This window comes from Nicotiana sylvestris, chromosome 1 (genome assembly GCF_000393655.2).
Source record: "Nicotiana sylvestris chromosome 1, ASM39365v2, whole genome shotgun sequence".
NCBI classification, from domain to species: Eukaryota; Viridiplantae; Streptophyta; class Magnoliopsida; order Solanales; family Solanaceae; genus Nicotiana; species Nicotiana sylvestris.
Genome location: NC_091057.1, coordinates 104,593,670 through 104,665,758, shown reverse-complemented (window position 1 = coordinate 104,665,758; position 72,089 = coordinate 104,593,670). Strand labels below are relative to the sequence as shown.

At 41.5% G+C, this 72,089-nt stretch overlaps 2 protein-coding genes across 2 annotated transcripts; both read right to left on the bottom strand.

The window, feature by feature from the left end:
• Positions 1–57,299: 57,299 nt before the first annotated feature.
• On the bottom strand, positions 57,300–63,642 carry LOC138872683 (uncharacterized). Its single transcript, XM_070151094.1, has 9 exons — positions 63,531–63,642; positions 62,052–62,102; positions 61,310–61,686; positions 61,092–61,169; positions 60,882–61,047; positions 60,474–60,758; positions 58,121–58,629; positions 57,824–57,989; positions 57,300–57,700 (listed from the first exon to the last, which is right to left on the bottom strand). The coding sequence occupies exons 1-9, from the start codon at positions 63,640–63,642 to the stop codon at positions 57,300–57,302; spliced, it is 2,145 nt and encodes a 714-aa protein (XP_070007195.1).
• Positions 63,643–63,890: 248 nt separating this feature from the next.
• Positions 63,891–67,795, bottom strand: LOC138872678 (uncharacterized). Its single transcript, XM_070151088.1, has 6 exons — positions 67,297–67,795; positions 66,992–67,180; positions 66,581–66,868; positions 65,103–65,153; positions 64,361–64,737; positions 63,891–64,097 (listed from the first exon to the last, which is right to left on the bottom strand). Exons 1-6 carry the CDS (start codon positions 67,793–67,795, stop codon positions 63,891–63,893), a joined length of 1,611 nt encoding a protein of 536 aa, XP_070007189.1.
• Positions 67,796–72,089: the final 4,294 nt, after the last annotated feature.

The following is a 72,089-nucleotide window of genomic DNA, read 5'->3' as shown; positions in this document are numbered from 1 at the left end:
GTCCACTTTGCCTGAACCTTTGTTGTTTTGATTGAGTATCTTTCTTCTACTTGTTCTGATAAGCGTGTATGTATGTATTTGTTGTGCAATAATTGAGCTTCAAATGTTGACTGAGCAATTGGTTCCTCGAGTACCACTTTGCTCAGTCAGTATAATTAGAACCGTGTGTCGATACTGTTAAATGTCTGATTTTTGGTTACGACTGTATGAGTTATAACTAATATAGTCGAGTCGACAAATGTCGTCAATTAATTTCAGTAGTTCAAATGTTAACGATTGAACCTGTTGCTTGCTGCAACTTTGTTTGAATCAGAGTAAGAATCAAGTAGGGTCACTTATAGTTGCTGTATTTGAATCTGAAAATAAAAGGGTAGATTGTTAGCTGCAATCTGAATTGATGGCATGTGCACTTGTGCACAGCCTGGTTCCTGCATAAAGGGCTTTTGATTTTAAAATAGTTTGACAGCATATGCTGTCAGATTATACCCTGCTGCCCATATCCTGCTTTAGTTTAGAAATATTAAACCTCTTTCAAAAGGGCAAGTCTTCCAGGGAATATGATGGGTTTCTAATACTTAAATAGCTAAGTGGAACTGAAAAGGGGAGCACATGGGAGGGGTATCTGATTAATCTAACAGGCTGTAAAAAGGGTTAATGTTAAGGCTTATAAAAGGGAGGCACATAGAGAGATGGAGGGACAGACAGACAATAAAGGAGGAGATTGAGAAAAAGGGAAGAGAAAAACAGATAGGCTGTGAGGAATTCTTTGAAAAAGAGAGTTGGAATACACACTAATTAGAGACACAGATAGAGCACGCAGAGATAGGGAGAGATACTAAGAGGGAATATCTTGAAGTTCAAATTTTTGAATCCAGAAAACTGGAAAAGAATCTGTCTGATAGCTCAGACAAACAAAACCAGAAATTGCTTCCTTTCCTTTTGTTTCTGACTTCAACTAAATCCGGACCTATTCTGTGCAATATTGAGTTCTCACAAAAACTGAGTCTGCTTGTTTATTGTTTGTTCTACTCGAAAGTTTAGTTTAGTTGAGGTTGATCTCACTCCAATTGTTTGAGAGTTGTAGTTGCTACTCTACTGTTTCTTGTTGCTGTTGCTATACTGCCCTGCTGCTACTGTTGGTGCTGTTACTGCTGCTGCATTTGTTCATTGTTACTCTACTAATTGCCCCTTTCTTCAATTGCAAATATTCCCAGGTACACAATCTTTGAACCTTGTATTGTTGAAAGTTTGAAGTTGAAGCAGAAATAAAGAAATGAATACCAGTTTATGTTATAGCATTGGTGTAAAAAGATAGTTCGAATGTTAGTTGGGCCTGTATTTTTACTGCGAACTGCAAATATTCTGTATAAACTAGCATACATTCTGTTTAAGATGAACTGTTAGATAGCATGGCTCAACAGTAATGATAGTATGACATAGACAGCATGTTTTGATTTAGTATACATTCAGTTCAGTATAACACTTGTTTGATTTAGTATGACTGTATAGCATAGAGTCATGGTAGCACTTGTATGCATTTTGCCTAGACCACTGAATTGACAAAAAATGTATCCCAAACAAACTCCCATACAGTCACATTAAGAGTCTGACTATGAATGCCAGTTCTCCTGTCAGTTTATTCGTTCCAATGCAGGTTCGATACTGGGTTTCGGTATAGATTCTTTTGATGATTGTTGAGAAAACTAATAATCCTTTTTGAGTTCAATTAGTAGTAATTTTTGTAATAAAACAGCCGATTTCTTTATCAATTTCAAATAGTTTAGAGTGTTAAGAATAGAACTTGGAGGTCGTTAAACATAACTCAATATATGTTGTTAGTTTGTTTGCAATCTCACTTAGCGAATTAATAAGCATATTCACTTGTTGAAGACAAAGCATGCGGTAACCCTCACCTCATGAACAATCAATCAGGTAATCAAACAAGTTTAGGTTCGGCAAACATAATAAGGATTCAGTCCGTATTTGTCCAAACCAGCAAAATTCGGCATCATCCTTTTCTTTAAAGATAAATGTAGTAAAGACGTAGTCATTGTAGGGTACCCTTCTAAAATAATGAGACGAGCCTCGCCGAATAAAAAGGCAAATTGCGGGGCCCTCAATAATTGGTCATAATAAATACTTAGAATTTGGGATGGACTGTTTAGTGAATTCCACTGCCTTCCCCAAAGATAATAACGCGTTAGACTTTTTAGGCGCGACTTAATTAAATTACATTCTTAAATTCGGGTGCGCATTTATGTGACCCAAATTCAAATCTCAACGGAGTCGAAATGTGTTAACAACTACGGGTGCATTGATTGTGACGTGGTTCGAGATGCATTTTCACGACGTTGCAATTCTATAAAAATAAATGATAATAATAAAAGCGGTTTAAACTTAATAAAGGCACGTAAGTCATAACATGTATTTAAATCAGATATTTAGCCATTATAACAATTTAAGCGACCGTGCTAGAACCACGGGATTCGAGGGTGCCTAACACCTTCCCTCGAGTCAACAGAATTCCTTACTTAGAATTTCTGGTTCGCAGACTTCATTTGGAAAAGTCGAAAATTTCCTCGATTTGGGATTCAAGATAAACCGGTGACTTGGGACACCAAAAGCCAAACCTTTCCCAAGTGGCGACTCTGAATTAAATAAATAATCCCATTTCGACTATTGTCACTTAAATTGGAAAAACTCCACCCGCGCATCTAACCCTTCGGGGCCGGGCGCGCAAAAAAGAGGTGTGACAGACCTCGTCACAATAGTGATAATTGATGACACCAGTGTAATGATCAATGTGGAGGACTCATTGGAGGCCGTATTGTTGAATCTTGATGTCAATGATGATGAGGGCCGAGTGGAGTGCGTGAATGCTTTACATGGGATGGGATCTTACTCTTATGAACCTAGGAAACTATCTCTGGATCTCGAGAATAGGAAGACTCCACCAACAAAGCCTTCAATTGAGGAGCCTCCGGTGTTGGATTTGAAACCACTTCCTTCACACCTTAGGTATGAGTTCTTAGGCTCAAACTCTACTTTGCCAGTTATTCTTTCCTCTTGTCTTACTAACATGCATGTTGATGCCAATTAGCGGTGCTTCAAAAGTGGAAAAAGGCAATTGGATGGACTTTAGCTGATATTCGGGGGATAAGCCCCACATTTTGTATGCACAAGATTATTCTGGAAGATGATGTAAAGCCCTCCTTGGAGCATCAAAGGAAGTTGAACCAGGCAATGCAAGAAGTTGTGAAAAAGGAGGTGATCAGGGGTTATGTACCCCACCTCTGATAGCTCTTGGACTTCACCGGTGCAATGCATACCGAAGAAGGGTGGCATGACCCTGGTTGCAAATTAACAAAATGAGTTAATTCCTACCATAACCATCACTGGTTGGAGGGTATGCATGGACTACCACAAGTTGAATAAAGTGACCCGCAAGGATCACTTTCCTTTGACTTTTCTTGACCAGATGTTAGACCGACTTGCTGGGCATGCCTTCTACTATTTCTTGAATGGGTATTCTAGGTACAACCAAATCTTGATTGCTCCAGAAGATCAGGAGAAGACCACATTCACTTGTCCATATAACACATTTTTTTTTCTAGGATGCCTTTCGGATTGTGTAATGCACCGACTACATTTTAACGGTGTATGATGGCCATTTTCACCGATATGGTGGAAGGCATTTTGGAGGTGTTCATGGACTACTTTAGTGTTGTGGGTGATTCATTTGATGAATGCTTGAAGAATCTTGATAGAGTTTTGGCCCGTTGTGAAGAAACCAATCTTGTTCTCAATTGGGAGAAATACCACTTTATGGTGGAAGAGGGTATAGTTCTTGGGCATAAAATTTCAAAGCATGGTATTGAGGTAGACAAAGCAAAAATTGATATGATTTCAGGTCTCCCTCCCCCTACATCTATCAATGGAGTTAGAAGTTTTCTTGGATATGAGGGGTTCTACCGGAGATTTATCAAAGACTTTTCGAAGGTAGTGAATCGTTTGTGCAAGTTGTTAGAAAAAGATGCCAAGTTCGTGTTTGATGAAAAATGTATGCAAGCCTTTGAACTTCTCAAGCATAAGTTGACCACTACTCCTATCATTACCGCACCTAATTAGAGCTTGCCCTTTGAGCTCATGTGTGATGCGAGCGACATTGTGGTTGGAGCGGTTTTGGGTCAACGAGTGAACAAAATGTTTCATCCGGTGTACTATACGAGCAAGACAATGCATGATGCTCAAGTGAACTACACGGTGACTAAGCAAGAGCTTTTGTCTATTGTGTTCGCAATGGAAAAATTTCGGCCGTATCTCATGGGTGCTAAGGTTATTATTCATACCGATCATGCCGCACTCCGATACTTGATGACGAAGAAGGATTCCAAAGATAGACTGATGCGATGGGTCTTGTTACTTCAAGCTTGGAGGAGGAGGGGAGGCCTCGTGATGGCCTAGAAAGCAATTATTCATTTCCCGACGAACAACTCCTTTCGGTGTCGATGAATGGAATGCTATAGTTTGCAGATGTTGCTAATTTCCTTGTGACTGGTATAATCCCGTGTGAGCTCTCTTCTAACCAAAAGAAGAAGCTCAAGCGAGATAGTTTGGATTTCTATTGGTATGAGACATACTTGTTCAAGATTTGCACGGATGGTGTGATCCGAAGGTGTGTCCCAGAGGAAGAGAAATTGAGTATCTTGGAGGCTTGTCATTCCTCTCCCTATGGTGGCCATAATGGCGGGGCGAGGACGACTTCCACAGTTCTTAGTTGTGGATTTTATTGGCCAACTTTGTACAAAGATGCAAGTGAACTCGTAAAGAGGTGTGACGAATGTCAAAGAGGGGGCAGAATTTCGAAGAAAGATGAGATGCCTCTCAATACCATCCTTGAGGTGGATATTTTTGATGTATGAGGCATTGATTTTATGGGTCCGTTTGTTAGCTCATGTGGGAACACATACATTTTTGTGGCGGTGGACTATGTTTCAAAGTGGGTTGAAGCCGTGGCTTTTCCCAACTATGAGGCCCAGAGTGTTGTTGCATTTCTCAAGAAGAGCATTTTTACAAGGTTTGGTACTCTTCGTGCAATCATAAGTGATGGGGGGTCTCATTTTTGCAATAGAGCTTTTGACATTTTTCTTACAAAGTATGGTGTCAATCACAAAGTTTCTACTCCCTATCATCCTCAAGCAAATGGTCAAGTTGAAGTCTACAACAGGGAAATCAAAAAGATATTATCAACGACGGTCAATGCTTATAGGACCGATTGGTCAAAGAAGTTGGATGATGCTCTATGGGCTTATAAGATTCTTACAAGACTCCGATTGGTATGTTTCCATATCGGTTGGTGTTTGGGAAAGCTTGCCATCTACCGGTTGAGTTAGAGCACAAGGCCATGTGGGCCTTATGGAAGCTAAATCTTGAATGGGATATTGCAGCCAATCTCTGTGTGGAGCAGCTTAATGAACTCGATGAATTTCGATTCCATGCCTACTCCAGTTCTTCCTTATACAAGGACAAGATGAAGTACCTTCATGATAAATATGCTCGTAGTAAGGATTTCAAAGTGGGTGATTTGGTTCTCTTGTTCAACTCTTGGTTACGTCTGTTTCCGGAAAAGCTTAAGTCGAAATGGAGTGGACCTTTTGAAGTGGTATGTGTGACCCCGTTTGGTGCACTTGATTTAAAGAACAAAAATGGGGAAGTTTTCAGAGTGAATGGGCATAGGGTCAAGCACTACTTCGGCAAAACTGATGATAGCCACATGGTGGCACTTCTTCATCTCAAATGATTTGATGGTAACTTGCGTCGTGCTGCGACGTTAAATCAGACGCTTTTTGGGAGGCAACCCATGTGTTTTTCTTCTTGTTTTTCTTTGATTTTCATTGTAATATAGGATTTATTTTTAGGTTGACCGGTTGTGAGATGTTACATGTTTGTGTTTATGCAGTGCGGCATATGGTGGAAAAATTATTCAAGTCTCTGAAGTTTTCAATGCGGACCACACTACATTGTGTGCGGCCGCAAAGAACTCAGTGTGGGGGGCACAAAATCAGTGCAGACCGCATTGATAAAGGATGAAAATACTAGCTCTCTGAAGTTTGCCACCGCGGCCGCCTTGTATTTTGTGCGGTCCACGGTGCCTCAATGCGGACCACATTACCATTTTGTGCGGTCCGTGGTGCAATTGTTCAGAGAGTGGGTAGTCTGAACACCACCTCTATGCAGACAACATTAGCATTTTTGTGCGGTCCGCATTGGCCTCTATGCGACCGCACTATATTTTGTGCGGTCCGCACTGTGCAACATCTGCTACTGTCTGCATCCTTTTATTTTCTGCAATTGTGGACTTAATTTCTTCTACTGATACTAACAAGTCTAATGGATGTTGTTTGCAGACAATGGTGAAACAAAGAGGCAAGGGTTCTAAACAACCAGACAGGGGAGAGTCCTCCCGGGGAGGGAAACAGAAGATGCTAAGATTGACTCCCCAAGCCCGACAAAACATTAAAAACACAAGGAAGCTCACTAAAGCTGCTGATAGGGCCATTGACCAGTCTGAGAGTGAATACGAGCCCTCCCGAGATATATCTTCAGACTCAATCCCAGAGTACATCCCTGACTGGCCGGAGAGAAACAGACTAAGAGACACTCTTCCACCTTTCCCCACTGTCCAAGCGTCAGTAAATGTATCTTCTGGTTCGTCTGAGGGCTCAGCTGAAGGTAGTGGGGATGAATACTCCACCTCTCCCACAACTTCATTATCCGGAGAGGGTGTAGTAGGGGAAGAAGAGGTAGTAGGAGAAGGGGGTCAGCCCCAGGTTGGTAGGGTAGAACGAACTAGAAACCCGGAGGTGTGGCAAGACCACTTTGTGAGTGAGGTGGCCTACCATAAATTCAAAGAATGGTGGCCTGTGAGGAAATTAATTCCGGAGAGAATTTTTGTAGATAGAAACCTTTTGCCTCACAACCCCAATGTGAGAAGGCAATTTAGAGATAGAGTGGGCTGGGAGTATTTCTTAAACAATTGTGAGGATGCAAACGAGCACCTAGTCAAGGAATTCTACACCAATGTTTCCCACATCAAGAAGGGCACCAAAGTGACCAAGGTGTGCAATTTGAAAGTGTTGTTTGATAGGAAAACAATAAATGACTACTTGGACTTCGATGAGGAGGATGAGTCGCTGTATTTGGAAAAGATGGAATTAGGTGAGGAGGTCTGTCCTTGGTTGGCACAGTATCTGGCAAACCCAGGTACCACCCCTGATTGGTTGAATGCGGGAGTGAAAATTTTGATAAGAAGTTTGAATTTCGAGGCCAAGGGGTGGGAAACATTTGTGTGTAGCAGATTGGACCCCACTACTCATGAAAACTCACTCCCTCTTCACCGGGCAGTATTGGTAGCATCAATCATGGTAGGGTACCCAATTAACGTCGGGAAGGTGATGTCTCGGGTGATTACACAGGTAGTTAGTGAAGGTGATAGAACTAACCCTTCCCTAGCTTCTTGACCATGTACTTTAGGGACCGCAAAGTTGAAAAGCGGCCATTTGATATCAAGGTAAAAGCAAAGGCCCCGTTCTCATGGTATAACATACAGGGTGATGACAACCCGAAAGGCAAGAACTACAAGGGAACATCCACTGATCCAACTGGCCAGTCTGAAGAGCCAGTTGTGGTAGTGGCTCCTACTCATCTTGCCTCCACCTCAATGGACATCCACCCTGGTCCATCCATTTTAGCAGCTCTAGAGATACCCTCTACCTCGGCTCATCTAGTGACTGCACAATGTCTAAGACAGACCCTTCTTAGCATCAACAGTTGGATGCAGATAGCTTCCTCTAAGTTGTCTACCCTAACTACTGCAGTAGCAGCTCAGTCGACACCTCCACCTCTACAGGTCCTACAGTCTATGAGGATGCCCTCAAGGATATTCTGGACAACTAGAAAAAAATCCTTGACACTCAAAAATTTCTTACGGACGCTGTGGAGTCATATGGAAAAGCTCTCAAAGAGCTTGCTAGGGAGGCCAAGAAGATGAGAAAGACGTGGGCTTCCAAGGAGTCCGTGAAGGAGCTGAGGGTTAAGGTTGATAGGATGAAGGCAGAAAGACGCTTTGGATTTATTGCTACAAGACCCTGTGCCAACATCTCACCCTCAGCTAGAGCAGTCCCAGAGGCCTCCCAAGAGGAAGAGGATGATTCCCCGAGCAGATGATGCAGTCATCCAGTTGGCAGACCTACCGGAGACCTCCTCTAGTCAGTCGTAGGATGCAGCCCAGGAGCCTGTCTAGGTCTAGGCCTAGGTCCCAGCAGCAGAGCAGTAGGCCATAGGGAACCAGTCTGAGGTTCCCGAGCATATTAAGGATCCAGGGACCACTCAGGATCCCATGCAGACAGACGGGCCATAGAGAGTCTCTATATCCTTTTCCCTTTTATTCTTGGTGCTTATTTCGTTTAGTTGGCATTGAGGACAATGCCAACTTTCATTTGAGGGGGTAGTCCCTACTTTTATTGATTTGGATGAATGTATATATTCGACAGATTTTAAGATTTCTTTCTTTTTATCTTTGGTATGTATATAATTTTAGTACGTCATTACATTTTTCATTTTTTCGTACTTTTTACTTTGGGTATGTATATAAAGTTTATGTTACATTGTATATATTCATCCCCTCTATTGTATATTCGATTAAATTCCCTCATGTAAATATTTATTTTACTTTCTGCATTTTTCTTTTCTGTAGCTTCTTATTTATGTTCATAGCTTCTTGTTTTGAATGTTTGCAATAAGCCTTTGGTTTTCTTAATGCCACGGTTCTTTCCAAAGGTGGAGTTTGTGTGAACCGAGTAGCTCTTCCCATTTATGGATGGCGTGACAACCTTCTTAAGGGTTTGAGTCCGTTTTTCGTTTTGCTTTTAGTAGTTAGTAGTAAGGGTGCCTCAAGCAAAGCGTCACTTGGGCCTAGCGCATTTGACCTCATGGTCAAAAACAAATTGTTGTGTTTAGGGTGGTGAAAGTCATGACCTTGAGACTCTTGTGTTGACCGATAATCATCAAGTGGTGTTTCGGGACTATTGTGTGCTCGAATCTTATCTAAGGTCGTTTTGGGTCCCCGACTCTGTGTCTTTAGCGATCCCATAGCTTGTGTGGTGAGAAATTGCATTGCAAGTCCAAGTCCCGAGCCATTGGTCTAGAACTTGCCCTGAATTTTTGTTGAGGAGAAATCCTAAGTGAATTTTGACTTGAGACATGATTATAGGCTCTCCTTGATCCAAATGATAGATTAAACACTTCCATAGCCTACCAATAATAAAATCCCTAGTCAACCCTTTTGAGCCTTGGACCTTTTTCCTTTAAGAACCATGCTACAAGCCTTTACCCGCTCTAAAAGATATCCTCTCTTGGCACCTAATCTTTCCTTAGCACATGGCAAAAGTATAAGTTTGGGGGGAGAGACGAGGATGGCAACAAAGTGGTAAAAAGGTATAAAATGAAGAAAAAGAAAGGCAATAAAAAAAAATAAATGCAAAAAGACAAAAAGAATGTTCAATGTAGAATTGAATAAAAAGGGATTCAAGAAAAGTAAAGAATGAAGGTGTTGAAAGTTGAGAAAGAAGAAAAGATTTGAAATGTATAAGAAAGAGTGACAGTGTGTCTCTCTAACCCCTTAGAAAGAAGTGAAGAGACTCAAAAAGTCAAGTGAATGTGTGCCAAAATGAAACAAAAAAAGTGCTTAAGGGAAGATGGAACCTACATAGACCAAACATTACCTACCTGGAACCAAAAGCCTTCACTATGTCTCCACAAAAGCCCTATATGATCTCTAGTTGAATGAAACTTACATTAGTGGTGACTCATATAAGGGGCAAGCATATGGCACTTAGAGCCGGACTTGTGACTTTTCCTTGAGAGAGATGAGTGAATTTCCATTAACCTCGTTCTGAGTACCACTATTCTAAAGGTGAGGTTTGCTTAGGGAGATGCTGAGGATGTGTGAGTTTGGGTTCCACAATGACCAAAGTAATAGAAAGAGTTCTTTGATGTGTTGAGTCAACTCTTGATGCTCTTGTGTTGCACTTAATCCATGGTGTTGAGTCAACTCTTGATGACCAAAGTAATAGAAAGAGTAAATGTTGTTAATGATTCATTTGTATTGAGGGCAATTGTTAGTCCCAATTGATGCTAGATAAGGTCACTTTAGGATAACTGAATTCTCTTGGATTTTCTCTTAAGGGGTGGGTCTTATTTTGTTCGCTTGAGGACAAGCAAAAGCTTAAGTTTGGGGGAGTTGATAACTAGGGATTTTGATACATTTAATACTCCTTCATGCTTAAGTTTTGATTAGAAATGTGTACAAATAGTCCCAAAAGACTCACAAGTTGTGCTTGATTGCAGGTTTGATCAACAAGGTGACAAGATGTCAAAGATCAGCTCAAAAAGGAGTGAAACTTGCACAAGTACCAAGACAAGGCAAGCTTAGGCAAAATAGGGCCAGTGCGGCCGCACACCATTCTGTGTGGTCTGCACAAGTGAGGTTCAGAGAGGCTGCTATTTAGGCAAAAAAGGCAATGCAGACGCACGAGGTTTTGTGCGGTCCGCACTAGGATTAATGCGGCCGCATTTGATTTAGTGCGGTCCGCAGAGAGAAGGTTCAGAGAGTTCCCAGTTCCAAGTTTGAAGCCTAATACGGTCCGCGCTCCATTTCATGCGGACCGTACTAGAAGCCACCACGGCCGCAATCGATTCTGTGCGGTCCGCATTGCCCAACTTCAGAGAGCTGTTTATTAAAGTCCAAAGCCCTAGTATGGCTGCATGTGATTTTGTGCGGTCCGCACTAACCCCGCAGGGGTATTTTTGTCCAAAATATTCAGCTTAGTATAAATAGCTTCTTTTCCCATTTTAGGTCATCGGATAATTTTGTACACTGGTTGCGCTCGTGACTTTGTTATTTTTAGCTATTTTGAGTAATTTTAGCTTTATTTCAACATTGAATCTTCAAGTTTAATTTAGCAATTAATTAATATGAGTTTTTCTTCATCTATTTCTTTGTTTTCTTCTCTAATTATGAGTAGCTAGACCCATAAGCTAGGGTTGCGGCTCAACCCTAGTGTGGGTAATTGATGGGTCTTGTGTTTTGATGCTTGATTGTCTAGGGGTGTTTGATATTTGGACTAATTTCATGTTTAATTGCTGAATTAGTGGTTGCAAACACTAGTTTGTGTTTAGTTGACTTTGGCTTTTCTTGAGAAAGAGAGTCTGAGTCTCTGAAATTGGTCCAACAAGGAATTGGGGCGTACTCAAAAGATTGATAGCCCCAATTAAAGGGTTAAACCTAGAGATAATAATACCTAACTTGAACCTTGATTGCTTTTACAAATTTACATACCCAATTGGTCTTGAGAAAGTCAATTTGGACAAAATCACTCGAACTACCGAGAGGTGTAGAGTGAGTAGAATCTTGCAATGGTTGTATCATACTCCCCAAATGTGACAATCATATCTTATACTCAAGTACCCGTCAATTAACCACCTAGGCGAAAGTCACTACCCTAGTGCCTTTTAATCATTTGAACAACTCGCAATAGTTTAATCCTAGATTATTTTAGTTTAATTGATCATTGTAGTTCTATACAATTAGAAGTAAAACAAAACCCAAAATGTTTAGAAGTTCAGTTAAGAGCAAATACTCAACTCCACTTTAGATAGACACCTGACTCCAACTTCTAGATTCCTATGGAAATCATCCCGACCTTAATCAGGTAAAAGCTGCTTCGACCTCTCTCACTACTCAATAGTAGTGCAGGGTTGTCTTCGATCAGTGCTCGACCCCACATTCGTCACCAGGTGTGTGTCTCACCTCAATATAGCACCACGATGTGCGAATCCGGGATTTCAACCCCTCAGAACATCATTTACAATCATTACTCACCTTGAATCAGTCAAATCTCTAGCTCGCGACTCCTTTGCTCCTCGAATCGGCCTCTACTCGCATCGAATCTATCCAAAATCAGAACGAGGACGTCAAAATATGCTAAGGGAATGAAGCCCAAGCGAAAATAATCAATTTACAACATAAATCCCGAAATTACCAAAACTCGACCCCCGTGCCCACATCTTGGAATTCGATAATTTTTACATCAATAGATTCCTTATCTCCCCACGAGTTCATACATATAAAAAGTTCTGAAATCCAACCTTAAATGGTCCTTCAAATCCCCAATCAAAAGTCTAAATTTCCAAGCCCTAGTTTTTCAATTTTTGGCTTAATTTCCATGATTTACTAGGTGGAATTAACATTAGAATAGATGTTGCGACCATTTTCCTTTCAAGATTTCTGAAATCCGTTTTGAGTTGTTGATTGTCATGCAACAATTTCTTCAACAAATCATTTGTACTTTCTTCTACCTGTTGGGTGGCCTTTGAGGTTGATTAAAATTTCCTTGGGGTCTATATTGAATCTGATTTAATTGATTTCCATCGTAAGAGAAATTAGGATGATTTCTCCAATTTGCATTGTAAGTGTTCCCATATTGTGCCTGTTGGTTCATCAGACCTCTGCTTTGTTGTCCCACATAATAAATAGATTCAGGATTCATTGGCCACATATCACTTGTATGATTGTCACCACACATTTCACAACAAATCGACATTTGTTGAACATGTTGCAATTGTTGTGTCTAGTTCATTGTCATTCTATTCATTTGATTTGCCAATTTTGCTATATCTGCTCTCATGGCTGAAAAATCATCAAGTTCAAGTACCCCTGCTGCTTTCTGTTTCATTGCTCTCCTTGGTTCTCCCTCACCTTGCCAATTATGATCATTAGCAGTGAAGTTGTTTAGCAAAAGTTATATTTCACTATATAGTCTCGCCATGCAACTACGTCCACAAGCTGAATCAAGATTCATCTTTGAAGTCTCATCTAATCCATCAACAAAAGTATGGCCCAATAATTCATCAGTTTGACAATGATGTGGACAGTCTCGGAGTAGTTTCTTGTATCTTTCCCAAGCTTGGCGAAGAGTCTCACCATCCCGTTGTTGAAACCCAAGAATCTGGCTCCGCAAAGGCTTTGTCTTTTTAGTGGGGAAAAACTTGATTAAGAATTTCTTTGCTAAATCATCCCAAGTATGGATTGAATTAGCAGGCTCCTTCTGCAACCATTCTTTAGCTTCCCCCAACAATGAAAAAGGAAACAAGGTTAGCCTGACATAGTCCTTGGAAACATTTGGATAGTTGTAAGTATCCGTGATTTCCAAAAAATTCTGAATGTGCCTCTGCGGGTCTTCATGAGATAGACCTACATATTGCCTAGTGGACTGAATTAGCTGTACCATGTACTGTTTAAGCTCAAAGTAATCAGTGATATCAGGCTTAACAATAGCCTGAGTCATATTAGCAAGATTTGGCCTTCGAGCTTCTATCACCGGACGCCCTCCATTACCTGCCATCACTATTGGCTGTGGTTGAACTAAAATGCCCAACTCTCTTTCTGTTTTGTATCTAGCTTCCAACTCCTTCCTCGCTCTATGAAGTGATCTTTCAATTTCAGGATCAAGAGGGAAGAGATTGCTTGTTCTTCTACTCCTCCGCATTCAAGAGAAGAGCCTGCGTGGCACAAACAATGTGAACTGAAAATTAATACTTAAACCAATGGCTGATAAAAGCTTAACTTAGTCAAGTAGCTAATTTCCAAGTCCCCGGCAATGGCGCCAGAAACTTGTTGCGACCAAAGCACTCACGCAAGTGTACGCGATCTTCAAGTAATATAGTAATAAGTAGAGTGTCGTTCCCATGAGGACTTATGATTAACTTAACGACTGATGCAAACTTAAACAATTATCGATTCAAGCTAATTCATCACAAAATACATAAATAACCAATTTACAATTTAACTAGTAGACAAACAATAATACAACGCAAAGTTACTACGCCACTTATGAGTTTTTCTTTTAACAATTAATAAATGAGATATCCCGGGGTTATGGGCTTGATAGAGATCATGCTACGTTTTTAGCTTAAAAATGATTTATTGAATTATCCGGGTTATTGATTATAGGGTTAATAATACCCAGAAGAATCTATCGATTTCTTATGCGCCTATTCAAGTTAAATCAATACCTATATTTCTATGGTATTAATATTAACTCAAATGCATTTACAAATCCTATTTCTCAACCAAACAAGGCAATTGAGTATAGTTCTATCTTAATTGCGAATCTTTCACCCGATGCCCAGGATCCAGATCTTGCTCTATTTGATTCTATATGCAATCAACAATTTCCTTTTTCAAGTTTAACTCAAGATTCGTAAATAGTATTTCATTGTTAGCTACGTAGTAAAATAATTAACAGCAGAATCATATAAACAACCCTTAACGATAATTTCAAGATCATCAATCTAAGTTTCAAACAACATAATCATCTAACACCCATAACCCTAAAATATTTGGGTTTTTAGCCACTCATAATTATACAAACATCAAATAAATAGATACTAGAAGAAAGTTTAGAAAAACACTTTTAATCCTTGCTCCAAAATATTGTCTCCTCTTGATTTTGATCCTCCAAGATGGATCTCCTCGTCTCTTTCTCTCTCAAAACAGGTCTGGTCCATCAATAATGGATGCTTTTCTCTTTTTAATCGTGTGTGAAGGGGTTTTGACAATTATGCCTTTTTAGACCGAAATAGAGTAATTCTGCGATTTTTTCACGTCCGCAGCGCCCCCCGCAGCGTGTACATGGATTGGACAGAGGCAAAATGCATTTTAACGGAGCAAAACAATGCAGTGCAGATTCTTGCACTGCCACGGCGCCTCCCACGGTGCGATAGTGCAAAATTTTGTGATGCTTCATTTTTTCATTTGTTTTGCTATCCGGGCTTGCTTTGCGACCCCTGAACTCGATCCTGACTTGATTTATTTAGCTTTTACTCAGACTTCAAAGCCCCAAATCAATCAAATTCATCCCAAATTTATTTCTTAAGTCGGATTAAGCTCAAACTTTTGTAAAATGCAATAATTAAAGTGTTGTTACAATGACTAAAATACGAGTTTTTAGCCTATGATCAATCGAGTTTTAATTCCAATAATCTTACCTCCAAGTGATTCCCTTGAATCACTCTTCAATTCCCTTCAAAAAGCTCTCAAAACGACCAACAATGGAAGAAATAAATCCCACATTCGCGGACAAGACGACCTTTTAAACCTTCTGCCCAGGACTAATTTCCTTCATCGCGATCGCGGGACATCCTTCGCGATCGCGAAGTACAAATCCTCAGCTCCCAGAATTAACTGTATGCGAATGCGTAACATCCCATAAGAACGCGATGATCAAGCTCCCAACACTATGTGATCGCGGACTGGCTACCATATTCGCAATGAACAACTTCAAGCCAAAACCCTTGGTCCACTTAACTCTACGCGAACGCGACCCACTCCCCGCGTTCGCGATCAAAAATGCCTTCACCCTATGCGATCACATCCCCATCTTCGCGAACGCACTGAGTAAACTGGACTGCTCCCACTACAACTCTACGCGATCGCGAGACTCCTTACACGATCGCGAAGAGTAAAAGCTCTGCAACGGCTAAACCATAATCTGCAACATCTCCAAGGCATGAAATTGTTCGATTGATCATCCGAAACTCACCCAAGGCCCTCGGGACCTCAACCAAAGGCACCAACATATCCCAAAACCTTATTCAAACTTGTACCAATCTTTAAAACACGTCAAACAATATCAAATCAACCAAATCACTTTGGATTCAAGCCTAAGTTTCTAAAATATTCCGAATTCTGCTTTTGGTAAAAAACCCAAGCAAACCACGTCCGAATGACCTGAAATTTTGCACACACATCCCAAATGACACAACGGAACTATTGCAACTCTCAGAATTCCATTCCGACCCCTATATCAAAATCTCGCCTACTAATCGGAAATCCCCAAAATATCAACTTCGCCAATTCAAGCCTAAATCTACTCCGAACCTCCAAAACTCATTCCGATCGCGCTCCTAAGTCCCAAATCACCTCCCGAAGCTATCCGAACTATCGGAATTCACATACGATCCGTATAACACATAAGTCAATATCCAGTTGACTTTTCTAACTTAAGCTTCCTCAAAAGAGACTAAGTGTCTCAAACCTTACCAAAATCATTCCGGATTCGATCCAACTAACCCGATACCACATAACACGGATACACAAAGCATAAAGTAGAAGAAATAGGGGAAATGGAGCGGTAACTCATGAGATGACTGGCCGGGTCGTCACATCCTCCCCAACTTAAACAAACATTCGTCCTCGAACGAGTAAAGAAACATACCTGAAGCCTCAAACATGTAAGGATATCTGCTCTGCATCTCCCGCTCGGTCTCCCAGGCAGCCTCCTCCACAGGCCGACCTCTCCATTGCACTTTCACTAAAGCTATATCCTTCGACCTTAACTTTCGAACCTGATGACCCAAAATAGCTACTATCTCTACATCATAGGTCAAATCATCATCCAATTGAGCCGTGCTGAAATCCAAAACATGAGACAGATCCCCAATATACTTCTGGAGCATAGAAACATAAAATACCGAATGCACACTCGACAAGCTGGGTGGCAAAGCAAGCTCATAGGCCGCTTCCCCAATCCTCCAAAGCACCTCAAAAGGCCTAATGAACCGCAGACTCAATTTTCCTTTCTTTCCAAATCTCATAACACCCTTCATGGGCAAAACTTTTAACAGAACCTTCTCACTAACCATGTAGGACACATCTCGAACCTTCCTGTTAGCATAACTCTTTTGCCTCGACTGTGCTGTACGAAGCCTCTCTTGAATCACCTTCACCTTCTACAAAGCAACTTGCACCAAATCTATCCCCAATAGCCTAGCCTCACCGGGCTCGAACCAACCAACTAGAGATCTACACCGCCTCCCATACAAAGCCTCATATGGAGCCATCTAAATACTCGACTGGTAGCTGTTGTTATAAGCAAACTCTGCAAGCGGTGGAAACTAATCCCATGACCCTCCAAAATCAATGACACAATCATGAAACATGTCCTCCAATATCTAAATAGTGCGCTCGGACTGCCCGTCTGTCTGAGGGTGAAAAGTTGTGCTTAACTCAACCTGAGTACCCAACTCTTGCTGCACAGACCTCCAAAACTGCGATGTAAACTGAGTGCCCTATCATAAATGATGGAAACGGGGACACCATACAAACGAACAATCTCCCGAATATAAATCTCTGCCAACTACTCAGAAGAATATGTAGTACATACATGAATAAAGTGCGCGGACTTGGTCAGACGATCCACAATCACCCAAATAGCATCAAATTTTCTCAAAGTCCGTGGAAGTCCAACAACAAAGTCCATAGCGATCCTCTCCCACTTCCACTCAAGAATATCCATCTGCTGAAGCAAGCCACCCGATCTCTGATGCTCATACTTCACCTGCTGACAATTGAGACACCGAGCTACAAATCTCACATTGTCTTTCTTCATTCTTCTCCACCAATTGTGCTATCTCAAATCTTGATACATCTTTGCGGCACCCAGATGAATGGAATACCGCGACTATGGGCCTCCTCCAGAATCAACTCTCGAAGCCCATCCATATTGGTCACACAAATCCGGCCCTACATCCTCAACACCTCATCATCACCAATGGTCACATCTCTGGCATCATCATGCTGAAATCTGTCCTTAATGACAACCAAATGTGGATCATCATACAAGCTCTCACTGATGCGACCATATAAGGAAGACCGAGAAACCACACAAGCCAATACCCGACTGCGCTCCGAAATATCTAACCTCACGAACCAATTGGCCAAGGCCTGAACATCAACTGCAAGAGGTCTCTCCCCAACTGGAATATATGCCAAACTCCCCATACTCACTATCTTTCGTCTCAAAGCATCGGCCACCACATTGGCCTTTCCCGGATGGTACAATATAGTGATATCATAATCCTTAAGCAACTCCAACCATCTTTCAAATTAAGATCTTTTTGCTTGAACAAGTGCTAAAGACTGCGATGATCAGTGAACACCTCACAAGATACTCCATACAAGTAATGCCTCCAAATCTTCAACGCGTGGACTATGGAAGCCAACTCCAAATCATGAACAGGGTAGTTCTTCTCATGGGGATTCAACTGACGAGAAGCATAAGCAATAACTCTGCCCTCCTGCATCAATACACAACCAATCCCAACTCTCGAAGCATCATAATACATGGATATGAACCTGAAGCTGATGGCAAAACCAATACTGGAGCTGTGGTCAAGGCTGTCTTGAGCTTCTAAAAGCTCTCCTCACACTCGTCTGACCATACAAATGAAGCACTCTTCCGAGTCAACTTTGTCAAGGCGATGTGATAGATGAGAATCCCTAAACAAACTGGCGATAATAGCCTGCCAAACCAAGAAAGCTGCGAATCTCTGTAGCTGAGGACGGTCTGGGCCAACTCTGAACCGCCTCTATCTTCTTCGGATCAACCTGAATACCTTCGCTAGATACCACGTGCCCCAAGAAAGCCACTAAACTAAGCAAAAACTCACACTTGGAGAACTCTGCATAAAGCTTCTCCTCTCTCAATCTCTGCAACACAACTCTCAAATGTTCCGCATGCTCCTCCTGACTACGCGAATTCCCCAGAATATCATCAATAAAGACTATGACAAACGAGTCGAGATAAGACTGGAACACGCTGTTCATCAAATACATGAACGCTGCTGGGGCATTGGTTAGCCCAAAAGTTATCACCAAGAACTCATAATGACCATATCGGGTCCTTAAAGCTGTCTTAAGAATAACCGAGTCCTTGATCTTCAACTGGTGATAACTTGAACGGAGATCAATCTTGGAGAACACTCTCGCTCCCTGAAGCTGGTCGAATAAATCATCAATGCGAGGCAAATGATACTTGTTCTTAATTGTTACCTTGTTCAATTGCCTATAATCAATGCACATCCTCATAGTGCCATCCTTCTTCTTTACAAATAGAACTGGTGCACCCCAAGGTGACACACTATGCCGAATGAACCCTTTATCAAGGAGTTCCTGAAGCTGCTCCTTTAATTCCTTCATCTCTGCTGGTGCCATACGATACGGTGAAACTGAAATGGGCTGAGTGCTCGGCACCAGGTCAATACCAAAATCAATATCCCTGTTCGGTGGCATTCCCGATAGGTCTACAGGAAACACATCAAGGAAATCCCTCACAACTGGAACAGAATAAACACTAGGAGTCTCAGCACTGACATCCTTTACAAATGCTAGATACGAAAGACAACCCTTACCAACCATACGCTGGGCTTTCAAGAATGAGATAACTCTACTGGAAAATTAGTCACACCTCGCCACTCGATCCGTGGAACACCCGGTATAGCCAATGTGATTGTCTTAACATGACAGTCCAGAATAGCACGACACGGAGATAGCTAATCCATGCCTAAAATGACATTGAAATCCACCATACTCAACAATAATAGATCCACTCGGGCCTCTAGAACCCCAATAGTCACCACACACGATTGGTACATACAGTCTACAACAACAGTATCACCCACCGGAGTAGATACATGTACCCAAATAACGAGCAAAGTATGATGACACATAAGAAATGGTGGAACCAGGATCAAATAATACAGAGGAATATTTGTGGCAGATTGAAACAATACCTGTAATAACCGCATCTGAAGCAATAGCATCGGGTCTGCCCGAAAGTGCATAGAAACGGGCCTGACCGCCACCTGATCAACCTCCCCCTCTAGGGTGACCCCTAGCTGGCTGGGCGGATGGTGGTGAAGTAACTGGTGCTGAAGCCGATAACTGATTCACCCGCATGCCTCAAACTGGAACTAACATAGCACATAACCGTGCAATCGACTAATTAATAGTGGACTCCCCCACTTGGCTCGAAGCCATAGACCAAAACATATACAATAACTCATAACGCATATACTTTATTGGTGCCATAATACCATATTGAGATTAAACTCAATCCTTCATAAGCTCGTGGAACACAGACCATCTTGTAGTTTATATCTTCTGCAAATCTCGCATTCACTCTCGTAGTAGTAAAGCCTACTCTCTTGAGTAACCCAAATTCAAATTGTAAAACATATATTTCCCTGGTAACAAATGACACAAGGGATTACACAAACTTCAGAATAATCCGCAGGAGATAACCCTACCTGCTTTGCCTCAAACAAACATTTCTGTATACCTTCCACCATCATAAACATTACGCAGTTACTTAAACTTCTTGAGTCTGAACTCAGACCACAACATGAAATTTACTCCACTCCCAACTAGGAAACATAGAAAGATTCTTCACACACCCATAACTCGGGGCTATACCTCAAATCAAGATAAAAATCGAGCACCTAATAGTCCTTCTATCCTCCAGCAGACCCTTCTCGTTGCTTCCAAATCACATGAATACATCTCGCAGTCACATCACACTCATCACGTAACTATCCAGTCATCACCTCCCTTAATAGGGGCATAACAGAACATATGGATCCAGAAACTGCGCTCATGAAATCAACAGCTCAGGGCTCAAGCTATAGGCAAAAATCCAGCCTCGAGTCCTCCAAACTGGCCCAACATCAATGCACAGAGATCACATCTCACCCCTAGATTGAGGAATCACAAGCCATCAATGCACATCTGATACCGAGCGCTCATGCGCACATACGAACGTGTGGAAAGAATTCAAAGAGTTACTTTTCAAGCTGAATCAAGGACGCACGAGAAGAATTCAAGAATGTGAAGTTTTTCCTAAAGGTTCTGCAGCCTCTCAAGGATAAATACAGACATCTCCGTACCGATCCACGAGACTCTACTAAACCTGCTTATAACTCGTGAGACCTATATAACCTAGGCTCTGATACCAACTTGTCACGACTCCAAACCCGAACCCAGTCGTGATGGCACCTCTCATGAAAACAAGGCCAGCCGACACTTCCCATTATCCGATTATTAATAATTAAGCATTTAAGATACCATCTAAACATGAAGAAATAAACCAAACTTTAAGCAATTAATAGAATAATATGCGGAATACAGCCCAAACACAACAATTAATAGCATACTGATACCGGAGTGTTAGTAGTCATAAGCATCTAAACAATCCGGAATACTACAAATCAAACTACAGAGTTTAATATAGAAACTAAGAAAATGAAGAAGTAAAATAGGGAAGAGCTCCGGGCTGCGAACGCCAATAGCTACCTAGAGACTCCTTAGATCCGCCTGAGCCGGAACGGTCAACACTAAGGAGCAGGACCAGATACGCCTGAATCTGCACACAGGGTGCAAAGAGTAAAGTGAGTACTCCAACTCAGTGAGTAATAATCATAAATAAAGACTGAAAGCAGGAAATCATGCAAGGCACAAAAGCATGCTATAATGAAGCAGTGAAAACACTTTTTAAAACAGTAAACCAGTGAAAGATAGGTGAAAATCCTTTAACTCAAATTTACTTCCTTAAAACCCCTTTTCAACAATTAAGTAGGTAATTGACAGTCAATTATGAAAAATAAACACATAAAGGTTCGCCCCCCAGGCACAATATCAACAAATCCGCCCCTCGGGCAACATCTCAGAATAGTACCTGCCCCTCGGGCATTATCTTAGAACAATACCAGCCCCTCAGGCTCAATCTCGTATCACAATGGGTACTCGCGCTCACTGGGGATGTATAGACTCTTGGAGGGGCCCCTTATGGCCCAAGCGCAATATCAAGCCACCTCGTGGCATCATCACTACATCCTCGGCCTTATATCAATCAAGCCACCTCGCGGCGTACATACCTCAGGCCCTCGGCCTCATAATCAGTATCAAATGTTTCCTCAAAACATAGGCCCTCGGCCTTACTCAGTCAAAAATCCTGACAAGCCACTCGCGCAATAGTAAAATAGTGTTTCTCAGCCCAAACATCATTTAAAGTATCATTTAAGTATTAAAACTGAGTAAAACATGGATGAGTATGAAAACAATGGAAAATAACATGATTGAGTTCAAGTATAAAGTTAAAACAGTGAGGAAATATCAATAAAAATCCCTGAAGGGTTCAAATAGTTGGCATTCAGCCCAAATAATTATGATATCAAATAGATTTCAGTCAAATACGCGGTAAAATCATCAGTCGGGATGGACCAAGTCACAATCCCCATTAGTGCTCGACTTCACGCTCATCATCAAGCGTGTGTCTCACCTCAATATAGAACCACGATGTGCAAATCCGGGGTTTCAAACCCTCAGAACACCATTTACAATCATTACTCACCTCGAACCGGTCAAATCTCTAGCTCGTGATGCCTTTGCCCCTCGAATCGGCCTCTAATCGCGTCGAAACTCTCCAAAATCAGAACGAGGATGTCAAAATATGCTAAAGGAATGAATCCCAAGCGAATATAATTAATTTACAACATAAATCCCGTAATTACCAAAACCCAACCCCCGGGCCCACGTCTTGGAATTCAATAATTTTTATATCAATAGATTTCTTATCTCCCCACGAGTTCATACATATCAAAAGTTCTGAAATCCAACCTCAAATGCTCTTTCAAATCCTCAATCAAAGGTCTAAATAGTGAAGCCCTAGTTCTTTATTTTTGGCTTAATTTCCATGATTTACTATGTGGAATTCACATTAGAATCGAGTTTTAAGTCCAAGAATCTTACCTCCAAGTGATTCTCCTTGAATCCCTCTTCAATCCCCTTCAAAAAGCTCCAAAAATGACCAACAATGGAAGAAATAAACCCCACATTCGCGGATAAGACGACCTTTTAAACCTTCTGCCCAGGCCTAATTTCCTTCATCGCGATCGCAGGACATCCTTCGCGATCGCGAAGCATAAATCCTCAGCTCCCGGATTTAACCCTATGCGAATGCGTAATATCCCATGCGAACACGATGATCAAGCTCCCACCACTATGCGATCGCGGACTAGCTACCGTATTCGCAATGAACAACTTCAAGACAAGACCCCTGGTCCACTTAACTCTACGCGAACACGACCCACTCCCCGCGTTCGCGATCAACAATGCCTTTACCCTATGCGATCACATCCCCATCTTCGCGAAGGCACTGAGTAAACTGTACTGTCCCCACAACAGCTCTACGCGATCGCGAGACTCCCTACGCGATCGCGAAGAGTAAAAGCTCTGCAACAACTTAACCAAAATCTGCAACCTCTCCAAGGCATGAAATGGTCCGATTGACCATCCGAAACTCACCCGAGGCCCCCGGGACCTCAATCAAAGGCACAAACATATCACAAAACCTTATTCAAAATTGTATCAATCTTCAAAACACCTCGAAACACATCAAATCAACAAAAACACATCGGATTCAAGCCTAAGTTTCTAAAATCTTCCGAATTTCGCTTTTGATAAAAAAACCCAACCAAAACACGTACAAATGAACTGAAATTTTTCACACACATCCCAAATGACACAACGAAAATAGTGCAACTCTCGGAATTCCATTCCGACCCCTATATCAAAATCTCGCCTACTAACCGGAAATCACCAAAAAATCAACTTCGCCAATCAAGCCTAAATCTACTCCAAACCTCCAAAACGCATTCCGATCACGTTCCTAAGTCCCAAATCACCTCTCGAAGCTATCTAAACCATCGAAATTCACATACAAGCCCTCTAACATATAAGTCAACATCCGGTTAACTTTTCCAACTTAAGCTTCCTCAAAAGAGACTAAGTGTCTCAAACCTTTCCAAAATCATTTCGGATTCGATTCAACCAACCTGATACCACATAACACGGATACACAAAGCATAAAGAAGCATAAATGGTGGAAATGGAGCGGTAACGCATGAGACGACTGGCCGAGTCATCATATATATATACAGATTTATCCTATTGTAAAATAACAAATAAAGAATATTTCTATACACTTGCACTACTCCTATTTGTCTGTTGTGCAACAGAAAACTAAAAAATATTCTTTCCCATATGCTCATGCGAGAAGCACATGAGTTTGACTTCTTGGAAGCTTATGTACAACTGTTTAAATATTAATCAGATGGTTGAGAATAAAAGATTATGAGTACGCTCCATGATTCTTCCACGTGTAGGGCTGAGCTATAATTGATAAAAGACTTAGGCACTTCAACACAATATAGAGAAGTCTGAAAAGCTAAGTGTTTGTCTGAGATGTTTCTTCTTCTTCCTTCTCTTTTCTGTGTGAAGATGGTTGTGAAAATGGCTTCTCTTCATCATCCCCCCTCAAGCTGGAGGGTAGAGACAAAACCCCCAGCTTGCTCATGATGTTGGTGTGAGAAACCCTAGATAAGGGTTTGGTAAAGAGATCTGCAATTTGGGATTTTTAAGGAACGAATGAAAGGGATATCAATCCAGCGAGAAATTGCTATCGAACGAAATGGCAATCCAACTCTACATGTTTAGTTCGTTCGTGGAAGATGGGATTGTGGGCGATATGAATCGCCGCCAGACTGCCAGAGTGTAAAGGAACCGACAAAGTTGGAGGAGCAGATAAATCAGCAAGGAGTCGAACAAGCCAAGTGATCTTAGCAGTCACCCATCTCATGGATCGATACTCAAATTCAGCGGATGACAAGGAGATGGAGATTTGCTTCTTCGATTTCCAAGAAATAGGGGCACCTCCAAGAGTAATAAAAAAACCACTGACGGAGTGACGAGAATCTTTACAAGCAGCCCAGTCAGCATCACAAAAAGCGACAAGATCAAAAGAGGGAGCAGAAGAGAGAAGGATACCTTGGCCTGGGTCTGATCAAAGATATCAGAACACTCTGAGACCAGCAGAAAAATGTGAAAGAGAAGGCCTTTGCATAAATTGACTAAGGCAAAGAAAAGAAAACAAATATCTGGCCGAGTATTGGTGAGATAGTTAAGTTCACCTACCGATCATCGATAAAGAGTGGGATCCTCCATTGGTGGTTCTAATTCAGCGTGCAATTTGGAGTATGGATCAAGAAGAGATGAGACGGTAGGCCCTTTACAATCAAACTCAACCAATAGTTCCAAGGTAAATTTTTGTTGACTGGCTATGTACCCTTGTTGTTCTCTGAGTATTTCCATGCCTAAGAAATAGTATGTATGTCCCAAGTTCTTGACTTTGAATTCAGAATTCAAAAATTGAGTCATAAGTTGTATTTATGTGGCATCATTTCCTGTGATGAGAATATTGTCAACATATACTACTATGATGGATATCCTCTTATTTGTGTGTTTGTAGAATAAGGAATAGTCATTCAGGGAAATAGAATAGCTGTAGACATGTGATTTTTGACCCTCCCCAAGATTTTACACATTTTTGTATTTAAATATTTAGTTTAGGTCTAATATAGTTATTTTAACTAGTTTTGACCCTTTTACTTTATTTTTATCACAAAATAAAAATTACAAAAAATATTTCTTGTTTTTAGTTGCTTTTAGTTTATATACCTTTCGTAAAAATTAAGAAAAATACAAAAATAGTACCTTATTATTATTTTAATATGATATTTGAAAACACCAAAAAATAAGCTTGTTTTAATTGTTAGTCTTATTTTAATAGTTATTTTTACTTAATTAGGATCAATTAGTAAATGAGATCGTGTTTTTAGTCTCGTTTGCGGAAAGAATAAAATTTGGGCTCAACGACCCATTTTAGGCCTAATTTTTCGGACCTAGCCCATAATTTTCAAGCCCATATCCCCTAACCTAATATAACCCTAAAAGACCTAAAGTGATGAGATTTTATATATAGAGCCTAGGACCCTAAGAGCCAAAAAAGACAACAGAAAAATGAAAAAAGGACCTAAGGAAAATCTGAAATGAGGAACAAAAACCTAGATCCCAAAAATCACATCAGATCCACCGCTGACACCCACGAGCCCCCCCACGTTTCTTCTTCAAACCCTTCCACCCCAGCCGCTAGATCCATCAACATACACCATCAGCAACACCAAGCCAAAGACCAGCACCGTTCAACCCCAAACGACTTTGCCTTTCATCTTCTTAAGTGCTAAAGCATGAATAGCCCACACCCCTCCATCTTGAACCCAAAAATGGTGGATCCCTAAGAGCTAGCAGCGGCCAGGCTTCTTCATACAAAAAAAGCTACAGCGCCTCATCTTCCTCTTCTTAAAAAGCATTGTTACAGTCGCAGAATTTCGGTGTTCGACAGAGGTAGTGGCATTTTCAGCCACCAAAATAGAGTTAGATTCTCCTCCAACCCCCGTTGCAACTAGCCATAGAACCAGCTCCAAATATACGAAAATAGTAGCTCAAACCAGTCATCTTCAAGTACCAAAACAGCTCCACCCGTTTTGTTTTTTTTTTAAAACTTTGGTCGTATAGTTACTGTTATTTATCAACAAACGAAACACTATCCATTTATGTTTTTTCAGAAGATTTCGTAAGTGTGATGGGGTATTTGAGATTGAAATGAACTCTAATTTCAAAACGTGAGAACTGAAAAGGCTGAAAGACTATTATTTTGGTTGCTTGATTCTGTCGTGAACAATGATTAAAGTGTGGGTTTGAATCCGTGTTTAGTTGAGTTTTTGTTGCTAATTCGGGTTTTGTCCATGGTTCGTCACATTTTTGAGCGTTAAACATTGAAACAAACAATTCCCCGGCTATATTGAGGTCCAATTCTTTTATACTCTATTCGTTTTAATCAAGCTTAATGTTAATTATTTGGTTGGTGATGCGATTCCGTTGTTTCCGTAATTATTTTTTGTGGTTCTGAATTTTCTTGCTCGGTTATCTGCTCGTGTTTACTCGAATTGGTTATATCTAAACATGATTTTGTCATAGTATAGAATTGAGTCGCTATCCATCAACTGAACTACGCCAACTAGATTAAAAGGGCTCGAGTGTGCATTTCATGTGACCCTGCCATAATTTTGATAATAATAATGGAATAAATATGTTATAAATCCGGGTGTACATTTCATGTGACCTGATTCTCCTTTCCAATAAGGTTAAATAGAACGTGTCGTGAACCACAATTGCATTTCATATAGCAGGGATTACGATGCGTTTTAAATAACCTTGAAATTTCCTAAAATATTAAAAGGGCTAAAAAGTTAAAAATGCACAGTAGGTTTTAAAACGTGTAAAAGATCAGATAAATAGGCCAATAATAATAGTTGAGCGACCGTGCTAGAACAACGGAATTGGGAAATGCCTAACACCTTCTCCCAGGAGAACAGAATTCTATACCCGGATTTTTGTGTTTGCGGACTATAAAACAGAGTCAATTTCCTCGATTCAGAATTCTAAACCGGTGACTTGGGACACCATTAATTATCCCAAGTGGCGACTCTGATCTTAAATAAATAATATTGTTTCGATTGTTGTTTAAATTAAAAAAAACTCCCTTATACCCCTTTTGGGGGTGGTAAAAAGGAGGTGTGACAGCTCTAGCGACTCTGCTAGGGACCTGCTAAACGAGCATACCATTGGCTTGAGGCATGTTTTAGTCCATAGAGTGATTTCTTCAATAAACACACCTGATTAGGATGAGAGGGAGTGAGACAAGTTGGAAATTTCATATACACCTCTTCCTATAGATCTCCATGTAGAAATGCATTGTTAATATCCAGTTGTGAGTCTTCCCACCCTTTATTCACAGCTACAGTCAATAAGCATCTGATAGTGGTCATCTCGACCACTGGACTGAAAGTCTCAGAATAATCAATGCCTTCCCTTTGTATGTCCCCCCGACAACCAACCTGGCTTTCAACCTTTTAATTGACCCATCTGATTTGTGCTTAACCTTGTAAGCCCATTTACAAGGCAATTCTTTCTTGCCTGGGGGTAAAGAAACAACATTCCAGGTGTTGTTGAGTTGAAGAGCTTGAATTTCAGCTTCCATTATTTTTCTCCATCCAAGATCTTGGGAAGCTTGTGTATAGCTGGTAGGCTCAAAAACTGTGGAGATAGATTTGAAAATAGTCTGATTGTTGAGAGAAAGGTCTCCAAAAGAAAAAATATTAGTGTGATGACCCGACTAGTCGTCTCATGTATTATCGGGCTGGTTGGCTCGGGTTCAAAAAAGTTTTGGCGAGGTTTGAGGCACTTAGTCTCTTTTGAGTGAGTTTAAGTTGGAAAAGTCAACTGGATGTTGACGTATGTGAAATAGGGCTCGTATATGAATTCTGATAGTTCGGATAGCTTCGGGGGGTGATTTGAGACTTAGGAGTGTGATCGGAATATGTTTTGGAGGTCCGGAATAGATTTAGGCTTGAATTTGCGAAATTGAAACTTTGGCATTTTCCGGTTGATAGGTGAAATTTTGATGTAGGGGTCAGAATGGAATTCTGAGAGTTGTAGTAGGTCCGTTGTGTCATTTGGGATGTATGTGCAAAATTTTAGGTCATTCGGACGTGGTTTGATAGATTTTTGGATCAAAAGCAAAACTCGAAAGATTTTAGAATCTTAGGCTTGATTTCGATGTGATTTGGCTGATTCGATGTTGTTTGAGGTGTTTTGAAGATTGTTACAAGTTTGAGTGGTGGTATATGGCTTGTTGGTGCTTTTGGTTGAGGTCCCGGGGGCCTCAGGGTGATTTCGGAGGGTTGACGAAGAGTTTGATTTTTTGATGAAGTTGCAGAATTTTTCTGCTTCTGTTGTTTCCGCACCTGTGGATTAGGGACCGCAGGTGCGATGCCGTAGATGCGTTCAAGGATGCGAGGGGTGGGAGCTGCAGATGCGGTATGTTGAGCGCACCGGCGATGGCGCATGTGTTGTTATTTGATCGCAGATGCGACTTTGGACATTTAAGTGGAAAACTATAGGTGCGATGTCTTGGACCACAAAAGCAGTACCGCAGATGCGGTGGATGGACCGCAGGTGCAGAATCCCTAGGTCAGAAAGTATATAATGTTTCCTTCATGAAGTTTTGCTAAGTTCTCCATTTTTGAAGATGGGAAATGGGCTAAGGCAGTGGATTTCAAGGGAAAATTGAGGAATATCAGTTTGGTAAGTTCCCTAAGCTTCATTACTTGAGTTTATGATCATTTTTCCATTGTTTAATCATGGTGTTAGTGGAAATTAAGGAAGAAAATTGAGGTATTAGGGCTTGGTATTGAAGACCTTTGAGTGAGGATTTGAGGGGTCATTTGTGACTGGATTTTGGGACTTTTGATATGTATGAACTCATGGAGTGATAAGGATTCTGTTGATGCAAATTTTATCATATTTTGAGACGTGGGCCCGGGGGTCGGGTTTTGGTCAATTTCAGAATTTTTGGTATAATTTGATTATTCTCGCTTGGGCTTCAATCCCTTAGCATATTCTAATGTTATGATTCTGATTTTGGGTAGATTCAGTGCGAGTTGAGGCCGAGGCGAGAGGCAAAGGCATTGTGGAGTAGTAATTCATCCGGTTAGAGGTAAGTAACCATTGTAAATCTGGAACTGAGGGTACAAACCCCGGTATTTTGAAATGTTTTGATAAATTAGGTGACACATATGCTAGGTGACGAGCGTATGAGCATGCACTGGTAGAGATTGTGACTTGGTCTGCCCCGTAGCGACTATTAAGCTGCGTACTTGATTTGAAATCTTATAAAATCTCATATTTTAGACATTTATATTGTATTATGGGTTGTATGCCATGTTTGGGGCCTTGTGCCGACCTGTTGAAACCCTTAGGGGCATTTTTACTGTTTTCCTCACTCTATTTATTTGAAAGCATATCCTCAGTCATGTTTTACCTGTTTATTATTTAAAACTGGTTTTATCATTCTACTTCTTAAAATGTGAGAACTCTTCGAACTAAGTTTCCCTGATTTCTACTGTTATGCCCGAGTGGTTGTGAGGTTAATGACTGACAGAGGTTGAGGACCTAATGGTGAGGATTATAAATATTACGGATCGGGATGCACACCGCAACAATATTATATGTATATATTATGGATCGGGATGCATGCCGCAACAATATATATATGTTGGATCGGGCTGCGCGCCGCAGCGATATGACGCTTGGGCTGTAGGAGTTCCTCCAGAGTCTGTACACCCCCAGTAAGCGTAGTCGTCTATAAACTATGGATCGAGCTGCACATCGCAGCAATTATTATGATTATTACTATTATGAGGTGTATTTGAGCCTGAGTGCTGAGTGTGAGTACTGAGTGATGAGAGCTGAGTCATGGGTGACCAAGAGGTTTGCCCGAGAGGCTATATTTTTGAGTGATACTTTGCCCGAGGGGCCCATTTATGATACTTTTGCTGATTTCACTCTTCTTTTAAAATAAGCCCTGCTGAAATTTTTTAAATGATTTCAAAGTATTTCAATTGAAACTGAAGTTTTATGAAGAAACTGGTCTAAAACTGTTGAGTTTGATTTGTTATTCTGTTGTTTACTCTTCTATATGATTTTATAATTGCTCGTCACTGCTTTCAGACCTTATTTACTTTAGTTACTTATTGAGTTGGCGTACTGACGTTACTCCCTGCACTTTGTGTGCAGATCTAGGTGCCCGAGCGGCAGAGTGAGGGTCCTCAGCATTGTCAGAGTTTGCCAGAGACTGCAAGGTAGATGCATGGAATCCGCAGCCCTGCTTTCTTCCTTCCTATCCTTGTTTTTCTGTATTTTAGACTTGTTATGTATTAGATAGTCGGATTTATATATTTAGAGGCTCTAGACTTGTGACTCCAGATGTTTAGGCTATGTTGGTTTAATGTTTTACTAAATTCCACATATTTTAGCTGTTTTATACATTTCTTATGAGAATTTGAGATTTAAATCAATGTTAGGAAATGGTTTTTATAAAAGAAATTATTGTGGTTGATGGTTTGGGTTGGCTTGCCTAGTATTGTGATAGGCACCATCACGACCGAGCATTTAGGGTCGTGACAATTAGGGTGAGAAATATGATAAAAACAGGAGGAGGTAAGATTAGAGAAAACAATGCTATTGCAGACATATTTATTGAGATAGGTAGGTTTCTGGGAAATCCTCTCAGATTTTCTAAGAGGAGGTGGTGGTATTGGGATTGTAGGCTGTGAAATAGAGTAATCAGTATGAGATGGATTATGAAAAGGAGAATCTGGGGAGCTGGTAATAGATACAGGATTTCCAGGATTATTGAGAGAAATAAGGGTGCTATTCTCAGAAGTATTTGGATATAGAGGGACATGTGAGTATGACTAATGATTGATGGTTGAGTTGGGAGATAGGAAATCTTGAGAAGTAGTTTCAGTAGTGGTAGATGGGTGAGGGAAGAAAAGATAAGGGGGGAAAGGAGAGAATGAGGTTGGAGCAGCGCAAACAAAAGAAAAATTGCTTCATGGAACTTAACATCTCTTGAGGTAAAGACCTTCTTAGAATGTAACTCTAGCAATTTATATCCTTTCTGATGTTGTGCATATCCCAGAAAAATAAAAGCGTGTGCCATGGGATCAAATTTGCTTCTGTTTTGTGTTAGAGTAGAGGCACAAGATAAGCATCCAAAGGACTTGAGTTGTTCATTCTGTGGACTCCTTTTAAACAAAATCTCAAAAGGTGTTTTTCCTTTTAGAACTCTAGAAGGAAACCTATTGATTAGATATGTAACAGTCAAAACACACTCTCCCTAGTATTGGATAGGAACATGTGACTGAAAATAAAATCCTCTTGCAACTTCCAAAAGGTGCCTATGCTTTCTTTTAACTACCATATTCTGCTGGGGACTTGCTAGACATGAAGTCTCATGTAATATGCCTTGAGACTAAAGAAAACAGACTGAAAAGATCCCTTCCCCATTTTATTGCATTATCAGATCTAATTCTTTTAACTTTCCTTGCAAATTGTCTCTCTACCATAACTAAGAAAGATTGTAAGATAGTGAAATCATTACTTTTGGAACTTAAAAGGAAAGTCCAAGTTCCCCTACTAAAATCATCAACCACATTCAAGAGATATTTATATCCATTGTAAGTAGTACTTTTGAATGGTCCTCATACATCAATACGAATAAGATAAAAAATTCCATGAGTTCTGATTTGACTCAAGGGAAAAGGTAATCTAGTTTGTCTAGCTTTTGGACAAATATCACACACAAAATTGAAATTGGAAGGAAAATGAATGAATTGAAGATTTTTCATTACTAAAAATGGCAGATGCCCCAATCTAAAAATGCCATTGGAGTACATTGGAGACCTCTATATTGGAATTAGAAACAGAACAAGAAACTTCACTAGGAACTAGAATGGAATCACTTCCTTGTGGAATTGAAAATATATTGGTATTTAAACTAAAACCAGAATCTATTTTAGGTGTACTAGGTTCCAGCAGGTACAATTCTCCTCTTAATTCATCAAAAACTTGCCCCTCTTCATTAAAGGGACCTGCATGATGCATCCACTAGAAATTAGATTGAGTGAGCAATAAAACTGGACACACAACTTATGGACTGGGAGTAAATTATATTTGAAAGAAGGAACATAAAGAACCCTTTTAAGAATCATATTAGACTGAATAGGAACACTACCTATGTGTTTGACATATAATTGAAATAAGTTAGGTAGGCTAATATATACAGGAACAGGAAGTGGATCTAAAGTTAAGAAACAATTTGAATCAAAACACATGTGTTCAGAAGCCCCTAAATCAATGATCCAGGTTTTTGTGTTAAAAGCTGCCAACCAAGTTTTAGTATATTTAAGTATTGTATCAGCCACTGCATTTGCATTGATTGTAGTTCCTAATGTTGCTATATTTCCAAGTTGTGCCTGCTTGATTAGGTTCATCAGCTCAGACACATGTTCCTTACTGAAAAACTGAGTTTGAGGTGTTCCATCATTGCTTTGAGTGCTTCCATTGTCATTGTCTTGTCCTTTAACTATAGCATTAGCCTTGACCTGTGTTGATATGGTGAATTGGAAATCATCTGGAAACCCATTTAGCCTATAACAATCTACCCTGACATGCCCAATTCTCATGCAATATGTATAGTTCATATTAGGATTAAATTTTGCTTTCCTTCCCTTAGGTTTCTGCTGTGTGTTATTAACCTTTTGTGAATTAGTCCATGACTTTTGTTGTGACTGATTGTTGTTTTTCTGTGGAGCCTTACCTTGAACTCCTACCATGAATGAGGAAGCATCAGCATTGAACTGTGATCTTGCATATATCTCCCTTTGATTTTTATCTTGTAGAAGAAGTGAATAAGAAAAATCTATTCTAGACAATGGATTCATCATAAGGATGTTTCCTCTTGCCTGGGAATAGACATCATTTAGTCCCATTAAAAACTGAATGATCCTTTGGTCTTCTAAAAACTTTGAGACTTTTCTTTTTCCATCACAAACTCAGTTACTAGAGTAGACTAGATGAGAGTTGAGGGAGTCAAGTTCATCCCATAATTTCTTAAGTATGGTAAAGTATCCAATAATACTGTTGTTACCTTGAACTAACACTGATATTTTCTTTTGCAGTTGGTACAACTTGGCTCTATTAGTTTGCCCAAATCTGTGTTCAAGGATATTCCACAAATCTTTTGTAGATTATGAATAGATGATACTGCCACCTATCTCTTTGGATAAAGAGTTCAGAAGCCAAGATGTCACCATGAAGTTGCATCTGCTCCATTGAAGGTGATCTCGTACATCAGGTTTTGGTTTCCCACACACCATTTATGAAGCCTATCTTGTTTTTGGATTAAAGTGCTACAAAAATTAATCTCCTCCGTCCCTCAAAGCCTCTACCATCAAATAGTGTGGTAACAAGACTCAAACCAGGAGAATTAGACGAGTAAAGGAAATAAGGATGATTCACATCCTGTGAATGGTTGAACCAGAGATAATGGGAGTAAAAAGAGTCGGAGGAACTTCTTCTCCTGCCATAGTTGAATACTATATTCTGAGAAAAAAGGAAATTTGGATCGAGCTACTACTGCTCTGATACCATGAAAGAAAATAGGAAAGAATTGTGAAATTTCTCTGCCTTGTATTGATAATGTAAATCCCTAATTATATAGATTTATCCTACAGTAAAATAAAAAATAAATAATATTCCTATACACTTGTACTACTCTTATTTGTCTACTATGTAACAGAAAACTAAAAAATATTCTTTCCCATGTGCTCAAGCGAGAAACACATGAGTTTGGCTTCTTGGAAGCTTCCTTAAGTACAACTATTTAAATATTGATCAGATGGTTGAGAATAAAAGATCATGACCCTCCATAATTCTTCCACGGGTAAGGCTGAGCTACAATTGATAAAACACTTAGGCACTTCAACACAATATAGAGAAGTCCGAAAAGCTAAGTGTCTGTCTGAAATATTTCTTCTTCGTCCTTCTCTTTTCTGTGTGAAGATGGCTGTGAAAATGGCTTCTCTTCATCACCCCTTCTCGTAAGAAAGAAATCCCTACTATTGTGCTTTCCTAGCTCCTTCAATTATTTATCAATAAATAATGGAAAATTAAATATTTTTCTTTGTGAGCATAACTCCACTTAACTTATTTACAGAAATTTTTTAGAAAATAAAATACTTGAAAAAGTTACTAATTTAATCAAGGATTGGAGTTATATTTTTTTGTCAGATTATTCTGTAGAAGGACAATTATACATAATAATCTCAAATGAATCAATTTTCATGAAAAATGGTGAGTTGAAAAACGTCTCGAAACTTGCTACTGTTTCAAAGTTCAAAGTGCTTATTAGTATAAATTTTTGCCGTAGAGTATTTAATTATGCATTGTTATTAGTGAGTCACTATTTCTTGTAAAAAATACATACACTTTTCTTTTTATTTAAAATCATGTATACTTCGACTGAGTTTATTTTGTTTTTCACCGAGTTATCATAAATAATTACACAATTTCTTTTTGGATCGAAATTGTGATGATCCGAAAGGTCATCACTTATTTTAGAATCTTCTTTTCTACTTCACCTATATTTGCGTGCATGGTCTGGACGTATATCCGGAAAGCTTTTATGGGAAAATATGAGAAATAAAAATTTCTAGAGTTAAAATTTAATTATGGTTGACTTTGGTCAATATTTTGAGCAAACGGACCCGGATCTGTGTTCCGACGATCCCGGAAGGTCTGCAGTAAAATATGATACTTGGGCATATGCCCGGAAATGAACTCCGAGGTCCCAAGCCATAGAAATTAATTTTTGAAAGAAATTATTTTGCTGAGTTATTTATGAAATAAAAAAAGAATTAATGTTTAAAATCAATAGTATCGGGCCTGTTTTTTGGTTCTGGAGTCCGGTACAAACTCGTTAAAGTATTTAAATGGTAACTGTGAAATTTGATGAAAAATGGAGTTTATTTGACGTGATTTGGACCTCCGATTGAAGAGTTATGAACTTTAAGTGTTTTTGATGAAAATGATGAGTTTTGAGGTTTAATTCATAGTTTTGCATGTTATTTTCATGATTTGATTACACGAGTAAGCCCGTATGATATTTTTAGGTTGGTGTGCATGTTTGGTTTGGAGCCCCGAGGGCTCGGGTGAGTTTCGGATAGGCCACACAGTGACATTTGGACTTGGGAAGTTGGAGGTTTTAGCTGGTATGTTGCAGGTCTGCAGGCTTTGCATTCGCGAAACTTGGCTCGCAAATGCAAGATTGCAAATGCGAATAACCCATCGCAAACGAATTGTGGAAGTAAAATTAGAAATTGAACCTTATAGAGCATTGGCTCAAGTTTTATAGTGAGTTGTGAAGTAAACGTGAAAAAAAGAAGAGGATTATTATATTGTCTCCCTTGCCGGGATGTTGTTGCTTTTAATGCTATCTCCCTTGCCGGAATGTTGTTGCTTTTAATTCTATCTCCCTTGCCGTGATGTTGATATTCTTGATATTGTTCCCTTCCTGGATATTATTGTTGTACTATTGTTCCCTTGCCGGGATTTTATTATGATTTCATTTATTTCCTTGTCCTTATTTCTTGTAATTTTTGATTGGGTGAGGAAGAGTGTTAAAACACGAAGGGTGATGTTGTGCATTGTTTTGGTGAGAGAGTGTTAAAGCACGAAAGGTGATGCCGTGTTTGATTATTGTGAGGAAGAGTGTAAAAGCACGAAGGGTGATGTCGTGATGCACGATGTACAATTTTGTGCCAATTATATTGATTTTATGGTGAGTACGAGAGTAAAAGCATGAAGGATGATGCCGTGCAGATTATATTGACTCTTATGGTTAGGACGAGAGTAAAAGCACAAAGGGTGATGCCGTGCACTTGTTTGATTTCTGATTCTTGTTGATAATTGAGTTATGGTGTTCCTTATAATTACTTGCTATCCTTCTAGTATCATTTCATATTTCCCCGCAACATGTTCCCCCCTCCCATTCTTAACTGTACACTCCTGCTGTTATTTTCCACTGTATATGATTTAACTGCACAGGTTTATTTGGTAGTCTGGTCCTAGCCTCATCACTACTTCGCCGAGGTTAGGCTAGACACTTACCAGCACATGGGGTCGGTTGTGCTGATACTACACTCTGCATTATGTGCAGATCCCGGCGCAGTAGCTTTTGGACCTTAGCTTTGGGGTTGTTGCCTTCAGTCCATACGGAGATCCAAGGTAGTCCTGTGGGCGTCCGCAGGCCCTGACATCTCCATCTATCCTTTCGTCCTGTTTCATTTACGTATTTCAGAAACAATGTTGTATTTATTTTTCAGACCTTGTTTGTAGTATTCCTAGACCGTCTGTGAAGTTGTGACACCAGTTTTGGGTAGTCCTTGTTTAAGAAATTGTATTGGAAATATTTAAATAGTTTTATTTGTTTTTCTTCCGCTTGTTTAAATTCCGTTGTTTATAAACTGTTGGTTCATCATTATTAAAGGATTAAAAATGGGAAAAAGGTAAATTGCTCAATGGTTGGCTTGCCTAGCTTTCAGCAGTAGGCTCTATCGCGACTCCCGAGGGTGGGAAATCCGGGTCATGACAAGTTGGTATCAGAGCTCTAGGTTACATATGTCTCACAACTCACGGACAAGCTTAGTAGAGTCTGAGGGATCGGTACGGAGACGTCTGTATGTATCCCAGCAGCTATAGAGTTAGGAAAAACTTCACAATTTCCTGTTGCACGCTTTGGTTTCTCAATGCTAATTGAATTTCTACTCTGTTCTTTTGTAGATGGCGAGAACACGCGCTTCCTCATCCACTGATCAGCAACCGAGCCCCTAGCAGCAGCTCCCACGAGGGTCGTAGGGCAAGTTCAAGGCCGTGCTAGACGCCGTAGTAGGGGCAGAGCTTAGCCCAAAGTAGTAGCACCAGCGGCGGAGCCTCAGGTTGAGTTTGATGATGAGGTTCCGGCCTAGGTAGTTCCGGTGGGCCCAGATCAGGTCCCAGATGGGTTCATTGCTACACCAGTGCTCTATGATGATCTAGTCCGTCTGGTGGGCCTTATGGAGAGGCTTGCTTCCTGTAGCACCAGCCATCTCTCGAGCTAGAGGAGGAGCCCAGAATCCTGCTACTCGCACTCCGGAGTAGATGGCTCCCTAGTTTCAGACTCCAACAGCTCAGCCAGTTGGAGAAGTTCAGCCGGGCATGGTAGCTCAGACTGGTGATGGAGCAGCTATGTCTGCCGATGCGTTGTGGAAATTGGACAGGTTCACCAAGCTCTTTACTACCATTTTCAGCAGTGCATCTTCTGAAGATCCCCTGGATTATTTAGATAGCTGTCATGAGGTTCTCAAAAACATGGGGATAGTGGAGACCAATGGGGTCGACTTTGCTACTTTTCGCTTGTCTAGATCCGCCAAGACTTGGTGGAGAGATTATTGTTTGGCTAGACCAGCCGGGTCACCAGCTTTGACTTGGGAGCAGTTTTCTCAGCTATTTCTGGAGAAGTTTCTCCCTATCACTCAGAGAGAGATCCATCAGAGGCAGTTTGAGCATCTCTAGCAGGGTTTTATGACTGTTACTCAGTACGAGACCAGGTTTATTGATTTGGCCCATCATGCTTTACTTATACTTCCCACTAAGAGAGAGAGAGTGATGAGGTTCATTGAGGGACTCATTCAACCTATTCGACTTTAGATGTCTAAGGAGACGGAGAGTGAGATTTCTTTTCAGGAGGCGGCCAATGTGGACAGGAGAGTTGAGATAGTTCTATCACAGGGAGGTGGTCAGGGGTCTGACAAGAGGCCTCGTCATTTAGGCGGATTTAGTGGGGCCTCGTCTGGAGGCAGAAATTTGTACGGTAGATGCCATCATCCTAGGCCTTTTTAGTCAACACTTCAGGTTTCTCACTGTTCTTCAGGTGGCCATGATTCTCATATGCAGTATTCGGATCAGCAGTACTATAGTGCACCGCAAGCTCCTATCAGTGCCTCGCCGCTCCAGAGTTTCGAGGTGGTCATTCAGGTCGTCAGGGTCAGTAGTCTCAGCAGCCGAGGGCTTGTTATACTTATGGTCATATGGGTCACATTGCTAGATTTTGCCCTCAAGCATTCTCAGCATCAGGGTTCTCGTGCCATGGTTCAGGCATTGAGTGTTCCACAGCTCGCTCTGCCATCTAGAGGTGGAGGTAGAGGTGCTAGAGGTAGATGTAGAGGTATTAGAGGTGGAGGTCAAGCCGCTAGAGGTGGAGGCCAGCTAGCAGCAGGCTGTCCCAGATATGTAGTTCAAGGTGGTAGGGCCTAGCCCCGATGTTATGCTCTTCTAGTGAGGCCTGAGGCTAAGGCTTCCGATGCAGTTATCACAGGTACGGTTCTGGTTTGTAGTAGAGATGCTTTAGTTCTATTTGATCCAAGATCTACATACTCTTATTTTGCACCATATCTGGTCATGCCTAGTGATTCTTTAAGTGCTCTTGTATATGTGTCTACACTGGTAGGTGATTATATTATGGTAGATCGTGTCCATCATTCGTGTATAGTTGTGATTGGGGGTCTTCTCATGTAGATTTGTTACGTCTGAACGATGTCATATTGGGGATGGACAAGTTATCCCCTTACCACGCTATCTTGGGCTATCATGCCAAGACTGTAACCTTAGCCTTGACGGGCTTGCCTCATTTACAGTGAAGAGGGACTCCTGGTCATTCTACCCGTAGTGTTATCTCATATATGAAGGATCGACATATGGTTGAGAAGGTGTGTTTGGCTTATTTGGCATATGTTCATGATTCTAGTGCCGAGGTTCCTTCTATTGATTTTGTGCCTATTGTTCGTGAGTTTCCTGAGGTATATCCTCCAGACCTGCCGGGTATGCCACCCGACAAGGATATTGACTTCTGTATTGATTTGGCTCTAGGCACTCAACCCATTTCTATCCCGCCGTATCGTATGGCCCTGCCTGAGTTGAATGAGTTGAAGGAGCAGTTGCAAGACTTGCTCGAAAAAGGCTTCATTAGACCTAGTGTCTCACCTTGGGGTGCGCCGGTGTTATTTTTTAAAAAGAAGGATGGATCAATGATGATGTGTATAGATTACCGACAGTTGAACAAGGTCACAATCAAGAATAAGTATCCATTGCCAAGGATTGACGATTTGTTTGATCAGCTTCAGGGTGCCAAGGTATTTTCGAAGATTGACTTGAGATCTGGCTACCATCAGTTGAGGATTAGGGCATCTGACGTCCCTAATACAGCTTTCCGCACTCGGCACAAGCATTATGAGTTCTTGGTGATGCCATTTGGGTTGACAAATGCCCCAACAGCTTTTATGGATTTGATGAACCGAGTGTTCAGTCCTTAGTTGGATTCATTTGTGATAGTCTTCATTGATGATATTTTGATCTATTCGCCCACCCGGGAGGAGCATGAGCAGCTGAGAGTGGTCCTCCAGACTTTGAGAGATAGTCAGTTGTATGCTAAGTTTTCAAAGTGTGAGTTCTAGTTAAGTTCAGTTGCATTCTTGGGTCATGTTGTATTAGCAAAGGGTATTCAGGTAGATCCTAAGAAGATAGAGGTAGTCAAGAACTGGCCTAGACCAGCATCAACTACAAAGATCCAGAATTTCTTGGGTTTGGGAGGCTATTATAGTCAGTTTGTGGAGGGGTTTTCGTCTATTGCAGCCCCGATGACCAGGTTGACCCAGAAGGGTGCCCAATTTAGGTGGTCGGCCGAGTGTGAGGTGAGCTTTCAGAAGTTCAAGACAGCTTTGACTACGATGCTAGTGTTGTTTTTGCCCACAGGTTCAGGGACATAAACAGTTTATTGTGATGCATCTCGTATTGGACTTGATGCGGTGTTGATGCAGGATGTCAAGGTTATTGCATATGCTTCACATCAGTTGAAGATTCATGAGAAGAACTATCTGGTTCATGATTTGGATTTAGCATCCATTATTCACACGTTGAAGATTTGGAGGCATTATCTATATGGCATGTCATGTGAGGTGTTCACGAATCACAAGAGTTTGCAATACTTGTTCAAGCATAAGGAGCTAAACTTGAGGCAGAGAAGGTGGTTTAAGCTATTGAAGGACTATGATATCACCATCTTATACCATCTAGGAAAGGCCAATGTGGTGCCCGATGCTTTGAGTAGGAAGTCAGCTAGTATGGGCAGTCTTGCGTATATTCAGGTCGGTGAGTGACCACTTTCTTTGGATGTTCAGGCTTTGGCCAATCAGTTCATGAGGTTGGATCGTGTGTTAGATTGCACAGTCGCTCATTCTTCTTTATTGAAGCGTATCCGAGATCGGCAGTATGATGATCCTCATTTATGTGTCCTTAGATACACGGTGCAATACGGAGGTGCCAAGCAAATTACATTAGGAGATTATGGAGTTTTGAGGCTACAGGGTCGAGTTTGTGTGCCTAATGTGGATGGGCTTCAGGAGTTGATTTTAGAGGAGGCCCATAGTTCCCGGTACTCTATTCACCCGGGTACCGCTAAGATGTTTCAGGATTTGCGGCAGCATTATTGGTGGAGGAGAATGAAGAAGGACATTGTTGCATATATGGCCCGATGTTTGAATTTTCAATAGTTTAAGTACAAGCATCAGAGGCCTGGTGGTTTGTTCCAGAAGATTGAGATTCCTGAGTGGAAGTGGGAGCATATCACTATGGACATCGTTGTTGGACTCCCACGGACTTAGAGGATGTTCGATGTAGTATGGGTTATTGTTGATAGGTTGACCAAGTCAGCACATATCATTCCGGTGGCAGTCTCCTATTCTTCTAAGAGGTTAGATGAGATCTATACCCGAGAGATTGTTCATTTTCATGGTGTGCCCATGTCTATCATTTCGGATAGAGGTACATAGTTTACATCACATTTCTGGAGAGCAGTTCAGCGGGAGTTGGGAACACGGGTTGAGTTAAGAACAACATTTCATCCTCAAATAGACGGGTAGTCCGAGCGCATTATTCAGATTTTGGAGGATATGCTCCGAGCTTGTGTCATTGACTTTGGAGGCTCGTGCGATCAGTTTTTGCCTCTAGTGGAGTTTGCCTACAACAACAACTACCAGTCGAGTATCTAGATGGCTCTTTATGAGGCTTTATATGGTAGGTGGTGTCAGTCGCCGGTTGGATGGTTTGAGCCAAGAGAGGCTCGGTTGTTGGGTACACATCTATTACAGGATGCCTTGGACAAGGTCAGGATCATTCAGGATAGGCTTCGTAATACTTAGTCCAGGCAAAAGAGTTATGCCGACCATAAGGTTCGTGATTTGGCGTTCATGGTGGGTGAGCAGGTGTTGCTTCGGAAGTCTCCAATGAAGGGCGTGATGATAGTTAGAAAGAGGGACAAGCTTAGCCCTAGGTTCATTAGCCCGTTTGAGATTCTTGATCGAGTGGGAGAGGTGGCTTACAGACTTGCGTTGCTGCCGAGCTTATCAATCGTGAATCTAGTATTTCATGTGTCCATGCTTTGAAAGTATCACGGCGATCCATCCCACGTGTTAGATTTCAGCACTGTCCAGTTGGACAAGGACTTCTCCTATGAGAAGGAGCTAGTAGCTATTCTAGATTGGCAGGTTCGTCAGTTGAGATCGAAGAGTTTCCCTTTTGTTCGTGTTCAGTGGAGAGGTCAGCTTGCTGAGGCATCGACCTGGGAGTCCGAGTCCAATATGCGGAGCTGTTATCCCCATCTTTTCCCCGACTTAGGTACTTCCTTCTTATGTCCGTTCGAGGACGAATGGTTGTTTTAGAGGTGGAGGATGTGATGACCCAAAAGGTCATCACTTATTTTAGAAACAAATCCTATATTCTGAGGCCTTAAAACCTCCTTTTTACCTTACCTCAATTTGCGTGCGTGGTCCGGACGTATATCCGGAAAGCTTTTATGTGAAAATATGAGAAATAAAAATTTCTAGAGTTAAAATTTGATTTTGGTTGACTTTGGTCAACATTTTGAGCAAACAGACTCGGATCTATATGCCGACAATCCTAGGAGGTCCGCAATAAAATATGAGACTTGGGCGTATGCTAGAAATGAATTCCGGGGTCCCAAGCCTTAGAAATCAATTTTTGAAAGAAATTGTTTTGCTGAATTATTTATGAAATAAAGAAAAGAATTAATGTTTAAAATCATTGGCATTGGGCCCGTATTTTGGTTCCAGATCCCGGTACAAACTTGTTAAAATATTTAAATGGTAACTATAAAATTTGGTAAAAAATAGAGTTTATTTGACGTGATTTGGACCTCCGATTGAAGAGCTATGAACTTTAAGTGTTCTTGATGAAAATGATGAGTTTTGAGGTTTAATTCATAGTTTTACATGTTATTTTCATGATTTGATTGCACGAGCAAGTCCGTATAATGTTTTTATGTTGGTGTGCATGTTTGGTTTGGAGTCTCGAGGGCTTGGGTGAGTTTCGGATATGCCACATAGTGAAATTTGGATTTGAGAAGTTGCAGGTTTTTAGCTAGTATGTTGCAGGTCTGCAGGCTCCGCATTTGTGAAGCCTGGCTTGCAAATGCGAGATCGAAAATGCGAATAACCCATCGCAAGTGCGAGAGAAGGCCTGGGTAGGGCTGATAGCAAATGCGATCATTTCTTCGCAAATGCGAAGAGGCCTAGAAATCCCGATGGTCGCAAATGCGACTTCCCCATCGCAAATGCGATTTCGCAATTGCGAACAATGGTCGCAAATGCGAGTGTAGCAAGTCCTGAAGGGTTCTCAATTGCGAACCCTTGTCGCAATTGCGACATCTGCGACCTGCAAATTCATTACTTAGATGCATTTCAACCATTTTTCAAACCCTTTCAAAACATAAATTCTCTTGGGCGATTTTTCAAAGACAAATACTCTTGCAAATCGATTGTAAGTCATTTATAACTTGTTTTATTATTCTTTAACATCTTTTCTCATGATTTCAACTCAAAATCAAGGGTTTTCATGGGGGAAATTGGATATTTTGGGTAAAACCTAGGTTTTTCAAATTTTGGGGATTTGGACCTCGATTTGAGGTCCGATTTCAAAACAAATTGTATATTTGAGTTCGTGGGGGATTGGTTAATCGGGTTTTGGTTCGAACCTCGTATTTTGACCATGTGGTCTCGGAGGCAATTTTTGACTTTTTGGGAAAAACTTTAGAAAACCTATTTTCATGCATTGGAATTGATTCATTTAGCATTTATGGATATAGTTAAGTAACTTGTGGCTAGATACGAGCGAATTGACATCAAGGTAAGTGTTTGGTGTAACCTTAGCTTGAGGGATTAGGAGTTGTGTCCTATTTGCTATGTTCTATTTGTTGAGTACGACGTATAGACATAGTGACGAGTATGTTTACCGTGAAAATGGTAACACCAATTAAATTTGTAAATGGGATTCTAAAAATACGTGATCTATTCTCGAGCTAGTTGTTAGAGCAAACGATGCTAATATCATGAAGTTTAATGATAAAGTGTGAGCTAAAATGAGGCAATAATCAAACCGAAGGGGTCTGTTGCCCGGATGCAGGACCGGCCGGAGAGGACCTCGGGGTCGAGGTTTGAGTCGGGCTCGAGCTATCGGGGACAGCCGGGAATGGGATAACAATTAAGGATACGATTAAGCAAGGCTCTTTTCAGCCAATACTGAGCTATATACTGAAGAATAAGTAAGAGGGCGATATATATTAAAGTGGCCTCGGGCCAGTGAGGACGAACAAGCTAGAAAGAAAAGAGAGAGAGATATATTATCGCACTTATGGAGAAATAGAGCAACATCAGTCCCTTACAAGGTAGGGTGAGTCCCCTTTATATAGGAGGGGGGACTCAGCTACAAGTATGTGGAGATTAATTACAAAGTATGGAAATGGGATGGCTTGACGTGATGCCTCAACATAGGATCTGGATAGGCCGGCCCTGTCAGATTTAGCTATGTGCCTTGGGAGCTCCCCTCTCTGTACTGACTTCGGTCTCCGTTTCCTCTAAGTCAGGCTTCAACGAGCCCTGATATTAGGAACTCGGTTGTGGCCTCTCGTCCTCGGGGTCCCGAGGCATGCTTCCGAAATGACTCAACAGTGAGAAATAAAGTCTTCTAATTTTGCTGTGTATAGATAGTCTCCGCATTTCCTATTATGAAGTGATGGGAAATGATTTTGACACTCTACTCCTCGAGCTTCTTTCGACGATGCCATATCGATGATGCGACTCTGGTCGTGAGCTTTGTGGTAACCGGACATCCACGAGCTCGTGATTTTTGACCTCATTCATTGTACTCCTGATTCTCACTTCCCAAGGTGAAGGTGCCACTGTCGGTTTGGTTTTCCATGGATGCATTGACTGCGCCCGTCAGTCAATCTTCCAAAGCCTAGATGAGCGTGTTGTAACCCCCTATAAATGGGGGTGCCTTGGCTTTGCTTTTCCTATCACAGTGCCTCCGTTGGCTTGCTTGCCTATTTCTTCTTATCATCTTCTTTCACCCTTGAACATCATGCTAGGGGCTCATGACCTTAAGTCCTTTTGGAGGAGTTTCCTTAGACTGTGTCGTGGCCTTTTGGTCCGATGTCACTCCAGAGTTCCCTTGGCCAAAGAGGGTCCTCGAGTTTCGGAGAGCTATGCCATTTTTTCATCCCTCCCTGCCACTCACCTTGTCCCTTGGGGATATCAGTGTGGAAGGTTGGGATGAAACTTTCGAGGATGCGCGTCCGGAGGCACCTGTTGCGGAGTTCAAAGGTGGACCAGTCTTTCGGGCTTTCACTTGGCGTGTGCATCCATTTGTCTCTTCTTTTAGGCGCAGAGATCCTCCGTAGGATTTTGTAATTGTATGTAATGTCCCCTTGAGGGTTGTTGTAAATGGATCTTTTATGAAATGGAATATACTCCAGTGACTTTTGCTTTAGATCTTTACTTTGTTTCTGTATCATCTCATGCCCTTTGAGGCCCTTTGAATGCCTTCTTTTATTCGTTGACTACTGATATGTGACTTGGGCGCGGACATTCCTTCCGATCCTCTACTGATCGACATAGCTCTCTTTCGAACTCATCGTCGTACTTCAGACCAATCCCAGATTGATTTGATAGGCCCGGGCTACCGAGGCCCTTCGAGCTGTATGGAGATAATGCGTCGAATTTTGGAGCCTTCGGGAATGTTATCCTAAATGAAGGTCAGCTTCAGGTACCCGAGGGTCCCTTTTAATCTTGATGTAGATAGCCCCCCCCCTTTTTAAAGCGTATAGGATAGACTTATGCTGAGGAGTTTCCTGCTGCCTCGGACCTTTGTGGAGCTTTCGAGATTGGAGCTTCCTACATTTATTCCTCTTTTTAGAAAGAGGGAATCACGAGACCAGGTACTTGCCCTACATCGAGTGCTGGTGTTACAAAACTTCCCGAAGTCCAACTTCTTTGGGTCAGGGATCCTCGAGGTAGGATGTTGTCTCGAGCTTGGAGATAATATGGATGGCCCCTCGGGTCTTGACTTCTCGTTGAAGGATTCTATCTAGATTGGGTATCGATTTGTCGATCTGTATCGAGGCTGTCGGCTCCCCGGGTCTCGCATCGGGTAGGCGAGTCGTCGCTGCTTCTCGCATATATGTGGGGCGGCTTCGGCTTCTTCACAAGACCTCACTATTTTTAGATAGACGATATCTTGCTTTGGCACAGGGTACTTCATCTCTCCAGGCATAAAAAGTGCTGGTGCATGCCCTTGCTTTGAACTATTAGTTTTACCATAGTCATGGAAACCACTTCAGGGCCGATTCGGCATTTAACGGGGGGGGGGGGGGGAGGGGGGGTGTTGCTCCCAGCGCTCAAGAACCGAAGGAGTTCGCTTTGAAGACGACATCCTTGATAAGAGGGGAACACCTGGAGATGGTGAGGAATTACTGCGGGTGGAGCGATGGGGTAACACTGCAGGTGCTTTCTCCAAATGAGGGTATTACAGACTCCACTGATGGATTTTTGAGCGTATACCTATACCCTTTCGCATTTGGCCCCCCTGCTAGGGTTGTGCTTGATTTTTGCTTGAAGTATCGAGTTACTCTGGCGCAGATTTATCCATCGTTTCGGCGAATGGTAATGATAATGAGGTTCTTCGTGGAGAAGGTTGGGCTCGAATTCACGCTTAATCACCTCGTTAGACTATACCGACCATTTTATTATCGAGGCCTGCTAACTCTGAGGTTCCGTTTGTCCACGCCCTTTGTTGTCGATGATGAAGAAGACAGGGACCGAGAGTGGGCCAGTTGGTTTATTCAGGCTCAGACTGCTGACATTATCCCAACAGGGCTTTTGCCATTTCCTGAAGGGTGGAATCATGCACGTGAGTGGAGTGTCTGGCGCTTTTTTAAATTTTGCCTATAGCGAAAATCAGTTGAGTAATAATGTTGTCTACCTTGTTGCAGCAACTTCGTGGATGCCGGGCAAAGTCCTTGACCTTCACGTCTGGGTCCAGAAGTTGGCGACCCATTCGACTTGCGACGAGCGCAGGTGGCGAGCTGTATTTCGTACCAAATGGGGAGTGAAATACCAAGGTATGTGCGTATGTTGCCTTTGACTTGGCCTTCGTATATTCGAGGTAATATTTTCCCCTTTCATTTGTACTGGATTCACCGTTTGTAGATACAGGGCGGTTGTTTGGGATGAGACAGTGTTCTTCCGAAGAGGAGAAGGAGTCGTCAGCCTCCAAGCCGAGGGAGGATGGTGATAAGGGGGATCGGCACCCGCAGTGTGATGGAGCTTTTAGTGGCATTGGGCAGGCTCGGATCTTTGAGTAGAGGGCATCGTCTGAGCCTGATGTTCCCGGAGTATCAGATTCCCGGGCGGCGATTCCTCCGAGTGAATATGCTCTGCCCGAGGTTGGTTCTCCTGGGGCCGGAGAGGCAGGATCAACAGGAATGTGTTCTGGCTTAGAGGAAGTCCATCGGCTTCTCTTCAAGGTGAGTTTAGGCGCGTTTTTTCCTGTATGTCACGCCCTCCTCCCTTTATTGAGTTTTCCTTGCATAGGCCTGAGATAGGCTTATGTCTAAGCTGCTCTGTCAAGGGGCCATGCTCCAGAAATTCTTGAACGCTGGCGAGTCCTTTAGGCTCCTTAGCCAAGAGAATGGGGCTAAGTTGGCACGTTGGCGATATGAGGCGTATCGGAGCTCAAACTATGAGAGTTGTTTGATGGAGCATGTAACTTTCTATAGTATGCGCTTTGCTCCTCTCTAACCTTAAGGCTCACCCCTTTTGTTATATCAGCTGCAAAAAAAGGCAGAGGCCTTGGAGTACCTCAAAGGCGACGTCAACCGCGTCAGAGTTGTTTGTGGGGAGCTAAGAGCTCAAGAGCAAGCTTCAGCTTTGGAGGAGATATGTGCCTCAGCCAGGGTCCCTGCCATCGAGGCCCAACTCTGCTTGACTCGTGATAACGCCAAAGTTCAAGCGGACATGATTGGGAAACTCGAATCTGATCTCTTGAAGGTCAGAGCTGAGATAATTAATGCCCAGGCTAAAGTGGCGCTAAGCCGGACCAAGGCTGATCAGGAGATGGCGATTCATATGAAGGATGTTGCTGATGCCCAAGCTGAGCTAAAGCGAGCCCTCGACCGGGAGAAGAGGATCGAGGAGTATGTTCGTTGCAGATCTCGGAGAGAGGTACTCGAGGAGGCCAGTGTACGGGGCTTCGTTCTCTCGAAAGAATTGGCTCGAGCAAGGGTGGATGAGCGCGACGCTCTATAACTTCTTGCTAACGTCGCGGAGGGAGAATTTGACAAGTTGTAGCCCTTTAGTGCGGAGTGTAGATTTCGCCATTTTGTCGCTTTGTTTCTGATATAAGTAGAGCATGCTTGTAGATGGAGAATGCGCCCTTTTCGCGCATTTAATATGTAGGAAGAAACTTGAAGCTTTATTTTTTCTGTACCTATTTTTTGTTATTGCTTTTTGACTGGGCAGGCCGGTTTTGGTGTTTGGCGGGATCCTCGTAGGTCCGGAACTGGTCGGATAGACCTAGGGGCTCTTAAGTGTAATCCTTTACGTGAGCTGGTGCTGGGGCCTCCATGCTTGGCCCGACTGTTTTAGGCTTAGTCTCTGAGTCGGGCTTCGTCTCAAGCCTTTTGCCCTTGAATTTTTTATGTCCGCTCGGGCAGGCAGTAATTATTTTTATTTCTTGCTCTTGGGCATTTGCCGTTTCGACTATTTTGGATTCAGTCTCCGAGTCGTACTGTGACTCGAGCTTCAATTGACCCTCAAGCTCTTTCCTGCCTGCATAGGCGGATGATGATGGCCTTTTGTGCTCCGGGTCGAAATGACCTTACAGGCACATGGCCCGGAGATTTGCTCGGCTGGCGATAGTGGCATTTATGTCGTGCCCTTAGGCATATTGTAGTTTAACTATTCCGGGTCAAGCCTCCGAGTCGCGTTGTGACTTGATCTTTAATTGACCCTTAAGTACCTCTGGTTTTCAGACTGACGATAGTGCCTCTTACGCTATTTCGGTCGTTGAGACCTTTCAATATGTGGCTCGGAGGTTTGCATAGTTAACTATTTTTGATCCGGTCTCTGAACCGGGTTACGATTTGAGCTCATTTTAATCCTCAAGTTGTCAAATTTTAGCTAGTGACAATGGCTCTTACGCTGTTTGGTCGTAGAGACCTTTTAATATATGGCCCGGAGGCTTGCTTAGATGGCGACAATGGCTCTTACGCTGTTTTTACCTGTGGGCTTTTTTGTAGGCTTTGTTTTCTGCTCGTTAAGGTCTTTTGGAATATTTTTGCTTGACCCGTCGTCGGTTATAGAAGAACTTCGATTTCAAGTCGTTGTCGGCGATGTTTTGAGCACCTCAAAAGGTTCATAGCTCGTAGGTTGAGTAGATCAACACTTTGGCGATTTGGAGTCGACATGGTCGGGGTTCGTTTTTGCCTGTTAAGGGAACCCTGTTTTAACCGGTTCTTTTCGAAGTATATTTGGAGTAGTGTCCTGAGATTTTAGTAACAGTCGGGTGTCCCCGAGTCATGTTATTTTGGCTGTATTAACCGTTTTGATCATAGTCATGTGCGTTTGACCGTAGCCATTTTTAATCCCGATTGATAGTTTAGGTGTCTACACCGAGGGTATGCCCTTTAGGGATTTTTACACATGCAACGTATAACCTAAACTTCAGGATTTTCATGTTTGTTGAGGTCTTACAGTTAATCATTCCTCTTGAGGTCTTATAGTTTGTCATGCCTGTTGAGGTCTTACAGTTTATCATGCCTGTTAAGGTCTTATAGTTTGTGTAATATAGAATAGATCTGGTTACGTTGAGGCTGCCTGCTAGGGGTCTCACAGTTTCGATTTTTCCAGCATATGACGATCAATGGCAGTCTCTGAGTCATATAATTTGTTTAAGCTTAAAGACCGCTCCTCATGAGCTCGGAGTTGCCTTGTAGGGGCTTGTTGAGCCCGGAGTTCTAACCCTGGGGTCGTGCGGGTGTTGAATTGCTGATGCTAAGTCTCCGAGTATCTCGGGATGCATTCGGTAGAGAGGCCCTTGCCATGAGTATGTTGAAATCCCCTTTTCCGAAGTACGAAATGCCGAAAAGATATTCTTTATTACTTGTCATAAATATATGTTGTAAATACATGTTCTCTCGTCGTTGTGAGCTCGGCCCACGTAGGTACGACTCTTCGGACCATCTGATTCGTTACAAGGTTCCCTCTTGACACTCAGTCTGATATTTTCGGTCCTTCTGAGGGAATGGTGCCCTTGAAAGAAGATCATCGCCCGTCGTTCGATTGTAGAAGAAGGCATGTGATTTTGTTGGATCCTGCTGGCAGGACCCTCTTTGGGGGTACACTACTCTGCTAATAATCTTTTTGGCGGGACTCTCTTTGGGTCTAAAGTCCGATCGAGGGAATAGAGCACAACGGGCCCTGCTAAGGCCTTGGATCTCCGGGTGGAGTTAGAACTTTCGAATGCCCCGGCTGATTGCCTGCATATAAGTTAGTGAAAAAATAATGAAGGAGTGAAGTAGTTCCTCCTCACCGCGGGGTGCGTAGGTAACCTTTCGAGGTTCGGGATGTTTCTGCTGTTCCGAGGCACGAGCCCTAATACAGCCTTCTGCTGTGTTCAACCAGGCTTAGCAGAAGATGCGATTCTGCTTACCCTTTGATCCTTTTGAGGGCGGACGCATTGATGCCGGTGATGCGTTACATGGTGAGGGTTTTCCTCTCGTCGTGTGCAGCTCCTTGTCGAATACATTAGTCCCACCTTTGTCCTGGGGTTTCATCCCTTTGGTGGAGTGGGGTCGAAGTTGCCTCCGGGGAGGCGTGCCCGTTGTCATCTGAATAAGACGTACGTGCCTTGCGTGTTCGGCATTCCAGTCCGAGCTGATACGGGTTGTATAAAGGGAGTGGTCTTCCTGATGTGGCGATCGGTGCCTGGAATCTGTCAAAGATTCGAGATGTGGGAGTGACTTGGTTCATTAGTCCGAATCGCCCCATTGGCTTTGGTTTGACATCGTCGGTATAGTTAATTGAACAACCTGTATTCATGAACACATGTTTAATTTGGAATAGGTCAAATGAGTGAGAGGGTTACCAACGCATCAATACGAGGCCGAGGCGAAGTCTCGGCGTCCCTTTCCTTGGAAGCAAGGGTGTCCTTTGGAATATTCCCCAGACCAGTGTTTCCCCGGTGATGAGCATTTTCACTTTACATTTTATGGACCTTTGAAGGGTGTCGCCGCCCCTTCACTGTCGTGGTAATACATCGTGGCTTGTCATCTTCATTCTTCCCGGTCTCCTTCCTCCCTTGGAGTTGGATTCGAGCCTGACCGCTCGACGATACTCGGTGGTGATTTTTATTGAATAGCACGGTTGTCGTTCTTTTGAGCGGGTGGCCATTTTTTACTCCGTAGCTGTGCGCGCCCTACGGTTTCTGCGTCGGGCTATGGTTCTTTTGAAGGGGTCTTGGTATAATAGGTCTGAGTCGCCTAGCGTTCTTGTTTTAGCTTAAGGTGATCATGATGTTCGGTAAAGCAATGTTGAAATTGTACTTAGCTGAGCGGGGTTCCCCTGCTGGCTGTGCCTTGTCAAATCTGGTTCCATTGGAGATTTCTCAGGGATGTTTCCCTCGAGCTATTTCTCTATCATTGGGAGGTAAGTAACAACTCATGTCGTTCCTTCCATTCGCGGTGCATGGAGGGTACCTCCATTTGTTTGGCATCATCTTCTTTGTCGGCATACCAAACCCGAGGAGGTTCCTGGACGGATGTCCACGGCCCTGCTCCGTGGATAGTGTCGGGTGCGTGTATCCGACCATATCTCGACTGGGTATCTGGTCAGGATTTGTTTGAAATGTCCTGGAGTCGTCGGGCATATTTCGTTTAACATTCGGGCGGAGGCCCGGGTTGTCCAGTCATCCGAAACCGGGAGCGATCTTATTCATCCTAACAGGGAACGAGACGCGACTTCTTGTAGTGCTTCACTCTCTCTTTGTCTAGCCCCAGGTGTGTCGAGCCCTTTTGTTACTGCTTCGATAACATCGGTGTGTGCTCCCGTGGAGGGGTCTGCTGATATGGTAAGCGAGTTTGCGAGGCCAGGTGCCAGGCTGCGGTGCTGCATCAAGGTTTTTTTCGAGAGTGTTTCCTCGAACTTCCTCAATGAGTCAGACTCACACTCATCATTTTGGAGGTCTCTGCCTTTGAATAAGCACGTGTAAGCGGTGGTGCGCTCGCAGGGACCCAAGGTCCTGTCGCACCTAGGGAGTTTTGGCATTCCAGATTTCCGTGAAGAGAGTTCCGGGACCGCTTTCTTAGGAGACGGTTGCTGTAAGAACTTCCACGAACCTGACTCGATCCTTTCAAAGAGATTCCCAAGCATCCTGGGGTCGGTTACCGATCCGTTGTTGCTTGATCTCCCGGGTACTCGCTCGGCGTAGGGAGATGTTTCCGGGGCTACTACGCTGGGAGTCTCTGGGTGTCTTTGCAGCTGAGCGATAGCAAACTACTATGCCTGCAACATTCCAAAAATAACATGAATACTAACTTCCTATTCTTCCCAGGCCGGGGTTTTTTGAGCTTCCTGTTGGTCGATATGTTGTATGCTACCATCGGTGCGCGAGGCTTCATCGACCTATTGTGCGCCTTGCAAGCCCGCGTCCGCTTGAATTGATCCAGATGTGTTATCGGGGTACTGCGGTGTCACGCCAGCCACTGGAATAGCCATACCATTTCCGTCGTGATTTTTGGGGTAGTCATTCTCGACTTTGCTTACCGAGCCGGATATTTTAACCTGAAATCAAAGGATCTTGGACAAGAAAAAGTGTGAAAGATAGTGTGTATTTGTGCAATAAAACCAGCAATAAAATAATCACTATTATTTTTAGCCCTACGGTGGGCGCCAAACTGTTTACCGTGAAAATGGTAACAACAATTAAATTTGTAAATAATATTCTAAAAATACATGATCTCGAGCTAGTTGTTAGAGCAGATGATGCTAAGAACGTGAGGTTTAACGATGAAGTGTGAGCTAAAATGAGGCAGTAAGCAAACCGAAGGGGCCTGTTTCCCGGATGCAGGACCGGTCAGAGAGGACCTCGGGGTCAAGGTTTGAGTCGGGCTCGAGCTATCGGGGGCAGCCAGGAATGGGATAACAATTAAGGATACGATGAAGCAAGGCTCTTTTCAGCCAATAATGAGCTATATATTGAAGAACAAGTAAGAGGACGATATATATTAAAGCGGCCTCGGGCCAGTGAGGATGAACAAGCTAGAAAGAAAAGAGAGAGATATATTATTGCACTTGTGGAGAAATGGAGCAACATCAGGCCCTTACAAGGTAGGATGAGTCCCCTTTATATAAGAGGGGGGACTCGACTACAAGTATGTAGAGATTAATTACAAAGTATGGGGATATGATGGCTTGACGTGATGCCTCAACATAGGCTCTGGATAGGCCGGCCCTGTCAGAATTAGTCGTGTGCCTTGGGAGCTTCCCCATCTGTCCTGGCTTCGATCTCCATTTCTTATGAGTCAGGCTTCAATGAGCCCCGAGGTTGGGAACTCGATTGTGGCCTCCCATCCTCGGGGTCCCAAGGCATGCTTCCGAAATGACTCGACAGCCAGAAATCAAGTCTTCTGATTTTGCCGCGTACAGAGTATCTACACCTTGGTGTCAAGCTTGCCCGTGAGTCTTATATTATGATTATTATGACTTTGTTTGTATTGTTCATGCCTTTAATGATGATTTCATTGTTGAGCAAAGCTTGTGGAAGTAGTGTTGGTAATTGAATATTGAGGAGTGTTGGCTCAAGTTGTAAAAGAATTGTGGAAGTAAAATTAGTAATTGAACCTAATAGAGCATTGGATCAAGTTGTGTAGTGAGTTGTGAAGTAAACGTGAAAAAGAGAAGAGGATTATTATATTGTCTCCCTTGTCGAGATGTTGTTGCTTTTAGTGCTATCTCCCTTGCCGGGATATTGATGTTCTTGATATTGTTCCTTGCCAGGATATGATTGTGTACTATTATTTCCTTGCTGGGATTTTATTATGATTTCATTTATTTCCTTTCCATTATTTTTTATGATTGTTGATTGGGTGAGGAAGAGTAAAGCACGAAGGGTGATGTCGTACATTGTTTTGGTGAGAGAGTGTTAAAGCACGAAGGGTGATGCCGTGTATAATTTTTGTGAGGAAGAGTGTAAAAGCATGAAGGGTGATGCCGTGCCGCACGATATACAATTCAGTGCCGATTATATTAATTTTATGGTGAGGATGAGAGTAAAAGCATGAAGAGTGATGTCGTGTACATTATATTGACTCTTATGGTGAGGACGAGAAAGTACGAAGGATGATATCGTGCACTTGTTTGATTTCTGATTCTTGTTGATAATTGAGTTATGATGTTCCTTGTAATTACCTGTTGTCCTTCTATTATCATTTGATGTTTCCACGCAACATGTTCCCCCCTCCCATTCTTAACTGTACACTCCTACTGTTATTTTCCTCTATATATGATATAACTGCACAGGTTTATTTGGTAGTCTGGTCCTAGCCTCGTCACTACTTCGCCGAAGTTAGGCTAGGCACTTACCAACACATAGGGTCAGTTGTGATGATACTACACTCTGCACTGTGTGCAGATCCCGACGCAATAACTTTTGGACCTTAGCTTTTGGGTTGCTGCCTTCAGTCCATACAGAGATCCAAGATAGTCCTGCAGGCATCCGCAGGCCCTGGCATCTCCCTCTATCCTTTTGTCATGTTTCATTTACGTGTTTCAGAAACAATGTTATATTTATTTTTTAGACCTTGTTTATTGTATTCCTAGACCGTCTGTGAAGTTGTGACACCAGTTCTGGGTAGTCCTTATTTAAGAAATTGTATTGGAAATAATTAAATGATTTTATTTGTTTTTCTTCCGCTTATTTAAATTCCGCTGTTTATAAACTGTTAGTTCATCATTATTAAAGTATTAAAATGGGAAAAGGGTAAATTGCTCAATGGTTGGCTTGCCTAGCTTTCACTAGTAGGCGCCATCACAACTCCCGATGGTGGAAAATCCGGGTCGTGAGAGAAATACAAATAGATAAAACCGACTAAATGTTACCCTATTTGGAGCATATAAATTATGATATGTCTACGTTCAAAATTTGTGGCACCCAGAATGTTCAAATCCTAGTGTTAGCCTCTTCAAGGATAACCCACTCATATACCAATTGATGTTTTATACTTCAATACCACACAAGAGGGAGGTGATTTATGTGGTGTCTAATTTTTTGCGTGCACCAGATTATAAAAGGACCTAGTTCTTCTATGTGTTCTTTATACTACTATTGCAGAATAATAAATGCAGAAAGTAAAAAACACAAAGATATTTATGTGAAAAATAGCCGTCTCAAAAGGTGAAAAAATCACGACCTACTACCCAGTAGGATTTTCTCTAAACACTTTACTACAACTCAGAGCCAACAACAATGTTTACAAACTCTTGCAAACCTAAGGATTAATTCTAACCCTTATAGCAACCATCCACAGGCTGTTGTGACTGATTCAGGTTAACTCTAACTTGAATAATACAACTCGAGTTTACAACCTTTTGCAAACCTAAGGATTAACTCTAACTCTTATAGCAACACGCTACAAGCTGTTGTGACTACTTCAAGTTAACTCTAACTTGAATGATACAACTCAAGTACCTAGTACAATTTTCTTCTAAGAAAGCTAAAAGGTACAGCTCAAAATGCATACTACACTTTGAACTAAAAATAAAGAAAGACACATAAAACTCTTTATAAAGCTGGTTTTTCAATCTGGTTCGTGTAGCTTCAGGATCTCACTCTTAAAACTCACAGGAATTGCTCACAAAATGCCTTGCTATTTTGCACTCATTTCATTCTTAACTTCAGTATGTGTGCATCACCTGTAAAGTGAGAACATCATGCGATTTATAGAGTTAGTAGAGTAGAAAATAACTAGAGTTCTAATGCTACTCTTCCTTGGTGGAAGAGTTCTAGTTAACTTCAACCCCTATCTCCTTTCTTATGTTGGATAGTGTTCTCTTTGAGTAAGGAGTCCTTCTCCTTATCAATTATGTAATCTTTTTGATCAGGAGATATCAAATATACCAAGTTAAACTTATCTCCTTCACATGCATCTCATATACTCGAATCTGCCCGTGTCTATGTTCATAAGGGGTCCTGGTTCATGCCTGATCTTCCTTTGTCAATCTTCAAAACAAACCTTTATTTGGGCCAACAAATTCCCCCTTTTTGATGATGACAAAATCTGTGCTTTTCATAAGCTTAAGCCCTGTTTCAACTCAGCTCAACATCAACACAATGTTAGAACATTTTATCACTTATCATCAAGGACCAGGTTCATTAGGTTATAAACATCACAGTCCAAAGAAAAAGTACAACCTAATTCCTCCTTTGGCATCATCGAAAAGTTGCATAATTATGTGAGATAACCAAATTTAAATAGAAATTAATCATGGCCACTAGGCTACTTCAAATGCAATCATAGATTTAAGCATCATCTATAAATCTAAGGATATTAGTCATCTAAGAAATATCAACAAACAGTTAGAGCAAAAGGCAGTAAATTTCATTGATTGATAAGATCCTACTACAAAGCATAAAAAGAATAAGAACATTGGATCATGAGCAAAAGAAACAAAAAAATCCTAAGCTGGGTCACTAGTTGATCTACAGTAGGTTAGGAGGATTAAGGCTGGGAAGGACCAGGTTCTTGGTTTTTGGCTTGGAGCAGTTTCAGCATATCCTGAAGAATGCCCTAATTCTTCTCATTCTCTTTTGCAAGCTCAGCTCTGAGAGCATCTCTCTCGATCTCCATTTCATCCAACCTCTTCTTTAGCCTATCAGGCTCAGCATCCTTTGCCCTACTTTCTTGCACCAAAACTCGCACTTTGCTATTCACTGGTACCTTTTTGGATGAACCAGGTTTTTTGGGAGTGATTTGAGCCTCATAGTTACAAGCAGTCAAAGTGTTAGCCCCAAAATGATCCTTGTTTGTACCAACTTCCCATTTCTTGATGGGTACCTTTAAATGTGCAAGAACAATCGTGAGAATAAAACCATAGGGTATGACATAAGTCTTAGTTCCATTTAGAACCCTGTCAAGAAGCTGAATTTTAGACCCAGGCCAATTTATTTGCCGCCTATTGTCCAAACATTCCATAAGGACCAAGTCCATGAATGTGGAAATGTGCCTCCTTTCCTACTTTGGAAGCACACATTTGTTTACAAATTGGAGCAACACTTTGTTGGGTGGCTTCATCTCACTTTTGTAAATAGCCTTGGGCTCAATTCCTCCTCATTGTCACAAAATTTTCTAGTACTGGCAAGGGCAGTAGGGAGATTCTCTAGGCTTGTCCATTTGAGCTTCTTATAGTCATTGTATCCTTTAGAATTCACCCCCAAGATCTCTCTCAGCTCTTTCTCATCAAAAGTCACCATCACCCCTTTACCACACTGGTGACCCTACCATCCTTGATCTCACAATTTGCCATAAACTGCACAATATCAGTTATGGCCAACCTTCCATCATCTGAAAGACCATGTCCTTCCATCCTTGCACCTGTAACTTCTCCAGAAGCATTACCATTCCTTCCTCCTCTAAGTCCCTGAGGAGCCTACCTTTCAAGATGGTTCTCTTCCCAAACTTAACCATCTTGTCCTTCTCAACATCGGATTCTTCTTCTTCTTCTTCTTCTTCTTCTTCTTCTTCTTCTTCTCCACTCTGTTCGTCTTCCTCCACCATTTTTACCTTTCTTGATTTCATAGAAAACCTGGTTCTTTTAGACAAAGTGGATGGAACAATAGACTTTGTATTTGAAGTAGACTTCTTTGTAGAAGTCTTGCCTATCTTAGCTTTTGGAGTCACAGTCTCCACTTGTTCTATCTCATCTTCATCTTGAAGGACCAGGTCTATCTCATCAATTTAAACAGCCTCAACAGGCTCAACCATCTTCTTCTTGCCCTTAGTAGCAACTTTTCTTTTACTTTCTTCTAAGGCTTTGTCCAGTTCAGCCTCACTCTGCTTCTTCTAACTCCTAGCAGATCTTCCTTTTGTGGGAGGAATTTCTACAAGGATAGAAGAAACAACCTTCCTTTTCTTGTTGGCTCTAGTGGTGCCAGGGGTTTTAACTCCTAGACTTCGTTTCTTCTTTGGATTGTAGCTTTCAATCACTCTTTTCAGTAGGTCTGTGAGGGTCGCCTGTTCAGATGGAACAGGTTCATCTACATTTTCCCTAGTTGAACCAGCCCCTCAGCAACTTCTCCAGACCCACTTCCCTCTATTTTTCTCAGACTCTCCTCTATTTCAACAAATTCCTCACCCTAAACTACCATAGCACCTGACTCTTTAGTTAGACCAACAGGAGTGCGTAAAGATTCAGTCACTCCTTTTCCCATTCCCCTTACAGTACTTCGATAACCCCCTCTCTCTTTATCTTTTCTCTTTTTATTTTTACCACCCACCTTTCCAGACTTAGTACTTTCAACACCTGACATATATCCTACAAGAACAAACGTATTCTTCAAATTCATAGCAACCACAAAAATAGTTTCAAGATTAACTTTGGGGCTAGACGTTACCTGTTCAGACTCAGAAGGAACTGTTTCTTCCCCCTTAGTTGTAGATTTGAATGACTCATCAGATTTTTGGGATTCTTCTTCCCTATTTGCTTTCAAATTTTCATTGATTTTATTAATTTTCTCTCCACCAACAACAACCTTGCGAGCCATCATTTTTACCCTTATTTTATTAGAGATGGGAGTAGTTGAAGGTGTATCATATGGTGTGGGTAAGGTTTCCTTGGGTGGTGAAGAGAGATTATCAGAGGTGTTATCCATTTCTGTGCTTGGAAGTAAGAAAAGAAAGTTTAAGTGTGTTTCGAAGATGAGAAAAGATGAAGAGTAGATTAACGACTTAAAAAGTTTAAGTGAAGAATACACTAAGCCTAATCAATTTAAATAGGAGTGTTTAATTGGGTAGCGACAGTCTCTCAGAAGTCTAATCAAACTGAATTCCTGTTTGACAAAACATTGGAAAGGTTCCCCACAATCTAGGCATTTAATGCAGTTTGGACTCCTCTTTTGAACAAACTGGTCCATTTTTGTAATGTATAAGTACAGTGGGGTTTGATATTGAATGGGAATCTTTTCTTAAACATGATCTAAATATAATTATTTCAATCTATGCAGAGTAGAGAATACGTACCAAATAATGTTAATAAACTGGGTTCTTCATTGAAAAATCTCTTGTGTAAACCTGAATTTCCCAAGAAAATAGCGATAATATCATTAGAGATAAATGAGTCATATTAGCACATGGCACAAGAGTATACTTATGAATGTATGAGAATGAGCAAAATCTAATCTAATTATGTACAAAGTTCATAATTTTCTAACCAAATTTTTGAGTTAGAACTGGTTCTGTGATGACTCGGCCAGTCGTCTCATGAGTTACCACTCTGTTTTCTCCCTTTTATGCTTCTTATTGCTTTGTCTATTAGTTCTATATGTGATCGTGTTGGTTGGCTCGGGCTTAGAAAGGATTTGGTAAGGTTTGAGACACTTAGTCTTTTTTGAGGAAGCTTAAGTTGGAAAAGTCAACCGAATATTGTCTTATGTGTTAGAGGGCTCGGATGTGAGTTCCGATGGTTTGGATAGCTTCGAGAGGTGATTTGGGACTTAGGAGCGTGATAAGAATGTGTTTTGGAGGTCCGGAGTATATTTAGGCTTGAATTAGCAAAATTGGATTTTTGGCGTTTTTCGATTGATACGTGAGATTTTGATATAGGGGTCAAAATGGAATTCCAAGAGTCTCATTAGTTCCTTTGTGTCCTTTGGGATGTATGTGCAAACTTTCAGGTCATTTGGACGTGGTTTGGTTGGGTTTATGATCAAAAACGTAATTCGGAAGATTTTGGGAGACTTAGGCTTGAATCTGACGTGTTTTGGTTGATTAGATGTTGTTTAAGGTGTTTTGAAGATTGGTATAAGTTTGAATAAGGTTATGGGATATGTTTTTGCTTTTGGTTGAGGTCCTGGGGGCCTCGGGGTGATTACGGATGGTTGACGGAGAGTTTGGAATTTGTGGTGAAGCTGCAGATTTTCTGCTTCTATTGTTTCCGCACCTGCGGATTGGGAACCGCAGGTGCGATGCCACAGATGCGATAAAAGGGGGCCGCAGAAGCGCAAAGGAGCTAGGGAGGCAGAAACCGCAGAAGCGGTTGGAGAACCGCACCTGCGATGGCGCAGGTGCGGATAGTGAATCACAGATGCGAAAATGAGGACTTAAGTGAGGACCACAGATGCGATGGTCTTGACCACTGAAGCGATACCACAAAAGCGAGAATTTGACCGAAGATGCGAAATCCCTGGGCTAGAACATATAAATTGTTTCCTTTGCGTTTTTTGAGCTATTCCACCATTTCTAAGTCGGCTTTGGAGCTTTTTGGACGATTTTGAAGAAGGATTTCAAGGGAACTTCATTGAGGTAAGGAGTTTGGACCTAAACTCGTTCCTAAGGTATTATTTTACGGATTAGAGCTGTAATTAATGGAATTTAAGGGTTAAAATTGGGGAAACTAGGGCTTGGTATTGGAGACCTAGACTTGAGGTTTTGATGGACCATTTGTGGTTGGATTTTGGTACTTTTGATATGTATGAATTCGTGGGAAGATAAGGAGCCTACCTTTCAAGATGGTTCTCTTCCCAAACTTAACCATCTTGTCCTTCTCAACATCGGATTCTTCTTCTTCTTCATCATCATCTTCTTCTTCTTCTCCACTCTGTTCGTCTTCCTCCACCATTTTTACCTTTTTTGATTTCATAGAAAACCTGGTTCTTTTAGACAAAGTGGATGGAACAATAGACTTTGTATTTGAAGTGGACTTCTTTGTAGAAGTCTTGCCTATCTTAGCTTTTGGAGTCACAGTCTCCACTTGTTCTATATCATCTTCATCTTGAAGGACCAGGTCTATCTCATCAATTTAAACAGCCTCAACAGGCTCAACCATCTTTTTATTGTCCTTAGTAGCAACTTTTCTTTTACTTTCTTCTAAGGCTTTGTCCAGTTCAGCCTCACTCTGCTTCTTCTAACTCCTAGTAGATCTTCCTTTTGTGGGAGGAATTTCTACAGGGATAGAAGAAACAACCTTCCTTTTCTTGTTGGCTCTAGTGGTGCCAGGGGTTTTAACTCCTAGACTTCGTTTCTTCTTTGGATTGTAGCTTTCAATCACTCTTTTCAGTAGGTCTGTGAGGGTCTCCTGTTCAGATGGAACAGTTTCATCTACATTTTCCCTAGTTGAACCAGCCCTTCAGCAACTTCTCCAGACCCACTTCCCTCTATTTTTCTCAGACTCTCCTCTATTTCAACAAATTCCTCACCCTAAACTACCATAGCACCTGACTCTTTAGTTAGACCAACAGGAGTGCGTAAAGATTCAGTCACTCCTTTTCCCATTCCCCTTACAGTAATTCGATAACCCTCTCTCTCTTTATCTTTTCTCTTTTATTTTTACAACCCACCTTTCCAGACTTAGTACTTTCAACACCTGACATATATCCTACAAGAACAAACGTATTCTTCAAATTCATAGAAACCACAAAAATAGTTTCAAGATTAACTTTGGGGCTAGACGTTACCTGTTCAGACTCAGAAGGAACTGTTTCTTCCCCCTTAGTTGTAGATTTGAATGACTCATCAGATTTTTGGGGTTCTTCTTCCCTATTTGCTTTCAAATTTTCATTGATTTTATTAATTTGCTCTCCACCAACAACAACCTTGCGAGCGATCATTTTTACCCTTCCTTTATTAGAGATGGGAGTAGTTGAAGGTGTATCATATGGTGTGGGTAAGGTTTCCTTGGGTGGTGAAGAGGGATTATCAGAGGTGTTATCCATTTCTGTGCTTGGAAGTAAGAAAAGAAAGTTTAAGTGTGTTTCGAAGATGAGAAAAGATGAAGAGTAGATTAACGACTTAAAAAGTTTAAGTGAAGAATACACTAAGCCTAATCAATTTAAAGAGGAGTGTTTAATTGGGTAGCGACAGTCTCTCAGAAGTCTAATCAAACTAAATTCCTGTTTGACAAGATATTGGAAAGGTTCCCTACAATATAGGTATTTAATGCAGTTTGGACTCCTCTTTTGAACAAACTGGTCCATTTTTGTAATGAATAAGTACAGTGGGGTTTGATATTGAATGGGAATCTTTTCTTAAACATGATCTAAATTTAATTATTTCAAACTATGCAGAGTAGAGAATACGTACCAAATAATGTTAATGAACTGGGTTCTTCATTGAAAAATCTCTTGTGTAAACCTGAATTTCCCAAGAAAATAGCGATAATATCATTAGAGATAAACGAGTCATATTAGCACATGGCACAAGAGTATACTTATGAATGTATGAGAATGAGCAAAATCTAATCTAATTATGTACAAAGTTCATAATTTTCTAACCAAATTTTTGAGTTAGAACTGGTTCTGTGATGACTCGGCCAGTCGTCTCATGAGTTACCACTCTGTTTTCTCCCTTTTATGCTTCTTATTGCTTTGTCTATTAGTTCTATATGTGATCGTGTTGGTTGGCTCGGGCTTAGAAAGGATTTGGTAAGGTTTGAGACACTTAGTCTTTTTTGAGGAAGCTTAAGTTGGAAAAGTCAACCGAATATTGTCTTATGTGTTAGAGGGCTCGGATATGAGTTCCGATGGTTTGGATAGCTTCGAGAGGTGATTTGGGACTTAGGAGCGTGATAAGAATGTGTTTTGGAGGTCCGGAGTATATTTAGGCTTGAATTAGCAAAATTGGATTATTGGCGTTTTTCGATTGATACGTGAGATTTTAATATATGGGTCAAAATGGAATTCCGAGTGTCTCATTAGTTCCGTTGTGTCCTTTGGGATGTATGTGCAAAATTTCAGGTCATTTGGACGTGGTTTGGTTGGGTTTTTGATCAAAAACGTAATTCGGAAGATTTTTGAAGACTTTGGCTTGAATCTAACGTGTTTTGGTTGATTCGATGTTGTTTAAGGTGTTTTGAAGATTGGTATAAGTTTGAATAAGGTTATGGGATATGTTTTTGCTTTTGGTTGAGGTCCTGGGGGCCTCGAGGTGATTACGGATGGTTGACGAAGAGTTTGGAATTTGTGGTGAAGCTGCAGATTTTCTGCTTCTATTGTTTCCGCACCTGCGGATTGGGAACCGCAGGTGCGATGCCGCAGATGCGATAAAAGGGGGCCACAGAAGAGCAAAGGAGCTAGGGAGGCAGAAACCGCAGAAGCGGTTGGAGAACCGCACCTGCGATGGCGCAGGTGCGGATAGTGAATCGCAGATGCGAAAATGAGGACTTCAGTGAGGACCACAGATGCGATGGTCTTGACCACAGAAGCGATACCACAAAAGCGAGAATTTGACCGAAGATGCGAAATCCCTGGGCTAGAACATATAAATTGTTTCCTTCGCGTTTTTTGAGCTATTCCACCATTTCTAAGTCGGCTTTGGAGCTTTTTGGACGATTTTGAAGAAGGATTTCAAGGGAACTTCATTGAGGTAAGGAGTTTGGACCTAAACTCGTTCCTAAGGTATTATTTTACGGATTAGAGCTGTAATTAATGGAATTTAAGGGTTAAAATTAGGGAAACTAGGGCTTGATATTGGAGACCTAGACTTGAGGTTTTGATGGACCATTTGTGGTTGGATTTTGGTACTTTTGATATGTATGAACTCGTGGGAAGATAAGGAGCCTACCTTTCAAGATGGTTCTCTTCCCAAACTTAACCATCTTGTCCTTCTCAACATCGGATTCTTCTACTTCATCTTCTTCTTCTTCTTCTCCACTCTGTTCGTCTTCCTCCACCATTTTTACCTTTCTTGATTTCATAGAAAACCTGGTTCTTTTAGACAAAGTGGATGGAACAATAGAATTTGTATTTGAAGTAGACTTCTTTGTAGAAGTCTTGCCTATCTTAGCTTTTGGAGTCACAGTCTCCACTTGTTCTATCTCATCTTCATCTTAAAGGACCAGGTCTATCTCATCAATTTAAACAGCCTCAACAGGCTCAACTATCTTCTTCTTGCCCTTAGTAGCAACTTTTATTTTACTTTCTTCTAAGGCTTTGTCCAGTTCAGCCTCACTCTGCTTCTTCTAACTCCTAGCAGATCTTCCTTTTGTGGGAGGATTTCTACAGGGATAGAAGAAACAACCTTCCTTTTCTTGTTGGCTCTAGTGGTGCCAGGGGTTTTAACTCTTAGACTTCGTTTCTTCTTTGGATTGTAGCTTTCAATCACTCTTTTCAGTAGGTCTGTGAGGGTCTCCTGTTCAGATGGAACAGGTTCATCTACATTTTCCCTAGTTGAACCAGCCCCTCAGCAACTTCTCCAGACCCACTTCCCTCTATTTTTCTCAGACTCTCCTCTATTTCAACAAATTCCTCACCCTAAACTACCATAGCACCTGACTCTTTAGTTAGACCAACAGGAGTGCGTAAAGATTCAGTCACTCCTTTTCCCATTCCCCTTATAGTACATCAATAACCCTCTCTCTCTTTATCTTTTCTCTTTTTATTTTTACCACCCACCTTTCCAGACTTAGTACTTTCAACACCTGGCATATATCCTACAAGAACAAACGTATTCTTCAAATTCATAGCAACCACAAAAAAAGTTTCAAGATTAACTTTGGGGCTATACGTTACCTGTTCACACTCAGAAGGAACTGTTTCTTCCCCCTTAGTTGTAGATTTGAATGACTCATCAGATTTTTGGGGTTCTTCTTCCCTATTTGCTTTCAAATTTTCATTGATTTTATTAATTTGCTCTCCACCAACAACAACCTTGCGAGCCATCATTTTTACCCTTCCTTTATTAGAGATGGGAGTAGTTGAAGGTGTATCATATGGTGTGGGTAAGGTTTCCTTGGGTGGTGAAGAGGGATTATCAGAGGTTTTATCCATTTCTGTGCTTGGAAGTAAGAAAAGAAAGTTTAAGTGTGTTTCGAAGATGAGAAAAGATGAAGAGTAGATTAACGACTTAAAAAGTTTAAGTGAATAATACACTAAGCCTAATCAATTTAAAGAGGAGTGTTTAATTGGGTAGCGACAGTCTCTCAGAAGTCTAATCAAACTGAATTCCTGTTTGACAAGACATTGGAAAGGTTCCCTACAATCTAGGCTTTTAATGCAGTTTGGACTCCTCTTTTGAACAAACTGGTCCATTTTTGTAATGTATAAGTACAGTGGGGTTTGATATTGAATGGGTATCTTTTCTTAAACATGATATAAATATAATTATTTCAAACTATGCAGAGTAGATAATACGTACCAAATAATCTTGATGAACTGGGTTCTTCATTGAAAAATCTCTTGTGTAAACCTGAATTTCCCAAGAAAATAGTGATAATATCATTAGAGATAAACGAGTCATATTAGCACATGGTACAAGAGTATACTTATGAATGTATGAGAATGAGCAAAATCTAATCTAATTATGTACAAAGTTCATAATTTTCTAACCAAATTTTTGAGTTAGAACTGGTTCTGTGATGACTCGGCCAGTCGTCTCATGAGTTACCACTCTGTTTTCTCCCTTTTATGCTTCTTATTGCTTTGTCTATTAGTTATATATGTGATCGTGTTGGTTGGCTCGGGCTTAGAAAGGATTTGGTAAGGTTTGAGACACTTAGTCTTTTTTGAGGAAGCTTAAGTTGGAAAAGTCAACCGAATGTTGTCTTATGTGTAGAGGGATCGGATGTGAGTTCCGATGGTTTTGATAGCTTCGAGAGGTGATTTGGGACTTAGGAGCGTGATAAGAATGTGTTTTGGAGGTCCGGAGTATATTTAGGCTTGAATTAGCAAAATTGGATTTTTGGCGTTTTTCGGTTGATACGTGAGATTTTGATATAGGGGTCAAAATGGAATTCCGAGAGTCTCATTAGTTCCGTTGTGTCCTTTGGGATGTATGTGCAAAATTTCAGGTTATTTGGACGTGGTTTGGTTGGGTTTTTGATCAAAAACGTAATTCGGAAGATTTTTGGAGGCTTAGGCTTGAATCTGACGTGTTTTGGTTGATTCGATGTTGTTTAAGGTGTTTTGAAGATTGATATAAATTTGAATAAGGTTATGGGATATGTTTTTGCTTTTGGTTGAGGTCCTGGGGGCCTCGGGGTGATTACGGATGGTTGACGGAGAGTTTGGAATTTGTGGTGAAGCTGCAGATTTTCTGCTTCTATTGTTTCCGCACCTGCGGATTGGGAACCGCAGGTGCGATGCCGCAGATGCGATAAAAGGGGGCCGCAGAAGCGCAAAGGAGCTAGGGAGGCAGAAACCGCAGAAGTGGTTGGAGAACCGCACCTGCGATGGCGCAGGTGCGGATAGTGAATCGAAGATGCGAAAATGAGGACTTAAGCGAGGACCATAGATGCGATGGTCTTGACCACAGAAGCGATACCACAAAAGCGAGAATTTGACCGAAGATGCAAAATCCCTGGGCTAGAACATATAAATTATTTCCTTCGCGTTTTTTGAGCTATTCCACCATTTCTAAGTCGGCTTTGGAGCTTTTTGGACGATTTTGAAGAAGGATTTCAAGGGAACTTCATTGAGGTAAGGAGTTTGGACCTAAACTCGTTCCTATGGTATTATTTTACGGATTAGAGCTGTAATTAATGGAATTTAAGGGTTAAAATTGGGGAAACTAGGGCTTGGTATTGGAGACCTAGACTTGAGGTTTTGATGGACCATTTGTGGTTGGATTTTGGTACTTTTGATATGTATGAACTCGTGGGAAGATAAGGAGCCTACATTTCAAGATGGTTCTCTTCCCAAACTTAACCATCTTGTCCTTCTCAACATCGGATTCTTCTTCTTCTTCTTCTTCATCTTTTTCTTCTTCTTCTCCACTCTGTTCATCTTCCTCCACCATTTTTACCTTTCTTGATTTCATAGAAAACCTGGTTCTTTTAGACAAAGTGGATGGAACAATAGACTTTGTATTTGAAGTAGACTTCTTTGTAGAAGTCTTGCCTATCTTAGCTTTTGGAGTCACAGTCTCCACTTGTTCTATCTCATCTTCATCTTGAAGGACCAGGTCTATCTCATCAATTTAAACAGCCTCAACAGGCTCAACCATCTTCTTCTTGCCCTTAGTAGCAACTTTTCATTTACTTTCTTCTAAGGCTTTGTCCAGTTCAGCCTCACTCTGCTTCTTCTAACTCCTAGCAGATCTTCCTTTTGTGGGAGGAATTTCTACAGGGATAGAAGAAACAGCCTTCCTTTTTTTGTTGGCTCTAGTGGTTCCAGGGGTTTTAACTCCTAGACTTCGTTTCTTCTTTGGATAGTAGCTTTCAATCACTCTTTTCAGTAGGTCTGTGAGGGTCTCATGTTCAGATGGAACAGGTTTATCTACATTTTCCCTAGTTCAACCAGCCCCTCAGCAACTTCTCCAGACCCACTTCCCTCTAGTTTTCTCAGACTCTCCTCTATTTCAACAAATTCCTCACCCTAAACTACCATAGCACCTGACTCTTTAGTTAGACCAACAGGAGTGCGTAAAGATTCAGTCACTCCTTTTCCCATTCCCCTTACAGTACGTCGATAACCCTCTCTCTCTTTATCTTTTCTCTTTTTATTTTTACCACCCACCTTTCCAGACTTAGTACTTTCAACACCTGGCATATATACTACAAGAACAAACGTATTCTTCAAATTCATAGCAACCACAAAAATAGTTTCAAGATTAACTTTGGGGCTAGACGTTACCTGTTCAGACTCAGAAGGAACTGTTTCTTCCCCCTTAGTTGTAGATTTGAATGACTCATCAGATTTTTGGGGTTCTTCTTCCCTATTTGCTTTCAAATTTTCATTGATTTTATTAATTTGCTCTCCACCAACAACAACCTTGCGAGCCATCATTTTTACCCTTCCTTTATTAGAGATGGGAGTAGTTGAAGGTGTATCATATGGTGTGGGTAAGGTTTCCTTGGGTTGTGAAGAGGGATTATCAGAGGTGTTATCCATTTCTGTGCTTGGAAGTAAGAAAAGAAAGTTTAAGTGTGTTTCGAAGATGAGAAAAGATGAAGAGTAGATTAACGACTTAAAAAGTTTAAGTGAATAATACACTAAGCCTAATCAATTTAAAGAGGAGTGTTTAATTGGGTAGCGACAGTCTCTCAGAAGTCTAATCAAACTGAATTCCTGTTTGACAAGACATTGGAAAGGTTCCCTACAATCTAGACATTTAATGCAGTTTGGACTCCTCTTTTGAACAAACTGGTCCATTTTTGTAATGTATAAGTACAGTGGGGTTTGATATTGAATGGGAATCTTTTATTAAACATGATCTAAATATAATTATTTCATACTAAGCATAGTAGAGAATACGTACCAAATAATCTTGATGAACTGGGTTCTTCATTGAAAAATCTCTTGTGTAAACCTGAATTTCCCAAGAAAATAGCGATAATATCATTAGAGATAAACGAGTCATATTAGCACATGGCACAATTGTATACTTATGAAAGTATGAGAATGAGCAAAATCTAATCTAATTATGTACAAAGTTCATAATTTTCTAACCAAATATTTGAGTTAGAACTAGTTCTGTGATGACTCGGCCAGTCGTCTCATGAGTTACCACTCTGTTTTCTCCCTTTTATTCTTCTTATTGCTTTGTCTATTAGTTCTATATGTTATCGTGTTGGTTGTCTCGGGCTTAGAAATGATTTGGTAAGGTTTGAGACACTTAGTCTCTTTTGAGGAAGCTTAAGTTGGAAAAGTCAACCGAATGTTTTCTTATGTGTTAGAGGGCTCGGATGTGAGTTCCGATGGTTTGGATAGCTTCGAGAGGTGATTTGGGACTTAGGAGCGCGATAAGAATGTGTTTTGGAGGTCCGGAGTATATTTAGACATGAATTAGCAAAATTGGATTTTTGGCGTTTTTCGGTTGATATGTGAGATTTTGATATAGGGGTTAAAATGGAATTCCGAGAGTCTCATTAGTTCCGTTGTGTCCTTTGGGATGTATGTGCAAAATTTCAGGTCATTTGGACGTGGTTTGGTTGGGTTTTTGATCAAAAACGTAATTCGGAAGATTTTTGGAGGCTTAGGCTTGAATCTGACGTGTTTTGGTTGATTCGATGTTGTTTAAGGTGTTTTGAAGATTGATATAAGTGTGAATAAGGTTATGGGATATGTTTTTGCTTTTGGTTGAGGTCCTGGGGGCCTCGGGGTGATTACGGATGGTTGACAGAGAGTTTGGAATTTGTGGTGAAGCTGCAGATTTTCTGCTTCTATATTTTCCGCACCTGCGGATTGGGAACCGTAGGTGCGATGCCGCAGATGCGATAAAAGGGGGCCGCAGAAGCGCAAAGGAGCTAGGGAGGCAGAAACCGCAGAAGCGGTTGGAGAACCGCACCTGCGATGGCGCAGATGCGGATAGTGAATCGCAGATGCGAAAATGAGGACTTAAGTGAGGACCACAGATGCGATGGTCTTGACCACAAAAGCGATACCACAAAAGCGAGAATTTGACCGAAGATGCGAAATCCCTGGGCTAGAACATATAAATTGTTTCCTTCGCGTTTTTTGAGCTATTCCACCATTTCTAAGTCGGCTTTGGAGCTTTTTGGACGATTTTGAAGAAGGATTTCAAGGGAACTTCATTGAGGTAAGGAGTTTGGACCTAAACTCGTTCCTAAGGTATTATTTTACGGATTAGGGCTGTAATTAATGGAATTTAAGGGTTAAAATTGGGGAAACTAGGGCTTGGTATTGGAAACCTAGACTTGAGGTTTTGATGGACCACTTGTGGTTGGATTTTGGTACTTTTGATATGTATGAACTCGTGGGAAGATAAGGAACCTACCGATGTGAATTTCCTCGAATTTCGAGACATGGGCCTGGGGGTCGGGTTTTGGTAATTTCGGAATTTGTGTTGTATATTGATTATTTTCGCATAGGCTTCGTTCCCTTAACATATTTTGACATCGTGATTCTAATTTTGGATACATTCGATGCGAGTGAAGGCCGATTTGGGCCTCATGCCAACTATTTGAACCCTTAGGGGATTTTTACTGATATTTCCTCACTGTTTTGACTTTATACTTGAACTCAGTCATGCTATATTCTACTATTTTCATAACTCAGTCGTGTTTACTCTACTTTAACACTTAAATGAGATTTTAAATGATCTTTTGAGCTGAGCATCATGTTTTACTATTTCCCGTGTGGCCTAAGAGAATTTTGACTGAGTAAGGCCGAGGGCCTATAATGTGAGGAAACACCTGATTATGATTATGAGGCCGAGGGCCTGAGATTTGTACGCCACAAGGTGGCTTGTTGATATGAGGCCGAGGGCCTAGTGGTGATGCCACGAGATGGCTTGATATTACTCTTAGGCCGTAAGGGGCCCCTCTAGGAGTCTGCACATCCCAGTGAGTTTGGGTACCCATTGTGATATAAGATATAGCCCAAGGGGCTAGTATTGTTTTTGAGATATTGCCCGAGGGGCGGATTTGTTGACACTGTGCCCGAGGGGCGATCCTTTATGTGTTTATCATTCCTAATTGCCTGTCATTTGCTTGCTTAATTGTTAAAAAGGCACTTTATGAAGTTGTAAACTGAACTAGTAATTTTACACATCTTTACTACTTCACTGTTTTACTGGCTTTTACTGCTTCCTTATAGCCTATAATGTGCCTGATATGATTTCTTGCTTTCAGTCTTTATTTATGATTGTTACTCACTGAGTTGGAGTACTCACTTTACTCCCTGCACCCCATGTGCAGATTCAGGCGCATCAGGTCCTGCTAGCGAGTGTTAATCTTTTCCAGCTCAGGCAGATTCGAAGATTCTCTAGGTAGCTGCCGGCGTTCGCAGCCTAGAGCTTCTTCCGTTATCTAATCTTCCTCTATTTTAAATTTGTATTAGACTATATAGACCTTTCTTGTATCATACGGATTGTAGATGCTCATGACTAGTGACACCCCGGTATCGGGTTGTGTTGGTTTTACTTCTGCATTGTACTATTCACTACTTACTTTGGGTTTATTTATTAAGTATTAGAATTAATTCTTATTGTTTAATTGCTTAAAAATGAAATGGGAAAGTGTCGGATGCCCTTGTCTTCATGAGAGGTGCCATCACGACCGGGTCCGGGTTTAGGGTCGTGACAAGTTGGTATCATAGCCTAGAATACATAGGTCTCTCGAGTCATGAGCAAGTTTAGTAGAGTCTCGTGGATCGGTATGGAGTCATTTGTATTTATCCTCGAGAGGCTGTAGAATCTTTAGGGAAACCTTCATATTCTTGAAATTCTTATCTTGCGAATTTGTTGATCCGAGTACTAAACTTATGTTATTCTATTCTCTCATAGATGGTGAGGACACGCGCTACCAGTCAAGATGGACGACCACCAGCACCACCAGCGTGGACACTAGAGTCCGAGGATGCGGTCATGGTTACCGTAGGGACATAGGTGTGGCCCACATAGTAGCTAGAGCAGCACCTGCAAAATCCTTCTATCGCCCTAGTTCAGGATCAGGTCCCAGTTGTGGACGCTCCAACAGCACTAGCTCAGGCACCAGTTGTGCCCATTGTGATTCAGGGTCTTCAGGAGGCCTTGGCTCAGATTCTTTCAGTATGCACTGGCCTAGCTCAGGCAGTTTCAGTCAGTACAGCCACAGCTACTTCTTAGGCCAGAGGAGGCACTCAGACTCCCGCCGCTTGTACACTTGAGCAGGTCGTGCAGGGACTTCAGACACCGGGGATGCATCTAGCCGAGCCGGTTATAGCTGCTCAGGACTATGTGGTTCCTGCTATGCTAGAGGACGAACAACATAGGTTGGAGAGGTTTGGTAGGCTTCAGCCTCCGACCTTCAGTGGTGCAGATGGCGAGAATGCCCAGGGTTTCTTGGATAAGTGTTAGAGGATGCTTTGTACAACGGGTATTCTGGAGACCAGCGTGGTCGCTTTCACTATTTATCAGTTTTCTAGAACATCCTTCACTTGGTAGGAGACTTTTGAGAGGCGTAAGCTTATTGGTGCAGCACCCCTTACCTAGCAGCAGTTCTCCGTTCTCTTTTTGGAGAAGTATGTGCTGCAGTCTCGTAGAGAGGAGCTGCGTAGGTAGTTTAAGTGGTTGCATCAGGGAGAGATGACTATGATGTAGTATGAGATGAGGTTCTTCGAGTTAGCTCGTTATGCTATTTGGTTGGTTTGGATAGATAGAGAGAGGAGTAGGAGGTTTGTTGATGGACTCACTTATCAGCTTCGTACTCTCATGACCAGGGAGAGTGTGACTGGTGCGTCTTTT

Coding starts and splice junctions, on each gene's coding strand:
- LOC138872678 (XM_070151088.1), bottom strand. CDS start 67,795: ATGGATAACACCTCTGATAATCCCTCTTCACAACCCAAGGAAACCTTA. Junction 65,154..66,580: donor GAAGAGAACCATCTTGAAAT/GTAGGCTCCTTA, acceptor TGGGAAATTCAG/GTTTACACAAGAGATTTTTC. Junction 64,738..65,102: donor CAGTTCATCAAGATTATTTG/GTACGTATTATC, acceptor TTCCAAGCACAG/AAATGGATAAAACCTCTGAT.
- LOC138872683 (XM_070151094.1), bottom strand. CDS start 63,642: ATGGTGGAGGAAGACGAACAGAGTGGAGAAGAAGAAGAAGAAGATGAA. Junction 61,048..61,091: donor GAGAAGTTGCTGAAGGGCTG/GTTCAACTAGGG, acceptor CCATCTGAACAG/GAGACCCTCACAGACCTACT. Junction 57,701..57,823: donor AAAAGGAAGATCTGCTAGGA/GTTAGAAGAAGC, acceptor TTGATGAGATAG/ACCTGGTCCTTCAAGATGAA.